Source organism: Chiroxiphia lanceolata, chromosome 6 (assembly GCF_009829145.1).
Source record: "Chiroxiphia lanceolata isolate bChiLan1 chromosome 6, bChiLan1.pri, whole genome shotgun sequence".
NCBI lineage: Eukaryota > Metazoa > Chordata > Aves > Passeriformes > Pipridae > Chiroxiphia > Chiroxiphia lanceolata.
The window spans coordinates 15,191,496-15,256,425 of NC_045642.1; the positions used below are offsets into that span (position 1 = coordinate 15,191,496).

Consider the following 64,930-nt stretch of genomic DNA (forward strand, 5'->3'; position numbering starts at 1 on the left):
CAAGTGCTTATGTTACCTGTGGCTTCTGCGTAATGTGCCTCATGCATGTGTAAGAGATGAGGAAAGTGTGGTTGTGCTATTTGTACAAATCTCAGGAAGCCTTTCACTAGGTTTTCACTTAAGCCTTTCCTCAGGAATAGCCGGGCACACAGACATCAGGAAGGGTTTCTGTGGCCTGTGTTGCCATTTGGTGTGCAGGCCCATCTCAACTGGTGGGAGAAGGATGCCTTTCTGAGGGACACAGGGATGTAACAGCCCCAACAGGTACCGCTGTGTACGCAGTGATTTCAGAACAGAAAAGAGCCATGGCCTGGAGCCAGACAAGGCTCTCCTGACACTGAAGGCAGGGCACCAGCCACCTCCTCCAGTCCCCAACCAAGCACTATTATCCCTTTCAGTTTTATGATAAACTATCATTTTTCTTAAATATTTTACAATCATTATTCCCTTCCTAATCCTCCTATTTTTGCCTGTATATCCATGCAACACTTTTGGAACTGAGATCACATGCAAGGAAACAGAGTGAAAATGGCAACCAGGATAGTTTTTGTCAGAGAATAATGCTGTACATATTTTTTCCTGTTAAACCATTGGAAATGGCATACCCAAACAAAAAATTGTTCTTCTGGTGCAAGATTTTAACTCAAATGAAAAAGGCCAAGTTCTGTAGGAAAGAAAAAGAAGAAAGAGAGGCATATTTAGACCAGTTCTTATACCAGTATTTCCAGTGTAAGGGTAGTTATACTTCACCAAGCTAAGGTTTTGTCTATCCTAAGGCTGATGGTAGAGCCTCAGAAGAGGCCAAGAGGCTAGGCATACTTGCTCTGTATTTCTCAGCCTCCAGCAAGCAGCTGCTCAGGGATTTAATCAGACAGAGGTGAAACTGTGTCTATATTACCAGGACAAACTGAATGAAATAAGAACCATGTATGTCTTGAAAATTAATCATTAGGATTCACCAAAACTAGAGAAGTGCACGACTCTGACTGTCTTGTGATTGTGAGTGAAGGCACTGTTTTAGGGAGGTACGTCCCGCAAGAGATGAATTTTTCCCTTGCTTCCTCAAGACCTTCAAGTGACCCTACTAAATTGTTAAAATTCCATTAGGAAGTGGCTGCTGGGAACATGTGCAATAAATAGCTACTAAGATCAATGGCAGTCTTGTTGATTTAAAATCAATGTATTACTTGCTGACGGAGCCGGCAGTGCTTTCCTCTGGGAAATGTAACAGCGATTGGTTTTAAATAAACACGGTGGTAAAAAACTTTATCTGAACTCATTAGTGACTCGGTTGGATTTTAGAGCAATCCGGAAAATGCCTGTTGCCCACAGACAAGACTTGGAGGTGATCAGGGACTTTGGATACTGCCATTTACTTGAAAATAACATAGAACAGAGCAGAACTTCTGAAAATGCTCTCTGAAAGACAAGTATTTGAAGTACCTAGACCATCCTCTGAAAGCCACTGGTCACTTTTGAAAACCCGAGACAAACAACATCAGGGTGCTATGCCTGTGACCCCTGAGCACCTTTTCCAGGCCAATTCCTTGTTCCCCTCCCAGCTTCTGGCTGGTCTTCATCCCATGTGACACCATGCATTCATGATGGAAATAAGTCCAACAAAATCTAAAATACCACGAAAAGTTGTCTCATCCACCTGTCACCAGCACTTAGCTTTGGGCTGGGATCCTCTGTCTCTTCTTCCTTAAAGATTCTCCTTTATCACGAGCACAATTTTTTCTGTCAGTTGCTCAGCTAGATTGCTTCAATGAAAATAGACATGAAAGCATTTGCCCTACCTACATTCTGTTTTGTAACCTAACCATTTAAATTGCATCATGTTTTTTCTGTGCAAATCATCTGATGATGATTCCCAGGACAAGCCTTCACCTCTTTTCCTGCGCGTTTTAGTACTTCAGCTATTACCATCTCGTGGTTGTAAATAAGCACATCACTAAATCACGAGTGGATTGATCACTAGAAAAATCAGAGATTTTTTTGGTGGGTTTCTAACCTGGGGAATGGGGCATCTTAGTGAGCAACAGAAACTGTGACCACATCAGAACCCTCTGCAGTCTATGGTTATAGATTTTTAGAAGGAATAGGCAAGGACAGAGGCCAGGGCATTTGCCATACATATAAAAAAATAGATTGAATGTACTAAACTGTCTTTGAAAACCAGCAATGAACAGGATGAGAGCTTATACATAAAAACCGGGGGCCAAGCAAAGCAAGGAAACCTCCTGGTTGGTGCTCGTTGCAGGCCACTGGAGCAAGGGGAGCCTGTTTGTGAAGTGTTCTTACTTCGACTGTGGGAAGCACCACACTTGCATGCTCTGATCCTGCTGGGGCACTCCTTGATATCTGCTGGAAAAGTGGCACAGTAAGCTGTTCACAATCCAGGAGAACTCTTGGAATGTGTCGAGGATAATTTCTTAATCCAGGTGACAAACAGCTGGATCAAAGAAGCGTTACTAGTCCTGTTGCTTACCAACGTGGATGAACTAATTAGACATGACAAGACTGGTGGCAGCCTGAGCTGCAGTGATTCCACCCGGGTGGAATTCACAGTCTTGAACACCTTTCTTGTGAAGAAAGGCTGAGAGTGTTGACTTGTTCAGTGTGGAGAAGAGAAGGCTTCAGGTAGACCTTATTGCTGCCCTTTGATTTATATGAAAGATGGAGAAAGACTTTTTACCGAGGCCTGTAGCGATAAGACAGGGGGCACTGTTTTTAAACTGGAAAAGGGTAAACTTAGGTTGAATATACAGAAGACTTTTTTTTATGATTAGTGTGGTTATGAAGAGGTTGTCCAGAGAAGTTGTGGATGCCCCATGTCTGTGTGTTCGAAGTCAGAAGGAGCTTTGAGCAACCTCACACAGTGAAAGGTGCTCCTACCCATGGCAGAGTCTTTGGACTACATGATCTTTAAAGGTCCCTTCCAACCCAAACCATTCTATGATTCTATGATAAACTGTAAACATTTTAGATTTTGTGATTTACTTGCACGTTGTAGAAAAATTTTAAAAAATGGATAATATTTTCCCTTCCCTATTAATATTCTTTATAAGATTATAATGTGCTTGTTTTGATGGTGATTAGGATATAAACCAGTCACAAACAAGCAAAATTCCATAATGAACCTGCACTCTGGATCCTCCTTAGTTATACAGATGCTCACCTCTAGAAATCCTAACTTTCCCATAAAGATTGACACACACAGCATTTACTAAGGCCAAACAGCAAAGTGGTTTTATGCCTGGGAAGAAAACTTTCAAATACAAAGCCTATAAATAGATTATATGTTGCCTTTCTGGCTCATCAAATAGCTTGAAAAAGTGCTCTCAGGAGACATTAATTTGCAGTGTCCCCCCCTTTATTTCACTGAGACTTTAATTCTGCAGTCTAAATTTAATACTTCATTGTCATTATGGGAATTGCCACCATAAGGGAAGCAAAGGCACTTTCTGCATTTCTGTAAGTATCAGGAAATAAATCTGTATGGAAAGGAAACATCTCCTCATGTGCAGACACGAGGTTACTTGACATGAAAAGTATCAGGAACTAGTGCAATGACCAGTACAAAAACCACGAAGAGGCCTGGATGGAGTTGGATATGACAAAATAGAAAGCTGCATCAGATATATCCTGCAGTAGCTGACATGCACACTGCTGTCCCAGGATCTGGGACACTGTGCTTGCAGCAGCCAGCGAGGAGGTGGCTCAGGAGCATCTCAACATGGATGAATCTCAAATAAAACTTTTCCAGCCCTTACTGACACACTTGTTTCTGGTTCCTGAGTAGTTTAATTCCAAGGCCCTTTTGTATTAATAGTAAATCTGAAAGTGCAAAATGAAGCATGTGGCTCCATGGCCCACAGCCAGAGCCCACTCCAGCAAAGTGAGAGCAGATGCAACCCCTAATTCCAGAGACACTTGAGTGTGAGAAATGTTTTGCTATTCTTCCAGCCATTGCTGGGGGTAGGACAACCTCCCCGAGTAATAAACAGCCAGAAAACACCAAGCTTTAGGGCTGTTCCAACATTATCCTATAAACACCTATATTTCATGCAAATATCCACAGACCCTTTTACTCCAAAGGCAATCACTTTTGGGAAAGTCTCTTTTTTTTTTGGACCTGTTTGAACTGTGTTTAACAACACAGAGCTCTAAGTCTTCCTCAGATGCATTGGGCTTTGAGGGAACTCAGCTAGGAGGGACTGATGGAGTCCATGCACTGACGTTTCTCCTACAGGAGAATACACTAGTGGGGAAAAATACAGAGAGAGGAGGAAAAAAAAAAGGCAAGCTGTTATTGAAATATAAGGCAGTAAATTTTAAAAAGAAATAATACACCCTCATGAGCCACAAAGCTACTGCACATTTGAACAACATGGATTCCTTCATAAATAATTGGTTGTGCAGCAGCCTTGCTGAAGATGGAACTTCTCCTGCTGTTTTTTCCCTCTCTGCACACCACAAACATGGTCCAGCAGAAGTATTTTCAAGAACAAACATGCATAGAAGTACTTATGCTCTGTGTTGCTATACCCAACCCCCATAAATTTATGCTCATGTAATTACTGTTCTCTGTTTGTCTACTGATAGGGAGTTAAAAATACCACCCCTCCCCCCCCCAATTAGAACTGGTTTCTATTTTTTGTTAAATCCCTGCAGTTGATATTGAAGAAAATGTTGTGCTGAGCCACATGAGATCTCTCTTGCCTGTACTAGTCAAGACAGAAGACTGCAACAACAGCAAAAAAAAAATCTCACCAAAAGCATGGCATGCACAAATCAAGACAAATTTGATTGTGTTATGAAGCCATCAATCCTGTATTCTCTTTCCTTTCTTCTTCTGATGCTTGGTATTTCTACAGTGGGAATAGATTTGTGCCAGGACCTGTTCTATCAGAACTTGCGTTCAGGCAAAATGTAGAATTTGTCTGCAATATCCAAATTCTTAATTTGTTTTCCAAGGTGTCCCTCACTTACAAGGAATTACTTATCATTGATGTAGCACTTATTTTGATAGTAGAAATATGGACATCATCCCATGAATAATCTTGTGAGTCACGTGAAATTAATCTAGTACCGAATAAACAACAACAGTGAATTCTCAGCTTATATTCAGGTTGTAAAATCTTTGTCATCTCTTTATTACACACAAATACCATATTTGCCATTAGGGCCTCTGAGACTCTATTTTTAAAAGCTTTGAGGAAGGAACTGTCTGGAAACATAAGGTCAACTTCTCCCCAAGTAAAACTAAATGAGACTGAGTATCTCAGTGCCTGTTTGAGATGGGAAAGTCAGGACACGCACACAGTTTCCCCTTCACTTCTGATAGGCTTCTTTGAGCAAATAACATAGCACAAAAACCAGTGACACAGAGAAGCAGCTCATATGTGAGACGAGGTGAAACTTCAGCTGGCAGCCAGTGAAGACAGATATTGCATTACAAAAAAAAGAACAGATGCAACTATCCTAATATCATCTCCCACGTTTTGAGCAGCAGAGAAAATTCCGAATGCAAACATGACACTATCCACTCAGTGATGAGCTTGGCTCATCGCTTACAGGCCAGGATAAGCAGATGAAGAGTTTGGCTAAGGACTAAGAAGCAGATTTTTTTTTTTTTAGATATTGAAAAGCCAAGACATAATCAAGGTCCCAGAAGGATTTTCAAAAGCAATTAGGAGCCCAAGTTCTATTAGTCCATTGGTCCTTCTGAAAATCCTATATAGTAGCAAATTAACTGCCTCATTGGACATCAAAATACCTCTGTGTTCTTGTGCTGCTTCTGCTGGGGACGGTCACCCTTGATTTCAGCAGGGCAAAGTCTTTTTTATGAAAAGGTGAGCAAGTTCTTTCCATTCTTTAGTTCACCTAGCTCCCTTCCAAAAGCGAAATTTTATCCTTCTCTTGTTTAATGAACATGTGACTGCCCCATAAACTATTTTAACTGAAATTACAAGATCAGCACTCAATCCCCAGTCCATGGTTGTGCAGGTCTTTGCTGTACAGAGAACAGTTTGCTTTCTTCTGATTGAGGTTTATTTGCCAAAGATTTCAATTCCTCTCTGATCTGATAGTGCAGATTTGCAGTGTCTTTCTCTGGGTAAAAATCCCTCTTGGATTGGTAAATGACTCAAAGGTTGCAGCATCCATCCCAGTCCCATTGGGTGGTGGTGGGCCAAATGCTGCCTTCTCTCTTTATACATCTCTACTGACAGGAATCAATCATGCTGCCTGTGTGGGATTTTGGGACTGATGTTTGTATACATTTCGTCCTCAGAAACATGATACCAATCTATTGCACACAGACTGCAGAAGAATTGCACAGGGGTTTTTTTTAATTATTTTATAGAAGAAAATGTTCCCTCAATGCGATAAATACTGAGCACGACTTTTGCTCAGGCTGCAAATAGCAAACTACTTATTCATCTACTATTTAAGTACCTGTTGGTTTTGTCATAAAGTGAAACTTTTGAGCAAGATCGTATTGCACGTGAAGTGGCTTCCTGAATCCTTAAATATTAATCTCCAAGTAAAAACAGACTGAAGGTAGTCCCAGGGTCACTTTAATTAAAGTCTGAGCTGCTGTGTCCCACTGTCTTGTATCCCACGTTAAACGTTCCTCGTCTTGTCTTTGTGCCAACACCAACATTTTCAGAGTCTCTGGGTGACCTTGGCAGGAGGATGGGGATGTGAACTGGGAGGGACCCATTGCTGGGGGGACACAAGGTCCATTACCAGTCAATGGGAGCAGGGGCAAGGCTGGAAAACATGGACAGCTCCGCAGAGAGAGGGTTTGTCGAGGACCTGTGGGTCTTAAGATGGTCAGATGATGGAAAGTGTTAAGGGGGCAATTGTGAACCGAAAGAAGCCCCTGGAAAGGAAAAAATGGGGCAACGAGGGGTGGTAAAGAGTCAAGGTGGAGCAGAAAGGGTGGAAGGCCAGAGGGGTCCGTGTAAGAAACAGGGATGTGAAAGGAAGGGCAGGAGCAGGAGCGGCAGGCGGGAAGCCGCAGGAAGGGAAGTGAGGAGAGACCGGGGCTCGAGTGTTCGGCAAGAGACCAGGTGTGCGGAGCGGGGAGTTGAGACGAGAGGCACTTGGAAGAGAGCGAGTGATGTGAGGTGCGCTGCCTCTGGTCCAGCGCCTGGTACTGCCGGCATCGGCACTGGCACCGGCACTGGCACCAGCGGTGCTCGGCGAAGGAGCAAAGGGCACGGAGCGCGGGACACGGTCCCGCCCCGTGTGCCCGGCGGGGCGGTCCCGGGGGGCGGGCGCCGTCCCGACCCTGGCACTCCTCGGCCGCCGGGGAACCCGTGCTGGAGAAGGGGCCTCCGCTGCCCTCGGGCATCGCGCCCTGTCCCGGCAGGGGTTGCGGGGGCGGCCGCTCTCGGGAGGGACCCCCCCGTACCGCTCCCGGGGACCGCAACACGCCGCCACCGGGGCTCCCGAGGCTCGGCGCTACCCGGGGAGGGCACGGCCCGAGCGCTGCCGCCTGCCCGGCGGGCACATCGCCAGGAGGCGGAGGCGACGTTGGCGCCGCCGCTGCCGGGGCCGAGCGAGGCCGAGCGCTCCCGCCCGGCAGCGGCCCCGGTCCCCGCTGCCCGCCCGCCCCTCTCCGCCCGCCCGGGGCGGGCCCGGGGCCGCCTCCTCCCGCTCCCCGCAGCGCATTCGCCGCGGGGGCCCCGCTCCAGTGACGTCAGCGCTGCCTAAAAAAGCGCCCCGGCAGGCAGGCAGGGCAGCCGGCAGGGCGGGCAGCGGCCACGGCAGTGGCCACAGCAGTGGCCACAGCGACAGCAGCAGCAGCAGCAGCAGCAGCAGCAGCAGCGACAGCAGCAGCAGCAGCAGCGACAGCAGCAGCAGCAGCGACAGCAGCAGCAGCGACAGCAGCAGCAGCGACAGCAGCAGCAGCGACAGCAGCAGCAGCAGCGACAGCAGCAGCAGCAGCGACAGCAGCAGCAGCGACAGCAGCAGCAGCGACAGCAGCAGCAGCAGCGACAGTAGCGACAATAGCGACAATAGCAGCAGCCGCTCGCGCCCCACCGCCGACATGGTGTCCCCCGTCACTGTGGTGAGTGCGGGCCGCGCGGCGGGCGGGGGGAGCGGGACCCGCGCCCCTTCCCACGGCCACCCTCCCGAGAATCGATGTCCTCCCTCCTCGCCGGTGCTGCCCTCCCACCTGCTCCCCGAGGCGCTGCCCCCGAGGGCGGCGGGTGCTCAGATCTGCTCCGCTCCCGCCGCCGGGAATGCGACCATCGCCCGCGACCCCCCCGTCCCCCCTTGCCCGGTGCTCACCCCGGCCCCCCCCGGCAGCTGTTGCTCCAGCGGTGCGCCTGCACGGGCAGCTCTCCCTCGCTTCCTCCTCTTGTCACTTACGTTTTTATAAACATCTGTGATGTATCTGCTCTATGTGGACCGCATCTGTTCAGAGCGGCGCTGCCCCAGCTGCCCCGGGCTTGCGCCGCGGTAGCGCCCGGGAGCATCCTCCAGCTCCCGCGGCCTCCCTTGCTGTAGCAGGCGTCTCCGCCTCACCATCCGGAGATGGCTTTGCTGTCCCAGGTGATGGCTTGGGCTGAGGCTCCTGTTGACCACCGTGTCGGGCAGACCTTACCACAGGCTGGATGACTTCCCGCTGAGACCTCTGGCTTTGCAAGCCAGTCTGGCACTTCCACCACCTAACGACATGAGACAGGGATGGTGTCACCTGCCTGTTTCATAGGGGAGTCACAATGCTTAATTAACGTAACCAGCAATAAGGTAGCACCTCACTGCTGTCCTGTCAGTTGGTGATGTGTGCAGCAGCACAGCTGGATTGATGGAGCAAAGCCGGTAACTGAAGTAGCCGTGGCTTGTGCCAGCAATACCAGGTCCTGGCCCTGCAGGGGAACAGGAGCTGTTTCAATGCTAAAAGAGCAGCCAGAACAGCAGAGAAGCTGCACTGTTAGACATGCTGCTTTGCATGTTCCTCTTTCTAGAAAGCAAGGCATTTGCTGGAATAGCCCAGCAGACTAACACATGCTGTAAGAATAGCGAACTGTTGGTGGGAAAGTTGCCTGGTGCTTCACTGCAGCACTGAACACCTACTGCTGGTATCCTGGTTCCCTGTCTATCCATTATTATCCTGTTTTGAAATATTTTGGTTAATGGCCAGGCCATTGCATGCTCTCTTACAGGTAGAAATTTTGTCCTTTCCCTGTTCTTAACTCACAGAGCCAGGGTTCAAAACTTTTAAATTGCTTTGCCAGTTCTGCAGAGCAGCCTGTATTGTCTGATACCTCAGACGAATGTTCCCCCAGTTATTAACATGTACCTGCTAAGTTCATCAGCAGCCTGGGGATGACTTTTATCTCTAGAGACAGAGGGAAGTAGCTTGGAAATTATACCACTGTAGTGCCAATTTTTTTTTTTTGTGATTTTTGAAAACAGCTAAAGAGATTTGGTATCTGTGCTTCTGTGCCATAAGCTAAATTTGTACTTCAGTAATGCTTTTGGTTACAATGAATTGTGTATGTGTACCTTGGAAGTAAAATCTTATGCTGGTACAATACTGGAATGGCTCAAAAACTGGCAGAATTTGTTTTACTGTTTGCAGGAGGCCGTACTTGGCTGTTAAGCTGGTGCATCAGAGTGGTCTTGCAGAGTGTATTCCAACAGAGCTTTGAGAGAAGGCAAATGACTAAGGCATGAGTATACGTTGGGAAGTGTGTACATAGTTCAGACCCGGCCTGTAGTTTAGGAAGGTAACTTGGGAAGGAAAATTTAAAAAAGCCCCGCTATCTTCACTTGCCCTTTTGATGTGTAACTAAGCACATTTTTGCTCTGGCTTCATCCCTGACATATGAACAATTTACTTCACCAAAGGCAACTAACACAGGTGTGAAGCTGTGGAGAGCTGGAGGGATGGTGAGACTGGGAGCTGTGACCAGAGCTGCAGCGATTTACCATGGCTGTAGAGGTGAGAGGGAAGGGTGTCTGATCCTCCACAGGGCTCACAAAACAAGAGATCTGCAAGCCTTCAGTCTGCTAAGGAGCAGTTCTTTGCACATCCCCTTCAGTGGGCTGTCACATCGCTGTTCCTCTGAAGGAGTGCACTGTGCTCTCTGTGTTGGCTGTCCCGCGAAGGGCAGGGGCTGAATTGGTGTCAAGCAGCGGCCTGTGCTGCCTTGGAGTGTGGTGCAGTCCTTGCACAGCTGCCAGCTGAGGGGGTGAGAAGCAGGGTGCCTATACAGCAAGTGGGCTCCCTGTGACAAGTGGCTTGCTGGAGGGAAGAGCAGTGGCAACTGGTCTGGCCACGGCTAGGGGCTATAGCCTTGGGCCCGGGCCTTCTCTCTGTACTGCACTGCCTTTGCTGCATAGATGGACCAGGTGTTTGGAGCCAGCATGGCTATCGGTGCCATGACACGTGATGGGGAGACTCTGGAGGGGCAGCACCTGAGGCATAATCAAATTAGCCATAGGAATTGATTTGTCTATAGCATATGTCCTCTCCCAGCACACTGCAGCATCAGCCTCTATGAGAAGGACACTAGAAGAGCACATCTGTGGGTGACTGGATTTTTATTCCCATTCTCAAAGCAATGGCCTTAGTACAGTTCTGCAGCAGATGACCCTGACTGCTTACACACAACCTGCTCTCCTGCATCTCCTCCTCTTTCCTTCTTTAGGACACTCTTGTAAAAAGAGGCCAAAGCCCTGAGCTCCAAATCTGTCGTACAACTGATAGCTGGAAGAAACCTGCAAGGAGGCACAGTCCATGGAGAGGCACCTAGGGAGAGATCACAGCTAGGACTGCTTGTTTGTGCTGGCTGCCAGGTGTTCATCATTGCCTGGAGGGTTTGGCATCTCTGTCCTGTGCACAGGGGGAGACCATGGCATCGTGCAGAGCTAGCCAAGCTGTCATCTCTGATGCTGCACAATTCAGATGTGCTGAGGGTAGAGCGTGCACACAAATACACAAATCTGGTGCCAAAATACCTTTTAACATATTGTGCCAGGTCCTCAGTTAGAATAAAGCTCCGGAGTCTTGCTGAGGCCAGAGTCTAGACTTGCATGGTGCTAGGCTGTGGCAGGGAAGATGCATTTGTCTGCCAGTCCTGTTCCAGCTGGTGAGCGATGCTCACTCTGGTTGGAAGTCACCTTGGAGGGAAGCTTTCACTGCTCACTCTGCTAGGCAAGCAGGAGCATCCTGCTTAAAAATTACTGTTCTTGATACTGCTCTGATTAAGAGCTGTTTTTTCTGCATAAAGCCATGTGGGCTGAGAGCCTGCAGTTGGAGCTCAGTATTGATAAATGGCACATTTGCTTCACGGATATGCGAGGTTTAATTCCATTCTTGTTCAGTCAACAGTGGTCCCATCTTAATAAAAGAACATTAGTTAGTGATTTTTGTCCAGTTCCCCCCCTCTTCTGTTGGCTAAGCAGTTTTTAGCATGAGCTTGTAGAAGATAGCGCTTGCCTTAAGGACCTTTCTGCCCCGCAGGCATCATGATTGCAGGAGCTGCAAGTGTGCAGGAGATGACCCTGGAGACATGCAGTCGTTCTGACATTTACATAATGTTTCTTGCTCAAAGGGACCGTATTTTCTCCCTAAAGTTAAGGCTAAACTTAGTATAGGGCTTCACTGTCACCTTGAGGAAAACAGGGCATGGCAAATTTACATATTAATTGGCTGAGGGTAGGTCTCTTTGGGGGGCAATTATACATGATATTGGTGTGTCTTTTAGAGCAAGATGAACTGTGGGCACTCGTCCTACACCATCCCCTCTGCATCTGACTTTTACTGGACCTAGCACAGTCCTGTGTGTGGGAGGGAGGTGAAACGCTGTTTGGGACAGATTTTTGCTCAGAACCCATATCTTAACGATCCCCATCCCTTCCTTTTTTGTCCTTTGATGTATTTGCATTTTTAAACAGGGATAGCTGGGTTGGGGAAAAATACGTTGTTTTGGCTGCACAAAGGAAGATGAGCCTTCGGCCCTGTCCCCCTTAGGTGGGAAGCAGCAGCACCATCCTGAGAACAGCCCTTGTCAGCCCTCTGAGTAGACACAGGATGTCACTGTGATGAAGGTCTTTTGCAAAAACTGGGCAAAAAACCCTGAAAGATACGGTCTGGAAAGGTACTCACCATTAAGAAATATGGAATAGGGCTGGAGAACTGGGTGGGTATGATTTCGGTTTCTGAACAGGGGCCAAACCACACTGATCCAGATGAGTGTGGAAACCTGATGTAAATCACATTGCTTAGAGACTCTGCACTATGGGCAACTGTAGCAGTAGTAGATTTAAGTAGTAGGTCTAAGCATAGTTTTAAAGGTTTATTATTAGAAAGTGTGCTCTATAATTCTCAAACTGCTGCTGAAAACAAGAAAGGCAGTTCACACTTGGAGCTATTTCAGCCTTTGTTCTTAAGGAGAGAATGTATTATTTCTGCATTAATGAATGAAGTGTTAGCAACCATCTAAGTTAGAAGTAATTCTTATAGTAGAGAGTTAATTTTACTTGTTCTCTTTGTTTATATACAATGTTTTCATTGTAATTTCCCCATTACTTAAATACATCATACATTGGGATTTTATTATGCAGGAGGCTTGTAAACATGCACATTTATATACTGTATAGACAATTATGGAAATATGGCACTTGTATAAAATCCAAGTGAATGTAATGAATGATAGAAAAGATTTCTAAACACCTGAGCTCACTGAAGAAAGGGAGGGAATCATCACCTTAGGAAAGCTTAGCGGGATCTTAGTAACATTTATGTCAGTCCCACCTTTTGGGAGAAGCCTAAAGCTTTGGGCCTACTGGGCAAAAAGCTGTGCTGATTTATGCCAGCTAGAGCCCAGTGTTACATGCCACAATTTATTTTTTCAGACTGAACTTGTGCATTCTTGCTATGACATTGACATTCTTTGCTGTAGCTGTTGCTGTGAGAGGGTGGGCTATCAAGGCTGGAAAGTGCAGCTTCTCTCACGCTCTTCCCAGTCCCAGGGAGGTCACAGTAAGCAGTTAGTGCCAATCACTGCTGCAGGCAGTGCTGTAGATTAAAGGCTTCATTAACTCCAGTGTATCACTCGAGTCACACGCGTCTGTTGTTCAAAGTGTGCTTTGTGCATTAAGATTATGGGTCCAGTTCAGAAGTCTGTACTTACTCAGAATTCCTCTGAAAGGGTAGAGATGCATTTCTTCCGTTCTCTTTTCCCGTTTAAATATCTATATCCAAAATATGCTGTGTGCGACAGAAGAGCCAAAGTTATCTTCTCTGTGGATAACTTCATAGTACTCAGGAAATAATAACCCCAATGAAATTAGACTCATAAAAAGATGGCATCTGGAACCCATCTTCTGCTAGTGTGTGGAAACTCTTGAACAGCAACAAGATTATTAGTTATATAACTCCCTTCCCTCCTGGAGGCCCAAGTGGCTATTATATTAACACTTAATTTTTCTACTGCCCTTCATGTCACACAATCACCAATAGATTTGTCATTACAATAGAGATGTAGGTTTTGCTTACTGCAACATGCCCAAAATGGTGATGGTAATTGCTTCTTCTAGCCCGCTTGTGCCCTTCCTATGTCCATTTTTTTATTCTGCCATAATCTAAATAGAATTTAAGCTAACGCAGGTTTCTGTCTGACAAGTGTGTCAGTCTAGAGCATCCCTCCATGTAGTGCTAAATGTATCCCAGTGACATGGTGCAGAAAACTGTATCTAGGAGTTTACACATCACCAGAGCTGAAAGGCAGTAGATGAGCTGAGCAAGAGCTTTCCTGAAGAAAGCTGGGGTGGGAAGGATTTCAGATACCCACAGAGCCTGGGGGCTCACACCACAGCTCTGACTCAAGAGTTGCACAGGTGCAGTTTTACTCTGGCTAAGTGCAACTTGTGCCTCTTCTTGCGTTAGGTTAATGTTGCAGGCTGACTCTTGTGTTGCAAATCTGCCTGTTAATGAGGATGGTGGCTGTTTTGATTCGCCTTGCTGTGATCCTGTGGAAATGTCCTGTTTCTACCAGCAGGCTAGTCTTCTCCCAAAAACTAATTCCTGTAGATTACCGTAAGACATGCTCTTTCCTAAGCTGAGGGAAGATGAGACAAGTCATGTTACTGAACTGGTTTTGGGACTTCGATCAAGTTTGAATGAATGGTGAAGTTTCATTTTTTGCTCCTCACCAGAGACCAGCTTTGGAGACAGATATGGCAACAGTTGGCATCAGGCATCAAATTTCCAATTATGTATCAAAATGAGTGCATTTCTGCTAGTTGCAAGTAGCCTCTGATTGAATCATTGCTTGAGATTGAAGGAAGTTTGACATTAAGCCAGCTGCTCATTTTTCAGCACATACTAGACACACCAGGCAGATCCTCAGACTTACATGTCTCCCACGGCTTCAGCAGAACTGGGCTGACACCCTGGCTTGGCTACTGTACCCCTATTTGCTTGTGTCTTTTGGTTTTGTCACAGCATGAATACAGTGCTGATGTGTTCCATTGCAGGAGGAACTAAACAAGTTTTATGGCTTTTCCCTGCAACCCTGATACAAAAGGAATGTGATGACAATGTTATCACTGAATTGATGTTTATGAAAATTCCACTTGTCTTGGTTGCATCTGTGGACTTGCACCTTCAATATAAAGGGCGTAACACTGGTAAGCAGCTGCACATTTATTTGTGAGTGTGGTCTGCATTTTTGTATGCAGCCTGATTACAGCAGGGGGTTTGCAAGTGAAAACCTTGATATATTAGTTTGAATCCTGGGAGTGCATGGGTTAGTGTTTGCACCTGCCCACCCCACATCTGTTGAGACTGGCTGGGAAGGTCCAATTGACCTTCATGTAAGTTGTGTCTGATACTGACTTGTTCAGGTCTTGACATCTTGACACAAGAATAGATATTGGAAATCAAATCTGCGACTCTGTTGTCATCCTTTGAACTTACACCCTCCTGTCTCTTAAGCGTATTGATCTCGTGATAACACGAGGAGGGCTGCTGCTTTTTTGTAAGGCACCTCTCTAAATACACATCCTTATTGGGGTACATTGCTATTTTCCTGTCTGATTTTCTTTAGCATCAGTGATTCACAAGCTTTCGGCCTGCAGGACATGATACACAGGTAGAGAAGAGCTTTTCGTTCAGCTTCCCAGCGGGCACAAGGCAGTCTGAGCTGCCCCTCCTGCATTTCACCCGACTTGCTTTTGCTGGTATCATTGCCACCCCTTGTGAGGATTTGTACAGTGTAAGTCTCTTGTGCAGAGCTGCCAGCTTTCCCATCCGCTAGCAGTTCTTCCTTCCCCTCTTGCCTCAGTTCTTCCTTCTTGTTCCTTTAAAAACCTCACCTCTGCCAGGTGTGCAGCAATCTGTTGTGTGAGCCAGAAAAGTGAGCTGAAAAAGTGCCTTTTGAATGCTGGAGGCAGTTTCACCCTTGGCAGGTCTTTGGCAATGGCTGCTGGGACTGGTACAGCCTGTCATGTGCTACCTGCCTTCTCTGCTGCACTACTGGCTCTTTAGCTGTTCCTTTAAAGGGCTGTGACAGCAGCAATGCCTGCAATGTTCTTATTTAGACCCATGTTATTCCCCATAGCTTGTAGGTAAAATGAGGTCTTCTCTGCTGAAGAGATTGCTTCAGGATGGAAGGGTCTCCCCTCCCAAATACCAATCCCTGATGGCAAAGTAGCATGGGGCAGGGTAGAGCTTTGCCAAGTGCCCATTTTCCCTGAGTACACATTCTTCCATGCATTCCCCGTGCTGCAGCAAAATGACCTAGTGGCTGGGGCCCTCCAATGAGTACAATGGGGAACCAATACAGTTGGCTCAGCTCAGTGGTTGCAGTGGGTTGTGGGGTACAAATAAGGCTGGAAATGGGAGAGTGCAGGCAAAAGATGGATTTCAGCCCTGGGGACAAAACACTCCGTGTGCAGACTCCTCACAGCTATTAACTAAAGACTCAGTCTGCCCCTGTTGCTGACAAGGAAAGAACTGACAGTTCTCCCTGGAGTATTTTATTTTGGGTCTGCACCAGAGACTGGAGAGAGGCCCCAGTCTTGCCACACAGCTTGTGGGACAGGTGTCAGTGTGTGGCACTTGTCTGTAGCAAAGGGCCTTGCAAGAGGGTGTCACTTTTTGATGTGGTCCTGTGCCCCATAGCTCATATGTTTGGCTTACCTAACCCTGCTTCTTCCTGGATAATGGAAGTCTGTACTGTCTTTCACAGAAAAGTGTTACATAAACAATGAAAAGTCTCTGAGAACAAATGATTATAGTCCGGAAGCCATCCCCAGAAATAAGTTGAGGCGACTTTTCCATAAGCAGTAGAAATTTTTTATCTGGATTTTAGTGTGACAAACCAAATAGCTGCCCCTTCCCATCCTGGGAGGAATTGCCTGGGACAGGTATCAACTGTGCATTTCAGGGTGCTGGCTGGCTGGCTTGTGAAGCTCACTGTGGCTTCACAGCATCCTCCTGATGTCCAGGGTAGCAGTAAGGATACAGCCCCACCTGACCTCACTGAGGAAGAGTACGAGCCCTTGCTGTGGCAGCACTGCAGCTCTGATGAGCAAAATGAAAAGACAGATCCATTGTGGTTCATGTTTTTAAACATCTGCAAGGGGTTCTTTCGTGAGTGTTACAGCAAAGGAAGCATTCAGGGAGGTTTGCTTTCTGCTACACAAAAAGGAAGATCCGGAATCCCAGGAGGTAAAAACAATCTTTGCTCTAAGATGCTGGCAGGCAAATACTATATTTTTGCTTTCATTTTTGAGAGCCAATGAACTACCCTGAAAGCATTAGTGTGTGACAGCCCCTACAACCCTGCAGAGACATTTGAATTCTTGACTAGTTTAATATTGTTAGTCCTTGACCATACTCAGAAGGCAATCTCCTAAACTGCTGACAGCTATAGGATTGCTACAGATGTGGAGTCAATCATTACAACCGCAGGTTAGGAAAAGGTTTTTAAAATAGCCCTGCTTGTGGCCCTGTGCCAATCCAGTAGACAGGACAGATGATTGGTAATGGAAAAAAGCAAAACCACCCCCCAAAAAAACAAGCCCTAGCAAAAACACATACATCCAAGCTGAGTATTCAGTTCAGGGTGAAATGTATTTGTCTGTAATTTGATTTTTATGAGTTAACGTCTGCTAAAGAAAGGCTTTACCACCTTGAAAGCTTCCCTGTGATCCTAGAAAGTGAAGGGCAGATACCACAGTGACTTTATAAGATACTGGTGGGTGTAGTGGTATCTCACTTTGCTTGGCCCAATAGCAGTAGGTCCTGTGTAATGCAGGAAGGTCCCAGAGACACTGTTGCACAGCTTGTTAGCCAAGCTAACTAGATTTCTTCTTTTATCTGGTACAGGATATACCCTTTATGGATACTGTAACTTCCTTAACTGCTGGAGGGAACACAACGGTCCAGTGTGTCAAGATAGCTTTGAGCAACGTCGTGGTATAAAAGGCAAGAAGCAGGAGTGAGCTCCTGTTGCAATAGGTGGCACAGACAGTGCCCTGATGCGTGGAGTGATTTCCTTGGCTCCAGAACTGCCTGCATCTAATTTAAGTTGTTAAGGGACTGTTCCCTCACATTTCTAAAGCCTCCTGCAAGGGGTCTTTTGAAGGTGAGACTCCAGTTTCCCTTTTGTGACTTTTTTCTGACACATCCCAGGTGTCTACAGATGCATGTTTTTTAACTTGCAGGTGTAGCAGCAGAGAGCTGCAATGTCCGAGAGCACCCAGGTAACATTGGCTGCTGAGCCAAACTGGCCTTGTCAGCAGCCCCGTGAGCACAGTCAGTGTGACTGCTCAGCACCCAGCAGGTTTTAATTTCTTCATTAAGCACCTGAAGACAAGAGGGGACTGCTGTTATTTTTGTATTGAAGCTTTGCTAACACATGCATTGTTGTTTCTATGTGAGTGCCAGTTTGGCTTTTCCTGCCTTAACCTGGGAAGGGGCAAAGATGAAGGCTGCCTGCCCCCTTGGCCTGTCAGTGTTCATCTCCCTCCCTGACCCCTGTACAAGGATTCATGGTTGCAGTTATTTTACTGTCCTCTGGAGAAGGCCACAAAACCTGTCTAAGGTTTCTCTCTTTTACGTTCCCAAGTCTTTTATTTAATTATGCTTCATACTTTGTGTGTTCAGTTCTGTTTTCCCCTAAAACCTATCCTAGACAATCCCCTTCAGAAATTTCCTCCCAGAGAAAAGATGACAGAGTTTTGTGGCAGATCACAGCATGGCTGTGGTAAAGTGTTGGGTAGCACAGACTTTGCTTGAGGAGTGTCTACAGGGACAGATAGCAGTTTGTTGTGGAGAAATTACACTTGGAAAGCAAACATGAAGAGAGAGACCGTTTCAAAAGCAAGGTCTGCAGTCTCGTGTCACTGGCACTCCCACGGCATGATGAGCCTTGCTCATGTGCTCCCCAGCTGTCTTGGTACAAAACATCCCATTCTTGGCGCTCGCCTGCTGCCGCTCAGCTGGGTGGCCGTGCCGTGCCCCCGCTGTGCCCAGGCTGCCGCGCTGCAGGGACTCGACCTGCCCTTTCACCTGGGAGAGGCTGGTGCAGGCAAACATTGCCCTGCTGCCAGGCATCTGTGGGGAAACTCCTGCTACAAATTTCCTCCCTGCTTTCAGCATCTGGGGAGAAGTCGCTCGTCTGGAAGATTTTAACCTCGGTGCTGATAGGTTTTCATCCCCCCTGTGGTTAATCCGGAGATCAGGTAGAATGTTGATGTGACTGTGAGTTGGGCAGCATTTTGGCTTGGAAGTTAAAATTTTTGTTGTGGTTCTTGTTTCTGCATGCAGCTGTGTATTGGAGTAGCCCAGCCATGCATAGGAGCCCTTGTGAGATGCCAGTTTGATTGATCCTCATCCACGGCCAGCTCCTGTGTGCCTCCACCAAAGGGTGACTGTTCTGATGCCAAGAATTTGTGCAGCAATATAGCTGAGTTCACCACCCAAGAACTGTGAGGGCCTGTGCCAACCTTTTAATCGTACTTTTTCTGGCAAAAAGCCGTATCTTGGTCTTAAGAAAAAGAAGCTGAATATTTCTTTCAACCCTGTATAAGTCTGTTGTGGACCAAAGCATGGAAGTACAGCTGGACCTTACTTTGCTTAACTGAGGGGAGAAAGAGAGTACCCAGGCTGTTGGGGTAGAGGGAGAGATGACAGAAGCCAACACACCAGCCCTATTTTGCAGCTGAAGAGACCCTGTGGGTGGAAGAGCTGCCTTGGACACACATGTGTCTGAGCTGGGAGGATGGTCCTTTTGCAGGCAGGAAGCATTCAGGCAGAGCCCCATTACTTTTGGCTTGTGCTGAACAACAGAGGCTCCTGTCAGACAAAATCATGATTTTTTGATTCCGTGTAAACAGGTCTGACTGAACAGCTGAGCACAAGCTCAGTTTCACTGCATTACCCTTGTGAGAGAAATGGAGGCCCTGAGTTGTGCTGGGGAGTGCCAGAAGCTGCAATAAGCCACTGCAAGACTTGGCGAAACTCATTGCATGACATAAACATGATGAAGACAGAGGATCATCAGCACACACATTCTCCTAAAGGCAAATCATGTACCATGTTCTAAGTGACTTATTGGCTATTTTACAAATCCATTTTAGATGGAGCCTCTACGATCTTGGCTCCATTTGAGGAGAAGAGGGTTTATCTATCACCCTCAATTTCCTGCAGCATGTGGAGCCTGTTCAGGAGCCATCTGCCTCAGATGCCTGGCCATGGCATCTCCAACACAAACATAAACACTATTATTAATTGCAAAAGTGTATTGCACCAACAGAGTATTTCAGACAGGTTGACTGGCTGGTTCAGTAACTCTCCACTACCCTCCATAACAAGCATTTTTTCTTAGAATTTTATTCAGGAACAACTTGGGGCATGTATGAGCCAATGCCTTCTGTGACAAAAGGTGATAGGCAATCAGTTATCCCCCAGGAGCATGTTTGCTCCTGCAGGAGAGGAGGGTTGGAAGTGCTTTGTGCTCACTTACAGTCATCAGTTAGGTGAGTACCAGTTAGGGCTGTCCCAGCCAGCTCTAATATTTCAGCAACCCTCTGGAATAAAAAGCGCTGACTGGCCGATCACTTTACCTCTCATCTGTCTCCCGCTCGCTCATCTCTGCAAGCTGCCCAGGAGGGGTGCAGATATGAGCAGCCAGAGTGGCCACTGGGGCCTTTGGTTTGTGTGGAAGGTGTAAATGGTGAATTTGGATACCAAACAGCTGAATCCTCACTATTACGCAATCTGGATCCCTGCCTAAAAATTCCCTCTTTTATATCAGAGTGTACACATTCAGAAGGTTTGATGTTGCACCATCTCAGCAAAGGTGGGAATGTGGAAGCAAGCCCAGGAGGATGAGGATGGGAGCTTTGCAGTCCACTCACACGGGTTAATGGCCAGGAATTGCCCAGCACTGCTGCATTCCTCCTTGGTTTAGCAAAAAGTGGTAGGTTGATGAATTCCTGAGGAAAACAGCTGCCCCTGGCTAGGATCTGTGCACGAAGGTGGCCTTTCTGTAGGCTCAGTCCGATGGTGAATTGTGTTGGTTCCCCACTGCTCTGTAGATGAGAACCTGTAGCACATACATGTACTTTATCCTAATTGTGGTCCACCCCCAGGTTGAAGCAACTCTCCCCCTCTGTGACTCAAGACTGCACAGAGGGTGGTCAGTGCTTTGCAGAGCACCACATATTCTGGGGAATGAGAAGCATGAGCCATGGGCTTGAAGTGGCAGCAAACATGGCAACAAAGCCAAATAAATACTTATTAGCACACAACTGGGGGTAAGAGCTATTGTCACAATAGGGCAGAACCAAGGCAGGATCCATGCCAAAAGCCAGGAGAAGCAGCTCAGACGTCGATACACAAAATGGTACTTGGCCAGCCAAGGCTGCTGGGATGGATGGGTGAAGGACAATGACCCAGCTTTTTTTTGGCCAGTGCTTTTTTTTTTTCTGCTTAAGTGTTGCTCTGTAGAATAGCTGTTGTCTTATATTTAAAGTACTTTTCCTGGGAAGCAGCATTTTACAGCCCAGTGGGTATGAGCCATATCCCCACAGCAGGTTGGTGCACAGGAGCTGTCTGTATACATATTTTCTGTGCAGGCTGATTTAGGAGACTTTGTGGAGAGAAGAGCATTGATACTCCATGTTGTTTCCTGGGACCAGTGCAAAGCTTAAGACTTTAGCAAGGACTTTTCGTCCGACTTTAGCATTTCAGTGGAACAAACTTCTGATGTTCTTTTGTACCTCAGGGGGAAGATATCTCCCTCTCTGTGGCAGCTGGATTTTCTTCATTCCACTTGTGATACAGATACAGACAATTGGCTCCAAAATGTTAAAGAAAATCAGGGCACTGTCTTATGAATGTAGCTGTTCCTCTGTGGATGGGACTTATTCTGGAGTAGAGGAGCCAGCTGTAAATTTTTTGGCTTTACAGTAGTTTAAACTAATTTCTCAAGACTCTAGGTAACTTAATTGTCGTAGCAGCTGAGAAAATGCCCTAAATTATGGTCAGTTTAGAAATTCAAAACTTGGAAATACTGCCTTGTTATTGTATTTAAAATGTTTTCTGTACTGCATTTCTGTATGGAGTAAATAAGCGGTGGAAGGAGAAAAGAATTGGGGGAAAATGCAATAAATTTATAACAAAATAGCAAAACCCAGCTGAAAGCCATGACAATCACATGCATTACCATAAAGGATTTTGTCACCTCTGTCATGTGCTTTCTTTTCCAATACCATAGCATGTCCCCATCTCACATTCCATCTCTGATGCAATTTATCCATGCAACCAAGAAATAATGTTCCCTTCCCTGAGGTACAGGCAAGTCCAGTCATGGATTATATGCCTTGCTTTCCTCAAGCCACAGCCTCCAGTCATGTTGGTACATGGTTTCCCAATACCAGCCTTGACTTGTCCTTTCCAAGGCTCAGCCACATGTCCAAATGGAGGGAAATCCGCAGCCTCACCCTCTGGCTGCCTCAGTTGTTCTTGAAGGACTTCTTCCAAGTATTTCCAGGGCCACACTATCCCAGTGGGATGTGCTGCCCACCCCTCAGCTGCACAGGTACCTCTGTCTCAGCAAGTGCTGTCCCTCATTTTGGTCAGAGCTGTAACAGGGGCTCCACTGAGCTGCAGCATTCAGTGGTGGGCAAGGGTGTGGTTGGAAATAACTCATCTGAAGTATACTTGTAGAAAAGATGTAAAGAAATAGTGTCAATTCAGTGAGGAGAAGCCTGTAGCCCTTTTAGATATATGAGATCATTCTTACTTGGGGACTCTGTAACACTGTAAATCATTTAACTGGTGCTTAACTGAGACTGGAATCTGACCCCTTATATATGAAAATGCCTTAATTATTATTAGCATGGAAATAATACAAATCATTTTTTTAAAATAATACTGGCTGAGCTTGCAAAATTCACATTCAGAGAGTAAGAAATGGTAATTTTAAGTTAATCAAACATAATCATTCTGCACAAGGGCATATCTTACATTCACTAAGGCAGGGTTCCTGGGGAAATGACAAGTGTAATTAAAACCTGTCTCATCATGCATGCACACAGGGGAGGGCAAGCTGTGATTGTAATGGTAACTGCTCCTAGCAGGTGTTTTTCTGTTAATGTGAGGTATTAAATAAAACTTCCTGTGTTTATTAACCCAAATACTCTCCTGTATGCTTCTAACAGTGCCACTGTGATGTGTTGCAAACAGCCTGAACTTCAGCTCTATCTTTCAGCATAAACTTTTGTCTTCAGAGGTACAAAACTACTTACCGTAGCTGAGACTCTTACAGGAGCCTGGAACACTGTTGCTGCTGCCAATTCTTTTGCACTGTGTAGCTCTGGAGGTCGTTAGTTTTCCACGATGAAGATCTCAGGCTCATTACGGCATGGTGGGGATCCTCCACGACTTGCGGGGGAGAGGAGAAAACCCTGCCAGAAACACTGTCATCTGTTGCCTCCAGCTGTGAGAGGATGAATGTGATCAACTACATTTTAATAAAAGAGAGTCAGAACGGGAGGAAGCAGAGCTGGAGCTGGGCACTGGCTTTGGACAGTCCGAGCCTGATGTGACACTTTAGGAAAGCAAGGTGCTGGGTCTGAAGGAGGGGGAAGCTTGGCTGCACTCTTTCCCTTATGATACTTGATAGTTCCCAGGCAACCCCAGTACTATGAGACTACATGGGCTTTTGTAACTTTTAAGTTCATTTGTTATTTGCTGCCAGAATTTTCCCAAGGAATACAGACAAGGAGTAGTAAATGGTGATTAATTTAGACAATCTAAGTAGAGGACTCACAATGGCTCCCCATGTAATACAAGAAAGTTAACGGCTTGCTGATGTCCTTCTGTTAGTGAATTGTGTAGCCTGGTTGTTTAACGGAGTGTTTAAAAATTGTGTTGGCAATAGCCTATGAATAATGTATAATGAAATACCTTACTGCCAAGAAACTGCTGATATGCTGGGGAAATTTCCATCAGATGTGAGAACAATTTTGAAGGCGCTGTCTTCTTGGGATGCCCTTTATTTATAGCCTCACTGCTTCCGAGATTGCATTCCCTTTTTAGATACTGCATGTGAAGATGCCCTCCACTGCCTCTGCCTCTGTCTTCCAGCTTCACCTGATTTGATTTGCTTGTGTCTGTAAAAGCTCTAGAATTTTTATGAGATTAGGCTTTATTACCTGAGCGCTGTAAGCACAGAATATTTCCTGTGCAGTCTTCATCTGTTCTAGGTGTTTGCACCAAGGCACATGGCATCAAAGGAAGATGGATGCTGTTTTTGTGTCATGGCAATGTCCCATGATGCAAGGAAGCAGAAATAGGGCCAAGTGATTTGGAAAAAAAAAAGACCAGTTTGACTCTGCAGAGTGAAATCAACTTTGACGCCTCTAAATTTTCCCCTGTGTCCTCCTCCAGTGCATGAGGCCTCTGTGCTTTGGCCATGAGTAAAGGGAAGTTGTTGTGATACTAAGCAACTAAGTCTTGCTTGACCAAAGATATGGGAAGGTTGAGAGTAAACCTCTGCTTGCAGAGGAGCTCTGGATGTTGCACTGCCTTAGGTGCAGGAGGAAACAGGCCTCCTGTTACACCCCAGGACATAGCTCAGTCAGGCACAGGAGGCAGTCCCTTTCCTTTGATCCTTATTTTGGCCCTCAGCTGCTCTTCAGGAGAAAATAAAATCATAGCTTTGTTTCTTGTGTGAAGTTTTCCCCACCTGCACTGAAATGCAGAATTATAACAGGAGGGCAGGTGATCACAATACATATATTATCATTGTACAGAGTGTTCTCAGCTAAATGTATGTCAAGAGCAGACAGAGTCTGTAGCTCTGTGCCCTGCCCCTGCTGTGGCTTTGTTATGGGTAGCTAAGTGCTCATGCTACATTTTTGTGTATTTACACAATAGAGCCCTGAGTCAAAACATTTCCTGCAGTATGGGTTCTGTATTATTACTGTAATGCTAGAACAAAGCAACACATGGTTGATGTTGGTATTAGTCAGCTGAGGAAATGACATCCTCACCTGCAAGGCTGATGTGACAGGTTTTGAAGTCATGTGGTGGTGCCAACAGCAGGCTCCAGGCATGAGGCTACAGGGCAGGAGAAAGAACGCCTTAGAAGAGAGGTTGTATCCTCAGGATGATCTGCTACTGGCTAAGCGTGAGGATTTGTGGAAATGGAAGGGAGGATTTGCACTTTTTCTGGTTTGTTTGCTGCTGGGATATATCTGGGGGTGGAGTATTTTCACAGCTCCAGAAAGGTGTATAAAAGGGATTAGTCTAAACATTACGTAGGTGTCAAGGAGCACCAGAGGAGTTTGACTGATGGCCTGAATGTTTTCAGTAGAACCAAATAAAGAGAAAAGGTATCTAAAACTTCCTCCAAATCCACCACCCAAACCCCATCCTGACAGCCGAGAAGTGTTTTCAGCAGAGACAATCACAAAGGTCCAGGCTGAGGATTGTGGTCAAGTTCAACCAGCAGTTCTCAGGGTAGAAACGCTGCTAGCTGACAGTATACGTGAAAGATTAGCTTTCAAAAGGAAGGAAACAGTTCTGTTATGAAGTTTATTCCACTGATGCTTCTGATGATCCTACTAATTTATCTTTTTTAATGTTTGTTTTCTTTAGGTGAAGAGCGAAGGTCCCAAACTGGTGCCCTTCTTTAAAGCCACTTGTGTCTATTTCGTCCTCTGGCTGCCAACTTCCAGCCCCTCCTGGTTCAGTGCTCTCATTAAATGTCTGCCCATCTTTTGCCTGTGGGTTTTCCTTCTGGCCCATGGAATTAACTTCTTAGTGTCACACCGGAGTGCCAGCCGCATCCTAGCGGGACTCATATTCTCGGCAGTGGGAGATGCCTTTCTCATCTGGCAAGAGCAGGGCTACTTCATTCATGGTGAGTATGTTGTCAGTCCTAAAGGGATGCCACAGTCCAGTTGTTATCCTCTTTATTTAGTAATGAGTTGCTGCGGCACATGTTTTGTTTATTCACGTACAGCTTAAGCCCCGTGCACTGGGAAGCCCTCATTCCTTGACTAAAATCCATGATGTTAGAAGAGTCACACCATGGATGAGTCTTTCTCCTGAGCTTCTCTTGAGATTAGAGAGGTAACTGGGTCAGGTTTGGTTTCCTGGCATGTGTCACAGCATCTCGGCTAGCTGGAGCTGAGAAGGTGGCGTGCTAGAATCCCTGGGGAAGAGAAGAAAACGTTTATGGTACTCCTGAGCTCCCATGAAGCTATGGGAAGTATCTACCTCCTATCTCTCTGCAGGGAGATCTGTCAGCCCTTTGTTACAAAGATCAGGGATAGGGCATATTGTGCAAAAGTCCTCAGTGAAGAGCAAGTGGAGGGGAACTTTATGTTTGATAGACAAGCCCATAGCCTGGGGGAGGTTTTTAAGTGGATGCTAGAAATGAAAGCATCAGAAATCTTGTCCTACTTGCAGGTTCATCAGTGTGAATCATGCAACCTGTTGTACAAGATATATCTGTTTTGCAAGACATGTAAATGATGGTCAATCAAGGACAAACCTTACCACAGTGGTCTGTCTTCTCTACAGAAAGATCCACATCTCTCAGAGCAAAATGAGCTTGGTTTATTTTGCTAGTTCGCAGACTGGAACATAATGATTTAGATTAATCATTTAAAGCCACATTGAACCTGCCTGCAGCAACACTCTCCATGGCCTTGGACTGTCACAAGAAATAAACAGCAGTTGAGTCCTTTGCTAAACTGACTGGTGGGCTTTCTGAAGTTTATTTAACCTGCACAGGGATCTCACATAACGTCCACCATTAACTGGCTGCCGTGACTGTCCCACTGGAAAATGTGATGAGATGAGGCAACTTTTCTGACTTGTGCTGTTGTCAGCTCTGAAAGTCAAAGGCTTATTTTTTGCCTCTCTCATGAGGTTAGTATTTAGTTTTATTCTGGGATTCCCACAAGCTCTTTCTTTATGAGAGGAAAGAGTGTGCAGTGCCAGATACGAAAGGCCAAATGCTCTGAATCTAGTTTTAATCCTGCTTCCCAAGGGCTTATCCCAATCTCATTAAAAGTTCATGTAAAAATTTTTACTGATTTTGGTAGGGGTTAGATTAGACCCTGAGGATTGAATCTATCTGGCTGAACCTTGGGCACGTTGCTGAGGAGCTTCAGCTTTCTCTTGGGGTGCCATCCCCTCTGTGCTGAGTGTTGACGTTCCCACTGATGGGCCTCCTCCTAACAAGAGTTAGGAGCAGGTTGCCTCAGGCTCAGAGCAGGTTGCCTTAGCCCGACTGGTTGTGTGTCTGTTTTGCCTCCTGGAGTTGCTTTTCGAGCTGTGGCTTGGAAAACATTTGAGGCCCAATTCTCCCCATGACCATTTTTGTATACGGACTGTTCTGCGCTTCTCCATTCCGCATAGATGGTATATGTCCAAGTTCCCTCTCCAATACAGTGCTAGAGGAAGGGTTAACCAGTCACAGCAATTCAGTATCTGGTTGATTGTTTTAATCTGCAAATAAATTGGATTATCAACCCTAGTCTCACAACTGATAAGTTCTGCTTTGTGGCTTTAGACACGTTTTTCTTCTTAAGGAGGAGGAAAAGCTCTACTGGAGCATTTTGAAAATCTCAGCCCACTGAGCTACTATCTTCCAATGAAGTGTTAATATTTGCATTTCAGCTGTAAGCAGATAAAGCACACTGATCCATTTCATCCTTCACCTTGCTTGCAAAATTTATTTTCTCCTGTTTGAAACTCACCAGGTTGTTGTTGCCAACAACTGACAATATTTAACCTTTTGACATCATCAGTTGTGGGAATTTGAAGTTTCAGGAGAGTAAGAGGAAATACTGGATAAAAATGTACTTTCTGTTCAATTTCTCTAGCTTTTAGACTGAAAAGGGTTGGAAACTGGGCTGATTTGAATAGCTTTTGAGACAACGAGTTTATAAAAGGACGTTTGTTCATTACTTTATAGGGAAGTGAGGGCCTGGGAACCTACTCCTGGCACACTTGACTTTTTTCATTTTTGCTGTTTCAGTCCACTAATAACAGGCTATTTTCTGACTAGTGTCTTAGTGCATGTAGAAGATACTTTACAATGTTATTATCCACCTCCTTAGATGGCAGGTACTTAGAAACAATTTATGCATTTGGTGAAGAAGACAGGGACTAGCAAAGAAGCCTTTTTCCCAGCCTGAGGAAACCTGGGGCAAGGAAGCGGACAGAGAGAAGGGCTGATCTGCCTGATGTGGGAGGACCAAGCTAAAGGCTGAGAAATACGAGAGAAATGCACCCCCTCCCTGTGCAGCCGTCACAGGTTTCCCCAGTTCCTGGCTTGATTTGTGGGTGTTGAATGAGTAAACCGAGGACCTGACTGCCTTGTTTGTGACCAGCCTTAATATATATCACAAAACTCCTACTGCCTTTCCAGGCCTCTGTTTTGCTGCTGTATCCTGTCCTCTCCTCCTTCTCCTCCTTGCTGCCAGATGCCTGCATGAAGGACAACACATTCTTCAGTTCCCTGTCCCAGAATACTCTGTATAATGCCACTGAAGGAAAAAACACTCATCACTCCTAGGAGGATGTATCCTTCTTCTTCTTACCATCTCCCTGGGCTCTAACCTTTCCTGCACTATAACACTATAAACAGCTCATGTCCTAAATCCCTTCTCAGTTTCCTCAGTGCTGTGCCCATGATGTGCAATAGCTCTATGAAACATCAGCTTCTGGTTGCCCTCCTTTGTGCTTCTCTTCCTTCCCCTCCACACTGTCCATGTTCTCTAGCCTCATCCTGCAGATCAGATCCCCACCAACCCCTCCCTCCTGTAGGTTCCCCTCTCATCCCATCATGGCTGAGCTTTCAGTGAATGTCCAATCTGGTCCTCTCCAAAGGCAAGGGGACACTTCCTCTTCTTTGCACTGCCTCAACACAAGAGTATTAGGACGAAACAATGTCTGCCAGCAGCAGGTTTTAGTGACTGCCCTTTACACCATGGCATCACACATTAAATGTGAACAAGTGTCCTGCTGGAGGACTTGGCTTGCCAGATCCTTTTCTCTATTTCATGCTTTAGAGCTGCATAAAAACTTCCAGCTCCACTAATAACCCTGCCAGGATAAAGTGGGACAGCCTGCAGCTGCATCATGTGTGAGCCTGGGAACCAGAGGATCCAAGGAGCTGGACTCAGTTTGGAGCCCATTATCTACAATTGTCATGACAGCTAGGAGTCAGCAGCTGTGCCAACACATTGGGACATACTGTTGTCAAATGGATTAGTGGCAAGTGAATAACAACATGTAGGCAGTACCTTCCAACACCCACATCTGGCATTTCTCAGGACTTCTCTTTGCACTTCAAAGGGAAGCCGGCATTTTATTTTCACTGATTGATTCCCTCTAAGGTTCATCTGAATCTTGAAAATAGCCATAAAATTGTTGGCAGATCACATTGATGCAGTCTCTGAAATATGCCAGCTGCTTCTTTCCAGCTTAGGCTTCTCCCAGCTATGGGCAGAGATGGAGTAGAAGCCAGATTTAGTCCCTGAGTGCCTTTGGGTTTGTGGCTAAATACGGTCAGGCTTTGTATCTGGGTTCAGAGGGATTGGTAACTTTTGTCATATTTTGTTCCTACACTGCTCTGATTCCGGCTTTCCTGTTCCACATGTGAGCTATGAGCAAAACACTTTGGATAGTTGGAGGGAGTGATCTTTGGTCTGCCTTGCTCCCACCCTTTGGCCCAAAGTAGGGGAAGAGGCACACCTGAAGAACAAGCTCAGTTCGTTCTGCAGAAGCTTAGTTCACCTGGCCCGCCAGCAGAAAGGCTTTTGTCACAGCAGAGCTGTACTTGGCTGCAGCTGTAGATGTGCTGGGGCTTTTTCTTAGGCTGGGGGCTTGGTGTTAAGGCTGATCTCCCATGCAACTATTTTTTTATTTAAATAGCTTAAGAGGTCAGTATGGTTTTCATCGATAGTGTTAAGGGTTATAACACTGCAAGAAAATCTAAGCCTGTGCTTGTTGTGGTATATTTAAAATCCAATATAGCCACATGTTTTCTTCAGCTCTTGACCGCCAGTCACTGATGATCTGTGTCAATGCCTCTTTCCAGGTCTGCTGATGTTTGCCATCACACACATCCTGTACTCTTCAGCCTTTGGCATGAAGCCTTTGGACCTCAAAGCCGGCTTGTTGATGGGCCTGGTTTCCGGTTCCTGTTATGCCTTCCTGTACTCCTACCTCTCAGGCCCGTTCACCTACCTAGTAGCTGTCTACATCGCCTTGATTGCCTTCATGGGCTGGCGGGCGGTGGCCGGCATGCAGCTGTGCAACGACCTCTGGACATGGACCAAGCTCTCTGCCTGCATCGGCGCGATGCTGTTCATGGTGTCCGATCTAACCATTGCACTTAACAAGTTCTGCTTCCCCGTGCCCTACTCGCGCTTCATCATCATGGCTACTTACTATGCAGCCCAAATGCTTATTGCACTGTCAGCTGTAGAGACCAGAGATGAAGAGGACTTCAGAAAGAGGAGCTAGGTGGAGTGCCAATAGCGTGTGAACACGTGGGTTATATCTCAGGTGCTGTAGCTGCATTCACCCCTGAGAGAGATCTCCATTTCTCTAGGCACACTGGTGATGTTGATTTTGCTTCTTTGAAGCATTACCTTTGGGAATTATTTTTTTTCAATGGCTTTCTCTGAATAAAGCTTACTTCAGTGTGGAGTCCACATCAGAAAGCTTAGACTGTCCCTGCAGTAGTTACTCATTCAACTTTTCCTTCTTGGAAGTGCTGTACTACTGCATTTTACTTGTTAGTCTTGAAACTGATGCTAAATGTCTGGGAAGTGGAGAGCTGATGGAAAGGAGGTTTAGCCATGCACTGTGTTAAAAGGCTTGCTCTCAACTGAAGGCAGACAGGCACAGATCTCTGCTGAAGTCATAGGTAAAAAATAATTTAACTGATGTTTGTCTCTGTGCATTACAAACTCAGTATGCAAACTGGAGCTATTGCCTCTGCTGAAAAGAAGACTTGGAGGGAGAGTAAAAACAGCATATCCAGATAGAAAATGAGCTTTAGAGTCAAGGGCAGCACGTGGGGCAGCACCCAGCAGAACCAGCATGACAGCAGAACCCCAGGCTGAGAGCACAGAGCAAGAGATGTGCTGACATGTAGTGCTGTGTGCTTTGATCAGGGTGATCAGTGCTTCAGGGTAGATCTGTAGGTGTAAGCCAGCATTGCCATATGTGGCAAAACTAGGAGTTTGGTGGGATTTCAGGGACATCTCGGTAGCCAGGCCAAGATGTTCCCCCTCGCCTTGTGTGTGCAGTTACACAGCACCTGCAGCCAGCAGTGACAGCTGGGATGTAATGGGCACACGAGGAACTTTGATTTTTACAGCAGAACTTTGAGCTCGTGTCTTACTAGTGTATACCCTAGTTGTCCTTAGTACAGGAGACAGGAATCCAACCTTTATGCCTTTCTTTCCCAGTGTCCTAACAAGTTGTATTCCATATACCCATTAAGCTTTATAGTACTGCTGCCTGCAGTATTTGAATCTTCATCTGAGCATTTCCTGTGGTCAAGGTCTTGATTTTGGACGTAGATTGTTATTGGGCTTTGCCAGCTGGTGGTAAACGATCATCTTTGCACCACTTCTTTTTTTTTAGAAAGCCCCTTTTCAGGAGAGCTTCCTGAAATGCACTGTCCTGTGTGTTCAAAATGCCTGGTGCTTCCTTCTTGAACTCACAGGGACACAGTGAGAATGCACAGATGGGGCTGGGAAAGCCTATTTAATTCTGAAACAAATTCTTTGGTTGGTTTGTCTGCCCATCTGTTTAAGCAAGATTATTTCTGACTTCAGACTTTCTTAAAAAGATGTAGGAAGAGGTTGCCTTGATTTTTAATCCAAGTTCATTTGTGATCATATGTACATTTTTTCCTCTTATTTAGGATACGTATCAGCAAGCTCTGTTTCTATATGAAACTATATTACTATCTTGAATGTGCTTCTTCCTTCTGTCCATCCTCAGGCCACTCCCTTGAGCTGAGGTGCTTCCCCAGTGGCTTGTTTTAAGACACAAGTGTACTCAGGTGTGCAGAGGAAGCTTGCTGAGCGTTCCTGCCCCTCTTCAAACTGCTGCCAAACAGGGACAACCAGAACAGACTGCACAACTTGAATCCATTGAATCCTCAACAGCCCTTTGCACATGCCCACAGGGGCAGAGGGAGCAAGAGGGGCAGCCATCCAGACCAGCCTTGTGGGCTGAGAAATCATCACGGTCTCCATACCTAGCATGCTCGGACCATTCCAAGCAAAAGCCTGGCACTGAGTCCATAGCCCAGTCTGCAGAAGAGGAATTCATCTTTGCGAGGAGTCTGGCAAGTTCAGCGGCAGCTGAGGAACCCCTACCAGCCCTGCTGGCTTTCCCCTTGGTGCTGAGAGGTGCTGAGTGGGTCTCCTGCTCCTCGCCGGCCTCCCATGGTGTGTCTGGGTGGGGAATAGGCATTGCCTCCTTCTGACTCCTGCATCAGTGCAAATGCAGCCAGTATTACAAAAATCTAGGTTAACTATCCTGACCCCGTGGAGGCATCTGCTGCTTTTCAGACAGAGATCAGAAAGGTCAGCTGCATTATTGAGAGGGAAAGCATGGTAGGTAGCACAGCCCCGTGTAATCCCTTCCCTTTAATGCTGTTGTGTAATACTGTCAGTATTCATTCACTGATGCACTGGGGCCTGCCTGGAGTAAACAGCTAAGGGAATTTAGAGCCATAACCACCTTCATTCATCAGCATTGCTTGTCTCCTGGCCACAGACTGAACCCTGCAGTGTAGCTCTCTGCAGATGTCACCTGCTGTTACTCCGCTTGGCTGTTTGCAAATCTCTTCCTGCAACAGACTGACCCAGCTAAGAGGAAATCTAAGCATTTGGGGTGAACCCCACCATCCTCCCAGCATATGAGCAAACAGCACATCGGTCTGGCACACTCAGTCCTTAGCTGGCAGTTCTTCAGAGGAGGCCCCTGCATCCTGAGCTTCCCTTTGCTTGGAGGGAAATGCATGTGTGATAAAATAAGCTCTGTTTAAAGGTCTTAGTTTTGATTCTCTCTTTCTTCCTCTCTAGAAATGAGTAGTCCTCAACTTCCTGAAGACAGCTGAGTTGCTTTTCTCTGTGCTTTTTCATCTTGCTTTGCTGTCTTACTCAACCATCAGCCACTGGATAGTTGCAGAAAAGAGTCTTTAAGTGTTATTAGGAGGCCTCTCCTCTCCACTGGCCATCAGAGGTGCAGTTTCTAGTGACAGAGATCTCTGGGTGGGACAGCAGAAACGTACAGCCCAAGTGGGCTGTTGTTCCCTTGCTGTCCCCTCACCTGGAGTGACCTGGATGGGACACATTCTGGCCAGTCACACTGGCTCTGTCCCAGTGCTGCAACAGCTTCAGCCTTCCCAGGAACACGAGGCAGAGCCCTCAACATACAAAGAAGGAGAGTCCTGGCTGGCTTGGTGGTTTGTCAGCAAAGGCTCTCAATCTTCAAAATCTCTCTCCCACTTTGCATTCCTCCTTCTAATCCATATTACTTGAATGAGACCATCTGCTGGGAAGGGACCAGCTGCTGTGGATGGTGATTTGACACAATTTTGAGATTCCTAAACCTTGAGAAACACTAAGCAGTTGCTTGGTAGTCTGTTAAATACCTTTTCTTGGTATTAAAACTGTTTCCTCGACCCCAGTGAGGTCTATCTCCACTTTGAAATGGAGCAAACAAAATGGGAATGATGTGACTGTCTGTGGCACTGCCTTTGTGGACCTTCCCGTTGTCTCTTCGAAACGTAAATCTGTGAGGTTTGATCCATTCTTGTCCTTGTAAGGGGTACATTCTTTGAGAAGCACCCAGTCTTTGGCCCAGGCAATGAAGCATCCCAAGTGGTGTAGTGTGCCTGGCCCCAGCAGTAGCAGCTCCTTTCCTTGCTAAGTACAGAGGCTTTCTTTTCACACTGTTGTATCCAAACACCCCTCTGCAATTCCTGTCTGTGGTCACTTCAGGTTACACACGTGATCCGATTGCTTGCACTCACTTTCCTTTCTGTAGTTACCACCCTCTTGGAGATCCTTTTGCTCCTTATTTGGCCGTATAAAGACCTGACAGGTTCATTTCAGCCTTTTTCTGTAGACAGATCCTTGCACAGAACTCCTAGTGTAGAAGTCAAAGACTTGCAGTGGTAATTGCAACTGGTTTTTAAATGCTAGTGATGCTTCTGGGCTGTGCCAGGCATACTGATGTCAGCAGGGTGATGCTCACGTAGAAATTGCAGGCCAAGAAGAACAAAGCCAGAGGATTTTAATAGCTTTACTCCTACTCTACCAAGGAAATGGTATTTATACTGAATACCTGGGTTATTACTCCTTCATATTGAGGCAACTGTAAGACTGATTGGTTTAAGAATTACTCTAACATGTCCTTTATGTAGATTGCTGAAAGTTTCCTGTTGTAATCAGTGTAGGTAATTTATATATTTTTACACAAATATATAAAATTCCCAGGACTAACTTTGCAGAATTTTTAGTGGCTCTTCAAGGTTTTCCAGTCCCATAGTTTGACACCAACACCTGTACGTTTTCAGCTTGCTATCATGGTAATTCTGGGAGCTGTTCTGGAAGAAGCAGATCAAAGCAAACAGCAACTGTAAAGCTCAGTGGCAGGTGCCTCTTTCCTTTTTTTGGTTTCTGGATACAGACAGGCGCTCTTTTAGGCAGAGGTATCATAACTGTGTTCTTGGAAGAAGATGGGAAGTTGCTGACTTCTCTTGACAGAAGTCCTCATGGGTAATTCTCCTACCTTTTATCCATGCTCGCTCCTTTTGTGGCCTTGGGTAAGTCACATTTTCTGTGGTCAGGTCCTCATCTGGTGTAAAAAGGCAAAAGCATATGAGGGCCAGTGCTATGCCAAGTTACTACAGCAGGGGACCAGGCCCTCACCCCATTTCTAAAATAGGGTTATTAGCACTTACCTACCTCACAAGGATGCTGTGAGGATTAATAGTCATACAGCACTTTGAAGATGTAAAGTGCTATATAAGTCCCAAGTATTATCCAACTTTAGTGTTAAAAATGCTTTTAGGGATCTTCAGGACTTCTCTTAAAGCATGGAATTGTGACTACCTTTTTGACTTGCATCAGATGCAAATGCAAAATATTTATTCATACTGGTTAACAGGATGGGCTCAGCTGCACTTGAACACTGAGGAAGGTTTAGCTTAAAAATCTGAACTCTAATTTCATTTTTGCAAATGCTTTTTAGTTCTTCTAAAAGCCTCAACCAAATTCTTAGATGTGAACCTTGTATCCAAATCTCACAGTCTGGTCTTATTCCTGATTGTTAACTAGAATAAATCTAATCCAGCCAAAACACAGGGTGCTCACAGTCTGCTATGGCTGTTGAAAAGACTGGAACAGAAAATGAAGTCGTCCTGTTCAACCTTCACTCTGCAGAAGGTCAGCTAGGTTTCATGGGACAAACTGCAAAGGGGTGTTTAATTTCTATGATTGTAGGTTTTACTGGCTTTAAAATCATCAGAGAGAGAAGGCCTTGAGGGAATCAATAAGCTCGGCACATCCTTCTTGAATTACTTTCTTTTCACCTGAATCAAAGAAATAGCAGGTTTTGTAGCAAAGGATGTGCTTGTACCACTAGTCCTACAGCCTGGAAAAAAAACTGATCTAGAAATATGGCTCTGAACCATCACCATGTTCTCAGCTAGGATAAAAAATGCCACTGTTCACTGATTTCAAATCTGGACCACAACTAGAAACTACTTAGTTCTAGTAGCACTAACTGCTGTACAAACACAAATGAAGGCCAGGAATTACACACTAAGGAACATGAGCTGTGTACATGTGAAATGGACCATAATTTTGAAGCAGCTGCAGTTAAATCTTATCTTAATATGAACTCAGAAGCAAACACAATGCAAATTTTTATGGTTTCTTTAAAATATGTGGTGGGTTTTAGTTTTCTTAGTTTGGAGAAAATTTTCTTAATGTTATTTTATTTTTGCTCTTATTGTAAAGAATAAAAACATACAACTCTAGATAGACTACAAATGAAAAAAAGGTGGCCAGTTGGCAGGAATGCCAAAACTTCTGTGGTTTGTATTGTTTCTGTGGTGACACTATGCTGCTGTAGGATGAGCTACTGGAATTGTGTGATGGCTCAACAGTGAGGCTGAAGCACAGGGCCAGATGGGTGCAGGGGCTGAGCCACCAAGACTGCAGTGGGAGCATGACTGGGCCAATGTGGGTCAGTCAAAATACAGAGCATCAGGAAATAAAAGACAATATTTCCTGACAGAAGAAAAACAAGAAACCAAAACCAGCCTGTTGGGCGATGGTTCTGATTCACTACAAACATACTTATCTGGACCTTGCTGGTGCGGGCTCCTGCTGGACCAAGCCTTGTTCCTAATTCACCTGGGGAGGCTTGCTCCATGTCTATGGTGCTGGCACGGTCAGGCCAGCAGAACTTGACCCTTTGTTAAATAAAACTCAAAAACTAGAAAACAGCAACAAAACCAATAACAAGAACAAAAAAACAAACAAACAAAAACAAACCCACAAAAAACAAGGAAGGAAAAAGCAAATGCCATTGGGTGAGTGGGAGTTCTGCCTGGCTGAGAATGCAGAGTGGCTGGTCTGTCCTGAACACTAATCTCCATGTCTTGGACCCATTCAAGCCTCTTGCTTCAGCCTCTCTCCCACACACTCCAGGCAGAGTGCACTGAAAGATGTGACTGAAGCAGCTGCTCTCCTTTGGGGAGTCAAGCATTTGCCATGTCTGAAAGTCTTTAGCACTTACTTTCTTTACTGTGATTGTAAAGGTCACCACATACAGTACAGCCACTTGATCTGGGATCTTTTCTTAACACATTTTTATGCCGATTTTACTGTTTTAATTCTTTGTTTGGAATGTATTTTTTCTCATTTCTTCTATGTGTAACAGCAATTAAAATTATTAATTTACTGGGTATTTTTACTGTGCAGATACAATGCCTCGTTGCTCATCTTCTGTTCCTGTTTCAGCACAGAGTATGAGGCCAAAAGAACCTCTGTGGTGGGCAGTTTTGTGCCACTGTTATACCCACCAGCATATGTTATGCTGGATCTACTCAGCATCCCACTGAAACCCTGTCACAGTCAGCTGCAGTATTCCTGTCTGGGGAACCCTAAAACACAGCCACATGCACCCCACAGAGCACATCCATGGCAAACTGACCAGGCACCACCATGACGACGGCACCTGGCTCGTGTTACGCCATGTCCTGTGTGCCCTGGGATGCAAAGCCCTGAAGCAATCCTGCCCCTTGCTGCTCTAGCCAGTCCCACATACAATGGCCATTTGTCCACAATTCTGGGGAGAGAGCATCTTGCTGCACAGGATTGCTCTGGGAAGGCTCTTTTCTGCCAAGAAGTCTCAGACAAATGGCCAAATCTCCCTCCCTGCCCTGCCCCAGAAAAATTTCCGGGAGGAAGAAAGTAGGGTAGTCTGCACATTTTATTCTGGTTGGGGATCTGATGCCAGATTCTTCAGCTGTTTGATGCAGTGGCACAGATATTTTGTATCATTAATCCTGAACTAGGCCATCTGTCACCAGTAGAACAGGTTTCAAGGATTTATAGCACAGAAACACAGTGTGTGTAACTGCTCCCAGTAAGTTAAATGGATCTGCTTGCAGGCTTAATGGAGACTCCTTAATACTCCCCTTCTGAAGTGGAGTGATTCCTGATATGAGAATTAATCAGTACCAGGCAGAAATACTACCAAATTATTTTCAAAGCAGCCTAAAGGTGTCAACAGCAGGCAAAAGCAGGTGAGTCTTTCCTCTTTCTTTAATTTGATCTTTCACAACTGCTTTCAAGAACTTAGGGGCCTGCTGGGAGGAGCATCCTGTTTCCTCATACCTCCTTCCTAGCTCCAGATGGAACAAAAGTGACAAAATACTCTCAGACTGAGTGTATGTCTGTGGCTGGCCACTGCTATGCTTTTATTCCACAATTGGCTCCTGGAAGATTTCAGTCTAAATTAAAAGAACCAGCACCAATGTATATATCTATCTATCTATCTATCTATCTATCTATCTATATATATATATATATATATATTTGTATTAATCTACCTGTCAGTCTGCTGATTGTTCAGTGGTTCAGATATTCTAGTCCTGGCCACCAGCAGTGAAGTTCCTGGACCTTCTGTGGCCAGCTCTTCCACAGAGTGACTCCCTCATTTGCAAAGCTGTGTTTACTTTCTCAGTATTGCGAGGATTCACGTACTTCAGATTTATGGCTTACTCTTTGTTTGTATACAGTCTGACATAAGGAAGCTGAAAACATCATGGAGGTCTTGCTGGGCTATCTGGGGACATGGAGACAGAAGCCAAGTCTCCTCTTGAACTATAAAGCAGGACTGTCACTGACCAGCGTGGAAGCAAACATGTATAGAAGAGAGAACTGCAATCTTTGGCTCCTTCTATTACCATTAAAATACATTAGCAGATGGTGTTAGAAATATCACATTTAACATGCACCCCGCGGTCTAAAACCATTTAGAGGGAAGGAAGATAGAAACATGGGAAGTGTCCCTGCTGAGCAGAAACCCCACTCCACCACCTGGTTTAACTGACCATTACAGAAGCCAAGGACAGCTGTGTTTTGAGCCACATGAAGACAAACTACACAGCCACAGCAATGCTGTTCTGCATGCTGGACTAGGCACAGCTAGTTCCACTAATTAGCTCTTGTGTTTTGACTTCTGCAAACTTCCTGTTGCTGTGTCCATCTTTTTCTTAAGGAAAAGAAAATTGCCATAATTAATGCAATCAACCCTATGTTTTGAGAGCAAGTTTCACAAAGTTATGAATTAAAAGCTTTCTAAAAATTTTAAATCTTATAAAGCTCTGTAAGGCTTTCCACTGTGTAAAGGAAAAAGTTGTCTGGTCACAGTTTTCATAGGAAGTGACAGTTCAAATTCAGGGAGTTCTCATTTTCACTCCTATTTCCCCTTGTTCAGTTCAGCACTACTATGAATAATTTGCTTTGGGTCTAACAGGCTTTGTGTTCTCTGCAACCTGCCACCTCCCAGCTTCAGGAAAATTATATTAACCCCTTCTTAGCTCCAACAGCAGCAAAGATGCTGCTGTGTTTCATAGAAGTGGTGCAATGCCCTATTTGTTTTTGCAAATATTAAGAAAGAGGCTAAAACTGAAAAACATGAATAAGCAGAAGAATGCGAGTGTCCTTCCTTAAAGGAGAGAAACAGAAGAATACATATGTATTGGGTTTTGGCCGTGTGGGGGCTGCAGGGGTGGCTTCTGTGAGAATCTGCAAGAAGCTTCTTCCCCTGTGCCCAGCAGAGCCAATGGGTCCAAGATGGACCTGCTGCTGGTCAAGGCTGAGCCCAACAACAATGGTGGCAGCACCTCTGTGTTGACACATCTAAGAAGGGGAAAAAGAAACTGTGCAACAGCAATTGCAGCTGAAGAGAGGTGTGAGAACGTGTTAGAGCAGAGGAAGGAGGTGCAAAAACAACATGTGATGAACTGACCATAGCTCGCATTCCCTGTCCACCTGAGCCACTGGGAGAAGGAGGTAAAGAATTCTGGAATAAAGTTAAACCCAGGAAGAAGGGAAGGGTGGGAGGAAGGTATTTTAAGATTTAGTTTTTATTTCTCATTAACCTACTCTGATTTGATTATAAATTAAATAAATTAAATTTCCTCAAGTTGGATGTGTTTTGCCTGTAACAGTAATTAGTGAATGATCTCCCTGTCCTTATCTTGCCCCGCTAGCCTTTTGCTAAATTTTCTCTCTCCTGTTTGGCTGTAGAGGGTAGGGATAGAGTGTCTGTCACACATGGTGTCCAGCCAGGGTCAACCCACCACAACAGAATAAGAGGAATTGAGACAGAAGTTTAACCTCCACGGAATCAGCATAGAAACCAGCAACTCCTACAGTGCTATTCAAATCAGCAGATTTGCTCAGCCCTTAAGATTCCTCCTTACTTCTTTCCCTTAGAATAACCTGTCATCAGGTAAATATCATTGAAAGAATTCCTAAAGAAAGTCTTTCAAGTCTTGCTCTGAAGGGGATTCTGGCCTAATAAAGAGGGCTTGCTTTTACATGAGGCATGATGCCCTCCAGCCTACAGTGTCTGACTCCAGGCAGTAACTACCTCTCTAAGCAGTAACTACCACTCTTCCAGGACTAAAAATCAAGAATATAGTTCCTGAGAGCTAAAATAAACCTGCAATTAAGCTCAATTTGATGTAAATGCCTTATCTGCTAAAGTAGTTTTACAGTCTCTTATTCTGACTCCTGCTTTCCCACTTCACTCAGCTGCAAACAGATGCCAGGAGAGAAACCCTCCCCAGAGATTGCCCAGGTCAAGGTAAGGAGGAGCCCTCGGAGCTCTCAGACATAGGCTCCCATTAAGGTATGTGACTATAAATCAGCACCTCACCCATACAGTGCTTTTGCAAGCCTCGTTCCTTAGCCAGCTCTGCTGTAAACAGGCTGATTGGAATAGTTTTGAAGAGGTGTGTTCCTTTTGTAACAGTCCTCACCTCGACAAGCTCTGTATGGGAAGGCAGCAGGTACTTGCCACCCAACAATCAGATCTCTGAGGGGATAGGGAGCTGCTCTCGTGCCCCACAGGCCTGCCTGTCCTCCCTGCAGAGGGTGAGTGGTGCTGCCAGGGTTCCTTGCGTTAGCCTGGCCGGCAGCCTGAGAAGGCTCCCACTGATAAGAGGAACAAGGAAACTGTGGCTTCAGGGAGGAGTGTATCGGGAAGAATGGGAAGTGGGAAACATGGTAACACCAGGAATTCTTAAAAAAAATGGTTAAGAATTTATTTCAGTCTTTCGGCTGAGCACTGTCTGGCTTCAGTGAAGAAGTGTTGCATGTGTTCTATGCACAAAGATTGATCAGTTTTCTTGAAAATCAGAGCAGGAAACCCAGCGTGTGCATCCTTTCCCTCTGCTGACCCCCTGCGAGCTACTTCCACGTTAGCAGAGAGAACCTAATCCTGGGTGGGGGGTGTGTGTGTGCTCAGCCGTTGCCAGCAGGCTGTCCAGAAGCAATGATCTCAGGCAAAAATAACTCTGAAAGATCTTTCCAAATATAGTCCCTCATTATTGGTGCTGTATCAGTTTCATTTCAAGCTGTGCCTGGCAGCCTCTCTCTTGTTCTCTTTCAGAGGACACTAACAGGCCTGAGGCACTAGGGCCTTTCTCTAAAAAGGGAGAACATACTTCAGCGACATCAGATAAAAGAATCCTTGCTCTCAAATGTTTAACCTCAAAGGCTCTATAGCTAATCAGCCCTAAGCAGGGTAAGCTTGCCAGGGGCTCACAGGACACAACTGTTCCCAGGCACTGCTCCACACACTGTAAGACCACTCTGCAAGCTCTAAGTTTGGGCATGGTGACATGGGGAAGCCATGTGTGGGTCATGGGTTAGTGTTAGTAAAACCTCAACCCATGCACCTGGAAGCGTTCAGGCTCACACAATCAATTTGAGCTAGCTGGAACCAAACTCTGTGTTACAACTGGATTTAAGTTTCACTGGGTGGGAGCTTTAACAAAACAGGGAAAGGAGAGGAGGTCTGTTTTTCTTTCATTTTGTGTCTTGGAAATTTAACTAGCTGTCATACAATGTTAGCAAAATCCTGTGATTTTACAAAGGAAGAGAATAGATTTACCCAGTGTGGTGTCTGTAGTATCCACAAAAGAAGTACAAAGCTGTTGTCAGAGTGCATCAGTGGACTGCTTAGAAATGCTAAGTATGCCACAGGTGCAGGGCGAGCCTGGTTAGGGACTGAGAAATAGCCATATTTATCTTTGAACTGTCTAGGGAATTCAGGAGGCCTGCTAGCCAAAATGTGCCATTTTAAGGGATGTGATACTGCCTTCAAGTAACTGAAGACAAATCTTGGTGACCTCAGAGGAAGACAAAGTCAGAGAGTGAGGCTGGGTTTTTTTGATATGAAGGTAAGTTCTTATAATGTGGCCCTTGCAGCTTCAGCTCCAGGATCTACAGATTGAGCAATCTCTTCCTCTGTGGACAAGGATGAGAGCCACACTGGCTCAGAGCAGTGTGATCAACAGTGCCAGTCCCAATAATGCACTTCCCCTGGTAAAATACCACGGTGTAAACTATACTCAGACACGAAATCTATGGTTATTCAGCCTGGAGGGAACCAACCCAAATAAATCACAGTGGCTGCAAATCTGACCTACCACAGATGATCACCTTGCAGCTGCAAGTTGTAGGGATCATAAGCAGACAGATGTTACATGTTGAGGTGAACCACAATTTAGACTTGGATGTGATGCTAACGTTGCCCTTGTAGAGGGTCACTGTTAGGTGGGGGTTGCTGATGAAAACACAGCTCAGGGCACAGTTGTTGCTATGACTCATGTTGTGGTTCTTCAGTGGGGCAATGAAACAGGAAGCACAGTCCTTCCCAGGATACTCCATCTTGAGGTCAAAAAATTGCTAAGGACAGAGTCACTACGGGCTGCTCTGCACTGCACTTTCTGTTCCACACACAAACACGCAAACATAGAGCCAGCACCATTGAGATAGAGTCTTCTCCTGCACAAGCACAAACCTTAAAAATCTTGGGTATGACATTTCATGACAAGGATCTTCTTTCCCACCAAGGAAAACCCAGGGAGGAGGAAGAATGAACAACACACAACATTAATCTTGGCATCTGACCAGCATACCCATTTCAACATGTAAACAAATACAAACTGCAAAGCAAGAGAGGAAGGAATCGGAAATCTCATTCTCCCATTAATCTGCTATGCAACTGTAAGCAAGCAATTCATTTCTTTGTTTCTTGGTCTGTAACTAAGGTGTCAGATTTTTGCTCCACAGGGATATATCAATGCCTTCTCTCACTAATGCCATTAAATTGTAAAGTGCTTTTTGGATATTTGGCTCCCAAGGCACTTTAGAAATGCATGATTAAATTACACCCAATTATAAACCAAAGCAGGTGATCTTGTAAAGGAAGGGGTATTGCTCTGCTGGTGTTGCTCTGAGTCATTAATAGTCTACAGAATGCTTGGGGGAAATCAAGGGGAACTGCATGTACAATTTAATTTCCAGTGTCCACAGCCAACCTAACTTTCCTCCATTTGCTGTTCTCCTACACTTGCCTTCATGCACAGAAATTACTGAGGTTATACTAGACTTTGTAAAATCCAGGTCTAGAGCACTTCCACACAAGAACACAAATATGGCCACATAACTAGAGCTGCTCTTTCTCAGCTACACACGTAGCCCAAGTAACATAGCTATGGTCTAGTGATGCTAATCAGGAAAGGCTGACTGTTAAATACAAATTCACAATTTGACATCTCATTACTCCTTTCAGTGTACTATTCATTGTGTTATTTTAATGTACTGCCCATTACTCTTAGTGGGATTAGAAGACTTGTAGCAGCATGTCGATAGGCTTCTGAAGAAATATATGCTTAATTTAGCAATATATATTAATATATATCTGGTTGATATTACTATATTGTTCATTACACTAGGAATAGGCCGAGCAAAAAAATTTGCCTTGGATCTCACCATTTAAAGTCACTGCATTCTGCATTGTCCCAGACTGGGCAGAAGGACGACTTACCATTTTGACTTGAGCTAGGCCATGTTCAGTTTTGCTTGGGAGCAGTGCTGATGAGACATCTTTATTACTGATCAGGCATGAGCAGGGAGAAACAGAACAATGGAGAAGGCATTTACCTGACAGGATGAGCTCTGAATGTTTAATTTAATGTTATTCTAGGGACTTCTTATAGTTTCTGGCCCCGAAAGACTGTCACAGAGTCTCCTACAAGTAACTGATTTGTTTGCTTTTTATTTAGGGAACAAATCCTAGTCAGACTGGAAATGTGCTACAAGACAAATGACTTGTAACACCAATCTTCTGTTATGTCAAGACATGATAATATCACCCTCCCTGCACATGGATGGCCTCGACTGTGCTGAATTTTAATTTAAACAGCATCTGTATGAACTGCTACGTAATGTGCTATATACACATGCAGCAAAAGGAAGCCTGATCCTGAAGTGATTGCCAACAAATGGATGGGATAGGACAGGAAGTATTCTTGTGTCTAATGTCCAGGTGGGCACCTGAGGTGCAAAGCAGGTTAGTGATATACCCACGGCCACAGAGGGAGCCTGAGCTTAACCCAGAGCCTTGTGTACAAGAGCACCCATGTTCCTCCAGTACTGTCATGAATTTTTATGTTTACCTCTGTCTGTGGAGATGTACCATTGCTCCCGTGAATCCAGAGAGAAAGTATCCCTGCTGCAAATTCTGCAGAGAGTGACTCAGAAGAAGTATTTCGTCCCTGGGAGCAGGCCTGTGACACACTTACTGCTGTAGACCTTCTCTGTGTCTGTGAACCACGTGGCAGTACTGACATCACATTGCAGGACACCCTAAGTCCTCTAGTTGTCTTCTACATCTGAGCTGTGATTTAGGGTCATGATGTTCAACCAGCATCAGATTAGCGGGTGGTCAAGGGAAAGCTATAAATTAATGGGCCCATTCAAGTATTAGTTTATTCTGTTTGCCACCCTCCCAAAGATTTTTCACTTCAGCCTCTCCCTTCCAAAGTCCCTGTGTGTCTAGGAACGTACTTCTACACTGAGCAACCTGAGGACCAATTTGCCCTGTGCATGTAGTTACCTTCTGATGAAGAAATAAGGCTGTTAGTTTTAGAAAGCACTCTGAAGAGATGACAAGCACAAAATATACTACAAAGGTCTCTAACTCCCAACAGCCTCGCTAGTAGCCAAGCCAGCCTTTGCTGGCACAGACCCACTTGCAATGGAAATGATGTCACCAGGCTGCTGAGGTGACAGACACTGTTGTGCTAGTGCTGTAATGGGAATTTGCCTGTTCAAATAATGGCATGAAAAACAAGGTAGCATTTGGGGATGTCTAGAGCAGTAACTGCTTCACTCTTTCCTTACACTTTGGACAGAGTGAGCAAAGCCCCAGCAGTACCATCCTTATTCCTGGGCTCTGAACCATGTTGCTTCCAGGTTTGGCTCAGCTAACAGGCTCTGAGCTAGTGTGAAGGAAGGACTTGGGAAACACAATGAAAAGAGGTAGAAAAATCCTCACTTAGCAGGAAGTCTTTCTCCCCTGGAGTGGAAGCAAAATTTGGATTGTTCCTGTGGCATTTTTTGGATAAAGGGCTGTATCATTGGAAGCATTCAGGTTTGATTTTTTTTTTTTCAAGTAAAAAACAACCTTCCCAACCCTAGTGTTGGTGTAGAAATTGTGTGAAATTTCTATAAGCAGAAAAATACCTCCTTGTCATGACCCAGAGGTGATGGAGGTGCCCAAGTTTTCTCTATCCTGTACCTGCAACTTGCATTTGAGTGTTCTAAAGGATGTCTCCATCAATGTTCTTGAGGATAACCTGGTACAGGTCAGAAACAAATCACTGGTGCTGTGGACAAGGAGTGGGTATGGTTCTTATCCTCCCTTTTGTTGATATGCCTTCTTTTTGCCACATCTGTGGTGCTGGTGGGGAGCACTGGCCAAGACAACTGCAACTGTAATGTTCTGATTCCTGGCTTGGGCAGCAAAAGAAACAAACATCATTTTTGAGCACAAAAGGAATATCTGTGTCTACAAGAGCTACTTGTACTTAATCAGCCTAATAGAAAAATGTTTCAAGGACACCAGACTGGGAGATTTTTTCAAGCTGTAGAGGCAATGGCAGGCTTTGTCCCCAGGAAAGTGCACAAAGCTGGCTTGGCTTGGGAGATGCCACAAAACCTCACGCTATAGTTCATTAGTTTGATCATCATTAAAGCTGAGGGAACACAGCTTGTACAATTTGGACTGAGAGATACTTTCTTACAGTGAGGCTGATTCTCCAGGGTCCTATGGAGCTTCAGCTCCTGTAGTAGTCCAGGCTTAAAAGAAAAGGAAAGCACATAAACTGCCATTAGCCTCTATAGAAATGAGCCCAACATCCATGTAATAGAAGTTGTACCTCAGACAGGACATTTTTGGGACTTCAAGCATTGTCTTTACAACCCAATGACTACCTTAGGTCACTCAAGGTTTAATCAAGAATAATTTCACTTCAGTTAACATGAAGGGTAGTTGCATGCTTGAAAAGTTCTGCTTCTCATGATGAATCAGAGAGCTTCCCCAATGTGTTATGGTTTGTTGAACACTGCTGCTCCAATTAGAAAGGGCTGGGTTGTGCAGCTGACAAACATATGTGCACAGAAGTCCCTCTATCTTACCACTACAGGGAGGTTTATAGAAAGAGTTGCCATAAACATAGGGAGCAGTTATGCAGGACTTGATGAACCTAAAGCACTGTATGATTTTTCTCCAACAGTCAACTTTTAAACTAAAGTGACAGCTCATGTGATAAAGACCAAAGGACAGCTACCAGCCTCTGTAGCCCTGCAGATACTCTATTTCACCAGATGCCCAAGAAAACACTAATTGCAGGATCTGTCCTCTGGCAGGACACAACCCAGAATCTTACAGAAAGGATGTATGAATGTGCAGTGCTGTCCCAGCACAAACCACCATGTGGTTCTTCAGCCTCACAATCAGATCAAACCTAGGGAGGTGGGAATAAAAGAAAAACAGACCAAGAGAGAAAAAAAAAAAAAAAAAGAATGAAGGACTGCACAGAAAAGTAAAGCCATTCTTCAGTCTGTTGAGTCATGCCTGAAGACTGGAAGAAGAAACCTCAGACTGTTTCAGCAGAAGGCAGTTAGTAAAAGGGCTGCAATGTTGCCAGGTCTTTTCTTAATATCTGTGCAACCAGAAGAGAAGCATTAATACCTCGGCAATCAACTGCTTGCAGATGAACACCTATTCAGGACAACTTCAGGTGAGACTGGTGGAATAGGAATATTTAAAAATAATGTAAAAATGTAGAATAAAGAAGTGTAAATGAGAACAAAATAAAAGAAGAGGCAGCTTTAATGCCTCATTTGATGATGTTACTGTCCAACTTCTGCCACAATCAGTTTTGTATAATGTCAAATTTAAGTCCTAAACAATAAAGATTTAAATACTTTGCTGCCTCAAATAGTAAGCTATCAAGGGATTTCATGGCAGGTCATGATATCTTCATTCTCAAGACACAATTAGCGTACTTGAAACATAACCTCTGATAATGTTATTTCAACTTTTGCATTCTGGCATCTGACTGCTCATCTCATTCCAACCAAGGCCTGAAAGAATTATAATTCTGTCTCCATACCACTCTATTTACAGCAAATGGCTGTTTCAGACATGATGGTTTACTTGCTGTAGTACCTACTGTCTTAACCCATGTTCAGATTACAGAATCCACCTCAGGAATCAGAGAATCTTCCAAAAGTGATCTCTGTAACAATCCTTGAAGTATGATGTGAGAAGTTATATGGTGGAAAAAACAACTGCCATTATACCTGACACACTCATTCTGGGAGAGCTAAGTAAGGATGGCAGAATTATTTCAGTTTGGCTCAAGGACTGCACAGCTTGTGCTGCTCTCCACCTCCTCTCAGCCCTTTTGAAAACTGAACAAAACTTGACAGAGCTGTGATGCTAAGTGTTCTTTTGTGCAAGATAAATATCATAAAGCTTTCCAAAATGTGGTATATGTTAAAAACAAAAAAAAGTAACAGCTGACAGATAGGAGTTCCAGCTGTATGAATACTGCAGTTCTTACCTGAAGGTGGCATTGCTAGAATTCCTTCCTGTAACTCCACTGCTTCTCCCATACCAGCTCCATTTCATGCCTTGGGTTCAGAAAGCTTCCCATCCTGTAAGGGGTACTAGAGATAGGCATCTTTGTTCATTTTCTCCACTTTTTGGTGTCCTCAGCTCATGTCTCCAGTATGTGTCCTGACAGCAGATCTCCCTTGGTCTGGTTCCTGCCAGGCTAAACAAATGCTGGAGTTGAAAAATTCATCTCCAGTCCTGGAGGCTCTGTGACAGCAGGAGAGCTGTGACACACTACTGTACCCACAGGCCTTTGCTTGCAGATGTGAGAACAGAACGGGTTCCATTTCAAGATGGTGAACCTGCAGTGTTTTGGGGTAAAAGGAGCCTTAATAAATAGAGAGCAAATTCTGTCCAACAAAAGAATGCAGTTCCTAACATAGCACACACATGCAGACCCTGTTTCAAAGTTGCCCATTTAAGAAAAAAACTCACACCATTTGGTATGGGACCATCTGGAAAGGGAACCTTCTATGAGCACTGCCCACCACTCATTTTCCACATGTGTTTGGAAGAGGTGTCTAGCATTAAAGCATAAATTTTGTTCTGTCTCTTTCTAGCTGGCTGGTGAGCTCTGCAGTACATTTCCTATAACCTGTTTTCTGTGACTTTGAGTGCCTTGTGTCTCTTCTTGTTTAATAAATCCCTCTTACAGTTCTGTATAAAGTGGTCAGGTGCTATCTGGACTGCTTGGATTATTAAATGTCCTTACTGATTGCAAGATCCTATTAATGTTCTTCAAGTTTGTTTGCCAAAGATTACAGTACCCCCAATTAATAGTAATTTAAAAAAATACAAATCTTGCTTTTTGCTCTTTAGTCCTCCTTGCAGCAGCCTCCATAATACACACAAACAGCAAAAGATGGACTATTAAAAAATCTGTATGTTTTTAATCAAATGAGTAGGGAGTTGTGTGTCCAAATCCATATTCTGCTCTGAAAGTCTCTGCTCAAATGTACTTGGCACCAAAACAGTCAACCAACGCAGCATGACATAACAAACTTGATGCTAATGGTTTTTGTACAGAACTCTCATGTGAGCACACAGGGACATAAGGAATATGGTGCATATGGAAGGAATGGATTCTCCTAAGTCTAATGTGAGATAATGCAAGTCTTCAAATAGGAGAAGAATCATAGCTTCAGGCTTTAAATTGGTTTCGTATTGTCTTCTGATGTAAAGGACCCTGAATGCTTTCCCACCTGAGTAACTGTTTAACCTCAAGGTTCTCTTCTGCTCTGTAGAATTCTCTGATTTTTTAGCCATACTGGCTTCCACTCTTGGCCAGGTTTTTTTCTAAATTATGTGCAGCTACTGAGGCCCACTTAATTATCTATTACAGGATTCCATCAACAGTTTAAGCTATTTATTGATGGTACCTGACAGTCTTTTGTTTGCAAAATGCTTTAGTTATATAGCTGTATAGAGAAAGAATCCTTTGTAACTAGCACAAAATAATATCTGCCCATAACTGCCCAGTAGTTCTGAGGCTACTATAATCCTTTGGAGTTTGTCTGTGATTTTGATCAGTTCAGAACTAAGCAACTTCCATGAACCCCTCAAGAGCTTTCTCTTCTTTTAAAAAGGTTGATGGGGGACAGAAGAGCATAGTAATATGCATGACAAATTATATTCTTTGTCATACATTAGGGCCTTTGGCAACCAATATGTCAGCATTAAGTACTAAAGCTATCTACACCTCGGAACACCTTCATCACGCTGATCTATGCTGTTTGCATACACTCAATTGCCCCCAGGTGAGAATCTCTGACTGTGTCCCTGTTTTAATAGTTACATATTTTAAGTAAATAATACTACAGTTTCAGGCACTTAAAATTACATTTACAGCCAACAGTGCTAAGGCTTTCCTTAGTCTTTAGCTGAGCTATTAATACAAGGCAGTCCATTGTATTGAGCTCACATTCCCTCACACTTCAGTCCTAAAGGCATAGATCTAGACATTGCATACATGTTTAGGAAAACTAGGCATTTAACAGTGAAAGAAACATACTGATGGGAACCTTTGCAACAAGAGGTCTAAGGCATGCTAGGAAGTCCAGGGTCTGCAGGGTTCACAGCTATCACACAGAACTCGTTCTGTATCCTCCAGAAAACCATCCACTTGGAATCTGGTACCTAGAGACACACATGTTGCAATTATACAACTCTCTAATCACTTATAAAAGTGTTCCCAAGTGGTCACTAATGTGATTTTTTTTTTTTATAGCTTTTGGACTGAGATAAACCAAGAAGAAATTTCAGCTCACAGACTGCTGGAGAAAAATATAAATTTCAAGGGTTCAGAAATCCACTTCACTAGGTCTACTTCACTTCTCCAGTGGTCTGCTCCATTTTTATCTCTCTCTCCTGAAGGAGGAGATTTTGATACCTATAACAATAAGAAAAATGCATAATTTGCTTTCCACTAGATTAGGGTCCATGGTCTGGTTTAGTCATTCATGCCAGGGAAAAATATCTTCATGTCTTGCTGCACTGACTTCAGTGGGATTTTCCATGATGTAATGAACTCAACAGAGTGGCCAGGCCTTCCTCAACCTTTAATCAAGCAAGGTTAAAGTTCCTGACCTGGACTGAGGCTCAGCCTGTCCCTGAGCAGTGATGGGAACCCACCCCCGGGCAACTCCCCCCAGTCTGTACACTCAGCATGATGGTCAGTGCTAAAAGAATATCCTTTTGGCCAGTTCAGGTCAGCTGGCCTGGCCATGCTCCCTCCCAACTTCTTGTGCACCTGCTCACTGGCAGAGCATGGGAAACTCAAAAGTCCTTTAGTAAGAGAAAGCACTACTTAGCAACAACTAAATCATCAGTGTGCTGTCAACATCGTTCTACAAAATCCAAACCACAGTATTGTACTACCTACTGAGAAGAAAATTAACTCCATCCCAGCTGAAATCAGGATAATAGTGTGACTGATTACAACTTAATTAATATGAAATTCCAACATTTTGAATGTGAGAGAGGAAAGCATCCAAGAAAGAACCAAAATATTAACAGAAAAAGAAAAGCAATAGTCTTGTTAGTCAGATGCTGGTCCTGACAGGAACACTCCCATGTGTTATACAAGCTGTGCTAAGCATGGATCATATGGTTTCTATCTGATGGATACAACAAAATCAGTCACTTATTTAATTCAGTTCTGGTCTAAGTCAGGAAAAAGCAGTCAAATCTAGGTAGGGACAAATGTAAAGTATAGATTCTTGAAATTAGGCATCCAAATCCATAGGTGTGACTTTCAGAGGTGCTGAGTGTTCTGGCCTCTCATTGTTGCTTGTGGGTAACAAGCCCCTTAAGTAACTTTTATGAGACACCTGTCTCAGAGGATCTACACAGAAGAAAATCAAATTAGCACAGTACAATCAGAATTCATTGCCTTCAAGTTGTGTGCATGTGTTATATTTGTGTGTATAAATATGTATCTATGTATGTATGTATGTATGTATAGCAAGAAGTCAAGGAGGGTAACTTGTATTTTTAGGTTTATTCATGGCCACAACATGAATAAAAAGTCTTTTTCTAAAGACTCTTTCTTTGCCACCTATCTCCCTTCATCATTTCAAATACTGAAACATTTTAATTCTTGCACTTATTCTAAAAATGAGCTCTTTCTGTGATGCATTACAGAGCAGCTCAGAAATGCCTTCCCTAATCCATAGGAAGTTTGGACAAAACCGAAAAACTTTAGGTGAAAGATGACATATATCCTTCAAGTTTGTGATTTTCTTTCTGTAATGTGTCAATAGGCCAGACTTGTATCTTCTGTGATACCCTCTGGTCTAGGGGAAAGTGGACTACAAAACTTGTTTCATTGGGGATTCCAGTCCATAAAGCGAATATAGGAACAAAAGGTATCATAGAATAGTTTGGGTTGGGACTTTTAAAGGTCATCTAGTTCAGCCCCCCTGCAATAAGCAGGGACAGTTTCAACTGTCTGAACTGTAGTTCATATAAAGGTAGTTTGGCAGTATTTTCTAACCCAGTTAGTTTTCTTTAGAATGGTTTGGGTTGGAAGGAACCTTAAAGATCATCCAGTTCCAACCTCTGTGCTATGGGCAGGGAAACCTTTCACTAGACCAGGTTGCTCAGGATGCCATCCAACCTGGCCTTGAAAACTTCCAGGGATGGGGCATCCACAATTTCTCTGGGCAACCTGTTCCAGTGCCTCACCACCCTCACAGTAAGGAATTTCTGACATCTAATCTAAACCTACCCTCCTTCAGTTTGAAGCCATTCCTCCTTGTCCTGTCACTACAGCCCTCTGCAGCCACAGTGGTTTTTCAGATTCAGCATAATGGCTCCACTGTCTCCTCTCACCAAGGTTTTGGTTGGGAGTAATGCAGTCACTGGCTTTCTCCATCACCATGTTCTCTTCCTCTGTCTCCTCAATACCATCCTTGATGTGACTTTGGGCACTGATTTTGCCCTGACAGGCACCTTGATGCTTACAGTACACTTAGTCTTCACAGTAACTATGTATGCAGCAAAAAGCTCAAGGACAGATTCTTCAATAACTGGAGAATCCGGAAAGAACAGGAGACATTTGAAGGCTGGAGGTGCAAATATATCTTGACATCTTTCCTCTGTCTGTGAGTTCCCAGAAAAGATGGTCCAAAACAGGGCCCCTCACATACTCCTTCATATTTTTACCATAAGAATTCTGTATTTTGCAAAAGTCTTCAGGGACACTAAAAATCTTCAATGTGTTTTTTGATTCAGTAAATTTAGTTCTCTTTCTTGTACTGTGAGTCAGCTGCCCTCCTTTAGTTGTTCACCTCAGCAGAAAAAGAGAGACCTCTGAGAAACAGCAAGCTCGAAAGCCCTTCACTAACCCAGGACCTGGAGATTTGATTCCAGGCAGTTTCTCAGTTTCATGAAGCACAAGCAGAAGCCCTTTTTGCTGTTCTTCCCTAAAGTCCCACTGGGATATATATCGTGATAAAGATAGTAGAATCACAGTTAGGTATTTGTTAGGTACTTCTTCACTTGCTTGTAAAGGAAATGGTCCCTCTTTCATTACAAAGTAATACGGAAAATGATAAGGGTGTCCTGCACACAATAAAAAACCCAAATCCAACAGGTTCCCAATACCTGAAGGGAGCCTACAAGAGAGATGGAGAGAGACTATTTACAAGGGCATGTAGTGACAGGACAAGGGGGAATAGCTTCCAACTGAAAGAGGGTAGGTTTAGATTAGATATTGGGAAGAAATTCTTTACTGTGAGGGTGGTGAGCCACTGGAACGGGTTGCCCAGAGAAATTGTGGATGCCCAGTCCCTGGAAGTGTTCAAGTTCAGATTGGATGAGGCTCTGAGCAATCTGAAAGGTTGGAACTGGATGATCTTTTAAGGTTCCTTCCAACCCAAGCCACTCTGATTGTAAACATATTTGTTGTTTTTTCTTTTGTCACACAAAGTGTATTTTTAGAAATTGCAATTCGCTGCTGAAAGTCATAAGAAGGCTTTCAAAAATAGTTTTGAATGCAGGAAAATCAACCCTTCCTATACCAAAGCTTTACTGTGGATAGATTTTTATGCAATGTAAGTATGATGAATATTCAGTGTTGCAGACACAGCACCCTTACTGCAGTTTGTCCCGCTGCCTTGATCCAGCAGGCAGGAAGAGGCTCATTGCCACTCCGAAAGCCCATCTGGCGCCATCTGCCTGCCAAGAGCTGAGCAATACGCACATTTATCTGTTTCTATTTATAATTTCAGAAAAGGTGTTTTTCTTGTTGCTCATGACAACAACGTTTGAAGTAAAGGCTCAGCCCAAAATTCTTGATTACAGATTTATAAACATAGAATCTATGTTAGTGACTTAAAATCAACCAGTGCAACTGTTCAATTTTCTCTCCTCAGGGAACAAAGAAGCAGAAAGAGAGGTTTTGCTCATGCACACAGATAAGCCTGTAAAATGTTACTGAGCCAGGTAAGAAGACCTGAGGAAGCACTGATTCTGCAGGTGTTTGTGTACACCTGCTTAAGAACAGTAAGGTGATGGGGTGGCTAACTCCACTGGCAACTCTGCCCCCATGGCTTTGAATGCCTACCTCCCTTTATGCTCCTTTCCCAGTTTGTCAGTGATGAATTCATGGATGGCTCCCTGCTTCACTATTCAAATCCTTTTCAAGCCTGTAATCTGACAAAAAGATCGAGACAGGAAACAACCCACATTGCAACAAACATAATTTCCAATCCTGTCCCCGAACCCTCTGATCAGAGTTCCCTGCTCTAAGATATGTAAGTGGTAAGGATTTCTGGTTCCTACTCTGGTAAAATGCTCTGTGATCTGTGGACAAAATGAATTGAGCACTACATGGATCTGTGCATCTGCCTAGATGAGCCTCATGGCACGTACTGATGCAGAGGATACATCTACTAATTACTCTGAAAATCAGAGACTAGAAGAAGAAGGGTGGGTGGTGAGAAGCCAACCTTGTGGGAAAGAGTGAGAGCCTATAGGCTGAGAAAATGGGTTAGCAAATGTGAAAGCATCTCTGCAGGAGACTGTGAAGGAAAATTTTGAAAACGCCAAGATCCAAAGCCAAAACTTAGTAAGACTGAGAGTGGAGTAGACTGGGAAAGATTAGATCTGTTCTTGTCTGATCTGTTCATCTCTTCATCCTTACTTAGAAGCTCTTTATCAGTACCAGGCCAAGTCCCACTAGGGTTTTGCAGCCATCCCATGGGCATTTTTACCTATTTGCCTTCTTGATCTATATTCCTTCCACTTTGCCTCATTCAGGACAACATAGAGCTTGTCAGGATCCCAACTAAGAGTACGAATGTCACACACTTCATGGCTGAAAATGTCATAGAATATCTCAAGTTGGAAGGGACCCATAAGGATCATCGAGTTCAATTCTCTGCTCGTCACAAGACTACCCAAAACTAAATCATATGACTAAGCGTAGACCAGACTCTCCTTAAACTCTGACAGGTTTGGTATTGTGTCCCTGGAAAAAATCCCAGTGGAAGTTGTGCTGACAGCATGAAGCTAACTAAGCTTTCCAACTTTTCTTACTGGCTTTCTTAACAGCCTTGTGTATTTCTGTAAAGACCACAGACTTAAGTTTAGAGCATCAATAATGCTACTGCAAAATTAATTCACAAAATAAATGTGATATTAAATATTTACCAGTCTCGTGTTTTGTTCCTGGTCCTCAGCAGACTGCAGTCAAATGTCCCATGGGTCACTTTGAAGAACCAGGATAAGAATATATAAGAGAAACCCTGATTTAAATAAAAAATATGATACACTTTACTAAGTTGGTTTAGGTGACAAGTGTAAGGACTTAAATGGAAGATTTACTGCTTTATGCTTCTACCACTTCACACAGCAAAGGGAAGTCCCTCATTATTACCTTCATACTACCAAGAGGAGGTACAGACTAGTGTCCTATTCCATGTAAAACAATAAAAAGACTGCAGAGCAGCATAATTGCACATTAGTTTCCTACATGTTACAGTAAAGCAGTACTGCTCCACTGCGGAGTTCACTGAACAACAGTGTAAAGACAACTATTCCTCTTCCTCTCTTGAGTCATTCATGCTTACCTTCCACAGTTACACTGGAACTGCTCTACTGCCCACTATGGTCATTGTCTCGCATATCCTATGGTCACTCTGCAATGTCCTGAGTCACTCAGCTCAGCAGCATTAAAATAAACTCTTCTCTCTTCCCTTTTTGCCTCATTGGTGTACTTAGGAGACCTCTCAATCACTCGTCCATTCTTCTTCCCCTTCAAGAAGGGAAAGGGATTGGCAAGAAAAAATGGCACATACCAGCAAGCACCTTATACATCAAAACAGGTGGTTTTGCCTTTGCAGGATTTAATATGGTCTGTGCAGGAGAGACACTAGGTTCTTTTTTCTCTCCGTTACTGCAGGTCTTTGTAAAGTAAAGGGTGTCAGACAAATGCAGATGACATCTGCAAGCACACCTGCAACCATATGACAGGTTGAAGGATGACTGCCATATACTGCTTTATCTGTCGAGAAAGCTGCAGTGCCTGGCATAGGATTACTATTTGGTTAAGTGAGGTAATCAACCACACTACCAAATAGCCTGTGCCCAAGCCCTGCCTAGGGTTTAACCAAAAAGATAACTACTACAGTTAAAAAATGGTACTTATGGTAAAGCTCATCTTCAGGAGATGGTCCTGCTGCAGTGAAAGATAAGGCAGGTAGGCAGCATCACTTCTAATCAACACTGATTAAAAGCAAGTCTGCTGTATATAATGTGGTTGGTTTTCCTTCAAACAACAGAAACACTTTTGGCTGGTCATAGGAAAAACATGCAGATGAAAAGAGATCATTCTTATTATGCCCAGGCCTGTCCAGTCACTCCAAAGTGTTTTAACTCCAAAGTGTTTCCTTGAGCAAAGTTCACTTTCACTGAAAGGACAGTGCTAAGGTGCCTTTTATCATTCCCATCTTTTCCGCTAAAACTAGTCCAAATTCAGTAGTGACTCACAGCCCTGCCACACTGACGTCAGTGGAGAATTTGGCTTATTATGTGTAATAACTAGGCTTCAAACTGAAATCTGCTATCTTTTGAAAGGTGTTTTCACATGGGTGCTCTGCTAATTGTGGGTTGGTTTATGACTTGTACAAGTTAGATTTCTGTTTGAGCCTAAAAAGACCAGTGAATCACAAATGTTGCAAAGACGTGTAAGAGAAAGTAAGTCAATTTGGCCTACCTCTTTTGACCCTCAAATTTTATCTGCAGATGTTAACATTGTACACAGAACCTGTGTACAGGATCTGAGAACAAACACTGCCTGTCATTCTCTGCACGACAGTTTCCTGTCAGCCACAGAGGACTGTAGGTGCCTGATCTACCCCCTTCACAGTGGAGATGGAGAGCATGTATTTCAAATCTATATGCTTCATATTATTTTTTCTCAGGGAATACAGAGAACACAAAGAATCTCCCCCATAATAAGCACAACTCTTGCACTCTTGGAAACATGTTCTTTTTGTGCAGTGGTCTCAGAGAGCAAGAACCACAGAGTTCAAAGTCAGCAGGGGGTAGATTCTTCAGGGTGTAGACCCTGCTTCACCCCACCCTACTTGCAGCAAATGTGCCCTGCAAAGACTCTCCACTCGTCTAACTTCAAAATTCTTACAAGCATGGTTGTTAGTAATTGGTCTAGCAATAGTCAAGCCAGTCCTGTAGAGCTTACCTTTAGCCATGATCAAGGATACTGTGTAGATGGCATCAGTCACTACAGAACTGTAGTTATCTGTATCATCTCTGGAGAAACATTCTGACAGGAAAGAAAAACACAAACAGAGAAAGCAATAAGAAAAACCTCCAGGTAGGCTGGGGTGGTAGGGAATGGATACGCAAAGCTGTTAGTGAATTCCTCTTTTTGTGTTTACATAAGTGGTTTTTTAATCACTAACAAAACTGACCTGTTGAAAATCCAGAATGTCTGAGAGCAGAAATTCTGGGACCAAATCCAATTCCCCCTCCTCCCTAAAGATCCTTCAGAGCCTTCCCAAAGCCCCAGAAACAGACAGAAGTCTTCCCATTCACAGTGATAGTATTTTGGATCAGATACCTTCTTGGCCTAAGGCAGCAAAAGGAAGCCATCCTTCTTCTCAGAGACATCCTTTTATTCTGATGCTCTGCACTGGAAGCAAGTATTCCTCCTGCACTGCATAAGGAATACAGAGACCAGAGGAGAGTTGATGGAAGTTGTTGGACTTAGGAGTCCAGAGTACTGTAGGAAAAGAAAAAGAGTGTTTGATCTGCCCTAGCTGACAGATTTGTAAACAAAGGACTGGCTGAGAGAAGAGGTGAATTAGGGTGAACTAAGAATTAAGGAAAGAGGAGAGAAAAGGACAGAGAAAGGGAAGAAAAAGAACAGAAGGACAGAATTTTTTCAGCCACAGGACAACACAAATTAAACAGGGCTGAACTGGGACATGTGCCCTGAGAAATATAATGAATTACTAAGATTTAGCATTGGTTTTGCCTGAATGGCACTTGAAGGAAGGACACTGACCTGTTGGAGCGAGTCCAGAGGAGGACCACTAAGTTGATCAGAGGGTAGGAGCACCTCTCCTGTGAAGAAAGTCTGAGAGAATTGGGATTGTTCAGCCTGGAAAAGACATGGCTTCAGGATGACCTAATTGCAGCAATCTGTAGAATTCCAGTATCTGAAAGGAACTTACATGGAAGCGAGAGAGAGACTATTTAAAAGGGCATGTAGTGACAGGGCGAGGGGGAATGGCTTCAAACTGAGAGGAGATTTAGATTAGAAAAAAATTCTTTACTGTGAGGGTGGTGAGACACTGGAACAGCTTGCCCAGAGAAGCTGTGGCTGCCCCATCCCTGGAAATGTTTAAGGCCATGTTGGATAGGGCTCTGAGCAATGTGATCTAATGAAAGGTGTTTCTGCCCACAGCAGGGGGATTGGAATTAAATGATTTTCAAGGTCCCTCCCAACCCAAACCATCCTATGACTCTATAACACACAAGATGCATCAGGCCTCGCTATGCTAAGCACAAAACTATGCAACAAAAATAATGGTTCCTGCTCTGATGCTCTTTTTCTGTTGATCGGAAACATCACCCTATACACACACAGCAGTATTTGAAAGTGGCACTTCTGCAGTAGGCTGACTGTGAACAGGGACTTTTTATTTTTGCTGAGGAATACTATAGTGCCTAAATTTTTCTTTTTTTATGGTTTTTAGTGCGGGAATAAAAAAATAATGAGCCTATGGCACAAGCTTCTTAAAAATACTGTCAAAAACATTCTGGATCCTTCTTCTATTGGTACCCACTCTCTCTACTCCATGTTACATTAGGGTTTGGTTTACTTTTAGCTTTAGCTCGGAATATTGCTTTGTCTCCTAAAATTAAAGAAGAAACATTCAAATTAATGAATGAATGAGTGAAATGGAACAGGGGCCTGTTACCTACTTTCTCTGCTTGAGTTTATTTTAAATCATGTTTTCCTTTCCTGTCTGCTTTATAGAAGAGATAAGATTAACCTTGCTTTGTTTTACTTACTGTACTTCTTACAACTTTACATCCATCACAGATACCACTCTGGAATGAAATTTTTTCATTAGCAGCTCTCTGCACACTGGCAGGAATGATTTGTGACTTTTTCTGATAACATACTACAAAAAATAAAGACTCATATGATCTTTCTGTCACTTTAGACAGTCACAGATCTGTCATATGGGAGAGACTATACATGATGGAAAGGCCTATTTACTTATGCATTAAAGGTCACATTCTTCCAGCCTCAGCCAAATAATTTGATTATGAGTTTTGCATAAATGAGAACTGCTGTATTTAGATCAATAAGGACAAGTTTTCAGCAGCTAAAATGAACAGTAGTGTTCCTACTGATCTGACTGATCCATAAAAAAATCTCTAAAAACAGTGAGGATGGAGATAAGTAACTGCAGTTTGCACCTGGTTTTGTTTACCACTCTTCTGTTACAGAGGATGACAGATTGTATTTCCTTGCATGAGATGAATGAATATATCTAAGAGCACCTGAAAATGCAGTCAGTTATTGGCATGTACTAGCTAAAGGTCTTTCCCCAGAAAGAATTGTTACTCACCCTTGTGTGTTGTCAATGGACAAGGTTCTCCCACAAATTCAGGAATGCTTTCTCCAGCAAGCATCTCAAAGGAGCACATCAGCATGCTGAAAGACTCCAATAAGGCAGAAGACTTCCTAGAAACAACTTCTTTAGTTGGGGAAAAATGATGTTACTTAAGTAGAACAGTGAGGTACTGTTTGCAGGATTTATTTACCAGGAGTGGGAAAGAGTGGATACAATAAGAAATCCCAAAACATAAAGTTACACAGAGAACTGCTCATCACCTAAAATTTCTGAGAGAGAAAGCTTTGTGCAGTAGGAAGAGTGTCTGTAGGAGGCTGCTGATCAATTCCCTGCTTTTTTTTCCCTGACTTTCTGTAAGATTTTGGGCAAGTAACTTGCTCTCTCTGTATCTATCTTGTCATATACACAATGAGAAAATTGGGCTGCCTCGCTGCACAGGAGTCCTGCAAGGTGCTTTGATGTTAGATGTCATTCAAGAAAGGCATCAAAACTGGATGTATCCTAAGTCCTATTAGAACTTGCTCTGTTCTGCACAAGCTGCACTAAGCACTTCAGTGCTGCTCATGTCTTATGTCTAGACAAATGCCCATAGTTTAAGACAAATCCTCCTTCTTGAAACTGTTTTCTTTCAGGAGGCTTCAAAGAGCTTCAGTTTTCCATCAGAACGAATCCATTTAGTTTGTGTTTTTATTAACTAGTTCTTGAGTTCAGGTAAAGCTATTTTTTTTCCAGTCAGACTGACCAGCAAGGAGTAGGCTCTGAATACACTCTGCTGGGGGAGGAACCACTGTATAAGAAAAATTGCCTATAATAGTAAGCAATGAACTGTAAGCCTCCTCAGATCGCAAGATTTCCTGTTTCTTGACGAGACTGGAACCAACTTCCAGAGCCCGAAAGATTGCACTTGAAGGATGTGACATTGTCTGTTACTGCTTATCACCAAGACTCAACTTGCACATACCTCGACTGTGTGCAAGAAAGAAAACTAAATGATAATGTAGATAGGCCTCTGGTCTCAGGAACGCGAGTCCACCCATGGGCACTCTGCAGAGAGATTAATTCACTCATCACGTAACAGTTTTCCTATCACACAATTCACACGGCTGTAACATCAACATTAACAGCATCAGCAGACGTGTGCCAGGAGAAACAGATGTCAAGAAAAGACCTGTCAGTACCACTGAAGTACACACAGCAAAGAAATGGTACAAGCAAGTTGTAATTTTAGTTTTAGTTACGGAAAACAGAGTTGAACAAGCTTGACTAACTCTTTTGTAGGTAACTGAGTCTTCCGTCCACCATACTTGTCACAGCCCTTTTACTCCTGGTTTTAAGTGTCTCAAGGAGCTATACTTCAGAGTGGTACTTTACAAGGTTCCTTTCTTGGAAAGGGAAGGAAAGGAAAAGCAAAGCATATGTGGGTCTAAAGGCATTGAACTCACATAGCCCATTTCCCCCCTGCCTGCCCACAGCCAGAGGACACAAAGTATTACAACATTCTTGAAAATATCTGTTTATGTATATAATACATTCTTGAGAATATCTGTTTTACCTGTTTATCCCAGCTGCTAAGTTTCTGATCATTCATCCTCAGGGAAAGGAGCTTTCAAGACCTTTCTTGTGTCCCTCAGCTCACATGAAGTCCTGTAGATTGTCACATTCCTAGGAAGATTCCTGGATCCCTTTACACTGGACAAATATGGCTTTGTGTAGTGCAAAATTTAAATACATACTGGCCTCTTGTGGGCTATGTTGTTACATCCTTTACAATGGCCTCAGCAGTTTGCCATTTTTGGAATAACAAGACAATAAAACTTCAAGCATGAGGCTAACAGGAATAAACCTTCTGTAGGTCAAAAGGATACCTTTTTATTTAAAAATGAACATTACCTCCTAGATTTTCTTGTGATTAATTTTGACACAATTTCTAAACTTTGTTCAAAAGCAGACTACTGAACAATTTACCAGTCTTGTTGTTCATGTAAAAAACAAAACATGTAGGTCCAGGTTTCAAACAGTTAAACATCCAAGAAATCCTGCTGTGGTGTTCAAGTCATTCCCCAATGCTCCTTTCACACCTCCAGGTTTTAGCTTTTTTTATTTTATAGCTGCACATGCAGCAATTTTTATCATCTCCAAGTCCAGCCAGTTCATTCAGTTACTGAAGCAGAGATTAAGTGTTTTAGAAAATCAGTTCATAACTTTAGATTACAGAGGTCATTTTTTAATTGGTTCTCTTCCATTCCTTAATAAGTTTGAGATTCTGTCACCCTTCTTCCTATGGGGAAGGACTTCATTCCCAATGAGCAAGGTACTTTCTCCAGGAGGGAATGAATTACAGATCTCAGCCTGTGTATTTAGATCTCTTTCACTTTACTAGTGTTAATCACAGCAGTGCTGACATAGTGCAGGTACAGGAGATTGTTTTTCATGTACACAGGCCTATCCATTCTGAAGGACACAAACCACATATCTTGTTTGCCACAAAGGCTCAAAAATATAGTGGCAATTAACTGCTTAACTGCCCACATTTGATTACTTTTTGGAACAGAATGCTGTTATCTATTCCATATTTATGTTAAATTCATTTGAAAAGGGAGTCTAGTGCACTTGGGTTATGCTTTGCAAAACACAGGAGCTTATAAAACCAAAGAACATAAAAATCTAGCCAACTTCCATAGGCTGATGGGAATGATTACAGGGGTAAACTCTGGAAAAAGGAATGGCCACCCCACCCTTCCATCCCCTGCAGGAACATACCACCTTTTTCGGATGATTTTAAGGGGGTTTATGCTAGTCTACAAAAGAAAGAGGAAGGTGAAAAGTTTCACAAAAAACAAGGAAAAACATCCAGAGTTTGAAACATTGTCAACTTTTCCAGTGAGCAAAAAATACCACATACAGACAGCCAAAATAAACACATGCTGTAGTTCACAGGCTAAAGAAGGAATCCAGCAAGACAGACACTCTGCTCCCTTGCCTAGAAGCTTGTGTTCTTATTAACACAGACCAAATCAGAAGTGCGTGGAAATGGGATTTGTCATGTTGTAAAGTGGATAAAGTATTATTAATTGCTTGTCTAATAAATGTATCAAGAAACCAACCTCCATTTACCTCTACAGTATTCTGATTCAGCCAAAAGAGCCTGACTTAGAAACAGAGAAACCAAGTATCTGGGCTGAAAGTCGTATTTTCCCCAACAAAAACAAAACACTGCCAACCCAATTCAGTTCCTCCCACCTATTCAAACTGACTCAAAAACCAGGCACTGCCCTTCTATGTTCACTTCACAGTGCTCGTGAATCCTCCTTCATGCATCTGTTCTTACATCAGCTACCGTGGCACGTTGAGCAGGTATCTGCTTACACACAGCACTGTGGGGAAAAACCAATGCACATGAATGAGAAGATCTTTCAGTTTTGGCCACACTGCCCCACACAGGCTTCCAAAAGGGGAGGAGCGACTCTGAATGATCTCTTCATTACCTTTGCATCGCTTGAGTGTTTGCTTTCTGTATTCCTCACAACAGCCTAAAGACCAAGAAGACAAGAGTGGATATAGTGAAATTAATTGTATCTGGTTTTCCTTCTTTTGAGATAGAAGGAGTCAAAACTAATTTACAAGAGGAGGTTTCCATTGTGTTTTATTAGTTTTGACTTTATTCCTGACCGTCTTCTTTGTGTCCACTTCAGAGGCAAACAAGCTAAACATGCAAAGGTGAAAGAGCAAAAGGATCTATGCAGGATTTTTCCCCTCTGGTCCCTGGAGAGAAGTATTGCCTTTGCCTTTCCAAAGGAAAGCAGACACCTTGCAGCTGCTACTGGGACTAGGGCAGTTCAGGTCAGACATAATAAGAAAACTTTGACTCAGTCAAATGCTACTGTTTCTCAAAAAAGAAACTCCTTTAGTAAGGTGCACATAACTGCAGACTTCTGTCCCCAGAATTCTGGGATGACAAAGCAGGCAGAACAAGCTGAGCCCTCTGAAGACAGTCTAGCAAGACAGGCTCTCTCCAAGGGAAGAGATGATTTCTGGAAAACACAGGCTATCAATATATTGGATTAAAACTAGTGCAATACAGTAGCACATTTAATTCTATTTTAAGCTTAAGCAGCAACGGACAGATAAGAGATAAAGCAGCAATAGGGAACACTTTAGTTGAGTAGCATGGTCCAGCAGAGAGAAATGGTCAGGAATTGCAATACCTGAGTCCTTTGCCAGACTGTTTAAGCTTTATCTTCTCAAATGCTCTGAGCCATATTGCCAGCCCTGGTGCCAACACGGCTTTTAATTCTGAGTAAATAATTCAGTCTTTCTCTTCATTCAGCTTCGCTATCAACTGAGTAAACCTGACACTGCTGCCCTGCTGGGAACTATATGGCACACAAGCTTGGGCAGATCTGATTGTAACCCCTTCTGTGACTTTCACACCAGGCCAAGAGAATGTAGCATCTGCTGCGTTCAGGTGCTGGAGCCTGATCTGTGTCAGTGCTCAAAGGAGAGTGGACTTTTCTCTTTCCTTGCATGTAACCAAAGGAATTAACCTCTTTGAGTATGTGAAATTCACTTTGAGATACTTGAAAATAACATTTGTGTTGCCTAGAGCATGTGACTGCCTGTACCTTATGCACAAAGCTGCAAATGCTGCTTTCATTCACATATTTCTTCCAGGCTTTTGAATGGAGCATTTTTTTTACTTGCAGGACTCCTGAGCTGCCCTACATTATCCTAAGTTGATAATCACTCTTGCAAACACAGCAAATGTACATCTACAGACTTGGCAGAAGAAACAAGGTTATTCCCCACATATCTCAGAAAAAGTGCTTTTCTTTTTCTCCATAGCAAATCTATAAAGCATACTTCATGTGTCAAAAATAGAGTGACATGGTTGTGATTAACAAACTGTAGATTTATCATACCCCTTTGTTTAAACTGGTTTCCAGGGAAAGAGCACATGAAAATGTAATAATTCAGGTCCACTTCTAAAACCTGCCAACTCACAACTGACAGACATACACTTTCTAAGGCCACCTATGTGCAAGCTGCATGATTTCTCCACTGAAGAGACAGCAGGGAAGTGACAAGAAGCAAGGTCCTGTTTAGTGATGTCTTCATTCTCAAGCTCATTTTGCAACTGCAAATTCACAGGTTAAGATTTTTCAAAGTAGATTAATTACAGAGGAAAAGTCCAGAATAAACAGATACTTTTGAAAATCTTGCAAGGAATGCAGTTCTCTACTCTGTATGACTGCTGGGTAGTTGACATTTCAGAATAATTTGACCAAGTCATCTTTATCTTGATCCTTCAGAGAGTGAAATGTACTTTATCTGGGGACAGGTCTTATGCTCAAGTGCATCTAAGTTTTTGTTTTTACATAACTCCGATATCTGCTGATCTCAGACTACCTACAAAAGGATGGAATGTGCCATTAGTCTGTTACCATGACAGAAGTATAAACAAGATAATAAAACTGCTTAAGTGTGATGACCAATGACCAAATGAACAGCAAAAAAGCAGGGCATTGAGCTGGGGTCTGCCCTGTTCACAAAGTGTGAAAAAGCTTATGAAACAGAAGACATTGTAGTTGGTTCTAAATAAAACCATCTCATGTTTGTTATATGCTTACCCACCTGCAGAGAGGAATTCAGTTCTCTGGGAAACAACTGTGTTGTAGGTATTAGTGCTGTAGTCTTCAGTTCACAGAGGCCTGGACAGTGAGCTGGAGAGGGTGGATGATGTATGCTTGCAATTTTCATTTAACAGAGAAAGAGTGCCCAGTAAAAAGACAAGTCTAGCAAGACACATAGCTTAGCTTAGTTCCTATTGTCAGCTCGGTTTCAAACATACTGATTACAGAAGCAGCAGCCCCACTCATCTCAAGTGTTTGTGCACGGCCAGAGCTCCTTTCTGATAATCTTAAGTGCTTCTTAAGACTACCTCTGCTGTCAGAAGATATCAGAACAGCTGATAAAAGGT

At 44.0% G+C, this 64,930-nt stretch overlaps 1 protein-coding gene across 3 annotated transcripts; it reads left to right on the top strand.

Annotated features, from left to right (window-relative positions):
- Positions 1 to 7,763: 7,763 nt before the first annotated feature.
- On the top strand, positions 7,764 to 36,542 carry TMEM86A (transmembrane protein 86A). 3 transcript variants are annotated; one of them, XM_032690085.1, is made up of 4 exons: positions 7,764 to 7,864; positions 8,018 to 8,086; positions 25,154 to 25,418; positions 29,616 to 36,542. In XM_032690085.1, the coding sequence occupies exons 2-4, from the start codon at positions 8,066 to 8,068 to the stop codon at positions 30,041 to 30,043; spliced, it is 714 nt and encodes a 237-aa protein (XP_032545976.1). In that variant the 5' UTR covers positions 7,764 to 7,864; positions 8,018 to 8,065; the 3' UTR covers positions 30,044 to 36,542. The 3 variants fall into 3 exon arrangements, with proteins under 3 accessions (XP_032545976.1, XP_032545977.1, XP_032545974.1); XM_032690086.1 differs by having other exon boundaries at positions 7,770 to 7,842; positions 7,996 to 8,086; XM_032690083.1 differs by having other exon boundaries at positions 7,770 to 7,784; positions 7,924 to 8,086.
- The last annotated feature ends 28,388 nt before the right edge of the window (positions 36,543 to 64,930 follow it).

What these genes read in the sequence shown, in the direction of transcription:
- TMEM86A (XM_032690085.1), top strand. Translation starts at nt 8,066, where the DNA reads ATGGTGTCCCCCGTCACTGTG. An exon ending in TGGTGTCCCCCGTCACTGTG is followed by an intron (nt 8,087 to 25,153) that starts GTGAGTGCGGGC and finishes TGTTTTCTTTAG; the next exon opens with GTGAAGAGCGAAGGTCCCAA. An exon ending in GCAGGGCTACTTCATTCATG is followed by an intron (nt 25,419 to 29,615) that starts GTGAGTATGTTG and finishes GCCTCTTTCCAG; the next exon opens with GTCTGCTGATGTTTGCCATC.